Source organism: Hoplias malabaricus, chromosome 1 (genome assembly GCF_029633855.1).
Source record: "Hoplias malabaricus isolate fHopMal1 chromosome 1, fHopMal1.hap1, whole genome shotgun sequence".
NCBI classification, from domain to species: domain Eukaryota; kingdom Metazoa; phylum Chordata; class Actinopteri; order Characiformes; family Erythrinidae; genus Hoplias; species Hoplias malabaricus.
Genome location: NC_089800.1, coordinates 53716186 through 53788274, shown reverse-complemented (window position 1 = coordinate 53788274; position 72089 = coordinate 53716186). Strand labels below are relative to the sequence as shown.

At 44.3% G+C, this 72089-nt stretch overlaps 4 protein-coding genes across 4 annotated transcripts in view; 1 reads left to right on the top strand and 3 right to left on the bottom strand.

The window, feature by feature from the left end:
- The window catches only part of gap43 (growth associated protein 43), an 18915-nt gene extending 4782 nt beyond the window's left edge, over window positions 1-14133 (bottom strand). Inside the window, exon 1 of the mRNA XM_066641307.1 lies at window positions 13821-14133. Within this exon, the coding sequence (XP_066497404.1) occupies window positions 13821-13850 (30 nt within the window). The 5' untranslated portion in view covers window positions 13851-14133. The remainder of the gene's footprint in view (window positions 1-13820) is intronic.
- A 14014-nt stretch (window positions 14134-28147) lies between these two features.
- mpzl3 (myelin protein zero-like 3) lies at window positions 28148-39847 on the bottom strand. The gene is made up of 6 exons (XM_066679607.1): window positions 39647-39847; window positions 36099-36271; window positions 30812-31022; window positions 30324-30480; window positions 30121-30190; window positions 28148-29948 (listed from the first exon to the last, which is right to left on the bottom strand). The coding sequence occupies exons 1-6, from the start codon at window positions 39717-39719 to the stop codon at window positions 29874-29876; spliced, it is 759 nt and encodes a 252-aa protein (XP_066535704.1). The 5' UTR covers window positions 39720-39847; the 3' UTR covers window positions 28148-29873.
- A 9211-nt stretch (window positions 39848-49058) lies between these two features.
- LOC136672181 (myelin protein zero-like protein 2) lies at window positions 49059-59118 on the bottom strand. The gene is made up of 4 exons (XM_066648182.1): window positions 59053-59118; window positions 49768-49928; window positions 49463-49673; window positions 49059-49261 (listed from the first exon to the last, which is right to left on the bottom strand). The coding sequence occupies exons 1-4, from the start codon at window positions 59111-59113 to the stop codon at window positions 49059-49061; spliced, it is 636 nt and encodes a 211-aa protein (XP_066504279.1). The 5' UTR covers window positions 59114-59118.
- Window positions 59119-60136: 1018 nt separating this feature from the next.
- LOC136705809 (T-cell surface glycoprotein CD3 epsilon chain-like) lies at window positions 60137-67965 on the top strand. The gene is made up of 5 exons (XM_066679583.1): window positions 60137-60382; window positions 61436-61642; window positions 63535-63672; window positions 64839-64891; window positions 65606-67965. The coding sequence occupies exons 1-5, from the start codon at window positions 60277-60279 to the stop codon at window positions 65660-65662; spliced, it is 561 nt and encodes a 186-aa protein (XP_066535680.1). The 5' UTR covers window positions 60137-60276; the 3' UTR covers window positions 65663-67965.
- The last annotated feature ends 4124 nt before the right edge of the window (window positions 67966-72089 follow it).

Below are 72089 nucleotides of genomic sequence, written 5' to 3'. Positions count from 1 at the left end.
CCTGGTTCCTATCACCATCATTGGAGAGAGTCCACAGGTCTCTCCTCAACCCTCCACTTCACACCACAACATGCGTCAGCAGTGTGTTCACCTCTCAGTAAACTTCAGTTATATATTCACAGCCCATTGATCCTCCAACCAGATGCTACCCACTGACATTAGATTGAAAACACTATCTTCAGCAGGTTAGTCCTGGTTCCCGCAGGTGTCTCGTTGTCTCAGTAGCCGTGTCCAAATTCTCCAGCACGCTAATCATCCAGCTGCTCCAGCAGAGACACCACACTGGGCTTTAAAAACCGCTCTGGAGCCGGCACACTGCAGGACACCATGTTTTTCAGGCAGACTTTAAGCATGCCGGAAATCTGCAGCTGTTAGCTTGTGATTAGCATACCATGAAGCAACACTGTGGCTTTGTCTCAGCGCCTCTGTTGTGAAGCTTTATGGTCTGTGCTGATGAGAATCGGATTCACCAAAAAGGCTCAGTGTTTTAGAATGTGGATTTAATTGAGTACAGGTGCTTGTTGTCTTGAGTTCTAGGAAACAATCTGCTGTGTGTCACCAGAAAAGTAGCACACATTGTTTATGAAAGTGGTTATTTTGCATCTATTTATTGCTCTATAAAGTGCAACTTAATATCAAGTATCAGATTCTTTTTTTTGGTCCCTAAATTAACCAGTTCATGCTCCATAGAGTGGGTCTCCCATATAGGGGAGGTTTTGTTTTAGTATCAGTGTAATGGCTTCATAACATGAAGCTGTGACTGCAGTTAAGGCTGCAGCCACTGAACGTTGTGCTGCTCGTGGCCCTCAGTATGTGAACGAATCAAAGGATCCCCACATTTGCAGCATCCTATACTGCTTTTTTACAGCACATTACAATCAGAAAAGAGCTCATTTATATCTGCATGAGCCTTAATGGAACGTCTGAAAATGTCTGAATAAAGGTAAAGTTGACTTTTTTGGACAATTTTAAAAATTAACTGTAAGAAAAGGTTGGGAAATGGCACTGGAATTTATTTTGCAGAGCTTTGAAAATGACTTGTGTCCAAAAATCCAAGCCACAGAAAAGGGCAGTAATTATGGGACATCAAGGCTCCAACACCAAAGCCTCCACTGAGCATCTATAAACAATGTCTGACAAATAGCTCCATTTTGATGTTGATGACAAAGGGAATACAATAAGATTTTAATAGACAGAAATCTTAGAAAGAGGCTCTAGAAATCATTGTATTAACCACAAAAGAATCTCTGAGAACACAATGGGACCTTTCCCACTATTTGGGGATTTTCTTAAGATGCTGAATCAGAGGCAATGTCTTTTTCTTCTATTAATACTTCTCCTTGTCTTTCAGTTGCTCTGGACCATTACAATCCACACTGTTACGTACACAACCTTTACGTACAGGTTTTACAATGGATGCCCTTCCTGAGACAATACTTCCATTTATTTGGACTCCCAGTGGTCAGGAAGCATACACTCTTCACAACTCTGTTTATCTAATCCATGTACTAACATGAGTGTTAGAGGAAACCAGAGCCCATGAAGGACACAGACACCGAAAGAACCCAGGACCTCGACACCCTGCAGCTGTGTGGTGACAACGCTAGACTGGTTTATATTTTTATGAAGATCCACGTATACAAATATGTCTCAGCAAAATAACTTAACCTAACCAGAACATGTCCACTAGGGGGCAGTATCCAAACCAGGATGGCCAATCAGTTTTTACTTGACGCACAGCTCTGCGTTAATATAGTGAGATTTACAAAGTATCTTCTTACAAAGTCGTGGACAGGTGCAGGGCACTGTGTACATGGGAGTTTGTAGGGAATGAGGCAATAAGCCCGTCTTGCAGGGGTGGCTGTTCAGACAGTTCAGGCTCTGTCTATAACAGGCCACCTCGGTTGTAGCTGTTAAAGGAGGTGAGAGTTTCGGGAGCCAGAGGCCGTGACCTCTTACTCCTGGATGGCTCCTTGCCCGAGATGTCCAGGGATTTATTGATCACTGGCATGGAACTAGCCACAGTCCATCGCCTGCAAACATCAGCTTTCAGCTCCAAATGATCGCTGGCATTAAACAACTCTGGCCAAATACTTTATCAACCCCACTCTTAGAAGAGATAGCTGGCCCCTTTCTCTCCAGTTAGACAAGGTCTGCACAAGTCGAACAGAACATAGAACAGAAGTCATAGATTTTATTCATTCATTCATTCATTGTTTGTAACCCTTATCTGGTTCAGGGTCACGGTGGATCCGGAGCCTACTCGGAATCACTGGGTGGAAGGCAGGAACACACCCTGGAGGGGGCGCCAGTCCTTCACAGACACACACACATTCACTCACACATTCACCCGAAGGAAACCCACACAGACACAGAGAAAACACACCACACTCCTCACAGACAATCACCCGGAGGAAACCCACACAGACACAGGGAGAACATACCACACTCCTCACAAACAGTCACCCGGAGGAAACCCACGCAGACACAGGGAGAACACACCACACTCCTCACAGACAGTCACCCAGAGGAAACCCACGCAGACACAGGGAGAACACACCACTCTCCTCACAGACAGCCACCCGGAGTGGGAATTGAACCCACAACCTCTAGGACCCTGGAGCTGTGACAGAGACACGACCTACTGCGCCACTGTGATGCCACAACACAGAGTTTATTATCATATCTATAATGTAAACAATATGAATTGCAAAACCACCACTCAACAAAGACAGACATCGAAGTGTTAAATGTCAAAAGTTCATTTGTCACCAATCTGTAACATCTCAACACGCTTGAATGAGAACCATAATTGTGCTTTTCCACTGCATGGTACCTACTCTACTTGACAATACTTGAATTTCCTTGATTGGACGCTGCTGCCTGGTTTGGTTTTCACTTTCACAGCTCCCCCAGACACGTATCTGGTGTCGTCTCAAAACCCCGTCTCTAATGGTAACAGAAGGCAGTAACATTAAGTGGTGTTTACTCATGGTGTATTGGCGTGTTGTTGTGGTTGTTTGGGACAGAACACAGCTCCGTCATCAGTTCAGACAGATCAGTAGAGTTTGTTCCTTCCTTGTTGCAGCGTCCAGCTCTCGCTGGATTCTTTCGTTGGCCACCGATCCAAGGAGCGTTTGAACCTCTTCAAAAAACCACGGCGTAATTTTACGAGCTGCCGTCGTGAGTCGGACAAAAACAAACCTGATCTCTGCTGCAGCTGGAGATTTTACAGATGAACTCGAGTGGAGTAGAATAGAGTACAGTAGAGTAAGTAGTGTGTAGTGGAAAAGTACCATTAGTGTTAAATCTGTTACATTAGCTCAACATAGCAGCTAATTCATTTACATTAGCCAAACCTATACCCTGATCCCAAAATCATTGTAAACGATAGGGGAAAAGGAGAGACCCATACAGAGAGACAGAGACCACTCCTGATCTCTCGGACTCCTGTCCACTACTCCAGTCCCATGTGTCTTGGCGCCAAATGTTAACGGACAGTAGCTCTGTTCCTAGCATTCACAGATACAACCTTCTCCTTCTGGCCTTCACTCTCCACTGCCAGGAACCATGGAGAGGCCAAATGGCAGCATCAGAATCTTACCCACAATCCACAGAGAGTGAGAACTGGGATATAAACAGTATCCCGGCTGGACTAGCCTCATGAAATATAGTCTGTTAGCACACTGAGCATTTGGCAGTGTTTTAGAGACTGAAAGCAGTTAATTCCCGGCTCTATAACTCAGTGAATACACGCACTGCTGGACAGCAGCCAGACTCCATAAAGAAAGACGTTTACAAACGGCCGAGGACAAAGGGACGAGTTAAGTGTTAGCACTTTGACACCTTAAAATATTACCGTAACTAGGCTACTGCTCATGTCCAGCAGAAGATCTACAATGCTAATGCTCCTCATGCTAACACTGGCTTGTGTTTGTAAGATCATTTCAATGCTATACTAACATTTTGTTATATGATAACAATGCAATGCTAACACTTGCTTTTAGCATTGCCATCTAAGTGGTAACACTCCATGCTAATGCAGGTTAAAAGATGACATGCCAAGATTAGTTCCCTTCATGTTAACATGAACCTTTTGTTAAAACATTACACTGGAACATTACTACAACACTTTGTTTGCTAATGCTAACATGAATAATGCTGATATGAACAGATGCATGTCATAAACTAGCATGCTAAAATCCCTTTTGCTAACACTTCATGTTTTCAATTATATATATATATTGTTTTAATAGTGTTAGCCTGCTAGGTTTTGGTCTGCTGCATTAAAAAAATGCAGATCCCCTTAGGGAACTTAGTTAAGTCTTTCAAAGGTAGAGAGAAGTTATTTTAACGGGAAATAACAAAAATAAATCATAATAATCCTGGCCTACATCAGTAAAGTGTGAGTCACAAGTTTCAGGACACCCTTTAATTTCAGAAAGGGAATGGAAAATTACATATCTGAATACCCCAATGAGTAATGGGGGAGGGTCCTACCACTAAGGCTCTGTCAGGAACATGGCCACATTTTGAAAGCCGCCATATTCGATCAAGGGCAAGTTCCAATAGGAAGGTGGTCATGGAGCATATCAAAGAAGATCAGAAGTGTCTCGGAAATTGATTGCCGCAATCAGATCTGCAATATCTCTTCATTCATTTGTTCATTCATTGTCTGTATCCCTCAACCAGTTTAGGGCGATGGTGGGTCCGGAGTCTACCTGGAATCATTGGGCGCAAGGCGGGAACACACCCTGGAGGTGGCACCAGTCCTTCACAGGGCGACACACACTCACACCTACGGACACTTTTGAGTCTCCAATCCACCTACCAACGTGTGTTTTTGGAGCGTGGTAGGAAACCAGAGCACCTGGTGGAAACCCACACAGACACAGGGAGAACACACCACACTCCTCACAGACAGTCACCCAGAGGAAACCCACGCAGACACAGGGAGAACACACCACACTCCTCACAGACAGTCACCCAGAGGAAACCCACGCAGACACATGGAGAACACACCACACTCCTCACAGACAGTCACCCGGAGGAAACCCACTCAGACACATGGAGAACACACCACACTCCTCACAGACAGTCACCCGGAGGAAACCCACTCAGACACAGAGAGAACACACCACACTCCTCACAGACAGTCACTCGGAGGAAACCCACGCAGACACAGGGAGAACACATCACACTCCTCACAGACAGTCACTCGGAGGAAACCCACGCAGACACAGGGAGAACACATCACACTCCTCACAGCAATGTCTCCTGTGGGTCAAAAGTTAATAACACAGAAAAGTTAAACTATAAATTAACTTTTATTGGTCTTTACAGACTCGATCAGACCCTAAAAGCTAAGCGCTTCACCCATTACTCATTGGGGTCTTCAGATGTGTCATTTTCCCTTTCATTTCTGAAATAAAAGGCAGAAAGTTGAACAGGTGAGGGATGGGTTGTTTACCTTTTGTTACGCTTGGGTCCTCGGCTGTATTTTCCCACCCAACGGCTGTTATTTTAATATGCATAAGTCTCTAATGAGAAACAAAAATAAAAATAAATGAAGAAACATAAACGAAACAATGCAAATGAACAAATGAAATAGTTCCTGTGGGAAATGAAGTGTTAATCAAATGATAGAGAAAAACAAATAAAAAGATTACGCAAGCACACAACTTGGAAGAAAAAATTATGCATGAATATTATGCTGAAATAATGAGGTGAATTTGAATAAAATTATAATTCATTACACAGTGAGACACTACACAAGGTTTCAGACAGATTCTCTTTCCACAATTCTCCTGAAATTAAAGATTTTAAAAGAAGTTTATAGTTTAGCTTCTAATCTTCTGGGAGGAGCTACACTGGAACATTGCTATGAGGATTTGATTGCATTCAGCACTGACAGGAGATCACAAATCAACACCCCTCTGGTGGATTCTTGGCATTAGGCATTGTGTGGTGTGTGTGTGTGTGTGTGGATATATAGTGTAGCTCCTGATGAGAAAAAAATTATAAATTAAACACAAACTCATCAATGATGGGCAATTTTCTGCTGTATTTGTGATTTAAAACATTACATAAGACACAATATTTCTCATAAATATCACTTACTCTCACAGCACTTCATAATTATAACATAGCACTCAATAATATGGTTTTATTTTCATGATTTTATCCTTATTTTTTTTTATGACCCTCAAATGTTCTATCACTGCACAACACTGAGGCTCCTCATTTATCTGTGATAGTGAACACACACAAACACACACACACACACACACACACACACACACATACATATATATATTATTACTAAATGGCAATAAATTGAATATTTTGGAGGCAATAAAAACAAACTATGGTGTGAGTGATTGGTAGGTGGTGACAGGGCAGAGGACACGTTTCCTCTCGGCTGTACACTGCCCAGAGTTTTAAAGCAGAGCGGTTCACTGAGTGCAGACTCGGCCACTGAATGGAGGCCAGACTCTGGAGTTATCCTTCTGGTTATTGGACTCTTCCCGATAATGAGCTGCAGGAAGCGGCCGGAGCCTGGCAGCTCATTAAAGCAAGGAGGAGATAATAGCGCTGCTCTGGCCGTTATGCCCCTTTAAGGACTTCCTGGTCTACGATGGATTTATGAGAAAAATGAAATGAATGGATTTTTGATAATTACTGAAAAATTCACGGCCGAGCATTTTGTTTATCACAGGGATGTAAAGGCAGTGATTTTCTAAATAAACATTCATTCAGTTTGGACGTGAAATAGCAAAAATACGCTAATATAATGATAAATTTAGTTAAAGCCTCTGTGCTAGCGCTAAGCTTACTGTGACTAACATTAATATTTAGGGGCATGGACTAATCAAGGTGATTAGAAACTGGGAAATGATTTGTAAAATATAGTTTTACAGTCACTCCTTTAGTAAAGTAACACACTGTCTGTTTGCGATATCTGTTACATTTGTTCATTGTCTGTAACCCCAGTTCAGGGCAGCAGTGGGTCCGGAGCCTACCCAGAATCACTGGATGATGGAGAACACACCACACTCCTCACAGTCACCTGGAGGAAACACACTCAGACACAGGGAGAACACACCACACTCCTCACAGACAGTCACCCGGAGCTGGACTCGAACCCACAACCTCCAGGACCCTGGTGCTGTGATAGAGACACTACCTGCTGCTCCACTGTGATGCCAAGGCACAGAGTTTATTATCATATCTATAACGTAAACAATATGAATAGCAAAACCACCACTCAACAAAGTCAGACGTCTAAGTGTTAAATGTCTAAAGTTTATTTGTCACCAATCTGTATCATCTCAACATGCTTGAATGAGAACCCTAATGGTGTGTTTCCCATTATTTTAAGTGTATTTTGGGTCAGTGTTTGCATCTCAGCACAGTCAAACTTAAAGGCACTGTCTGCTGTAATAAAAGAGAAGAAAAGAATGAGGTAGGGTCAGTTGGGAAAAGATCCAGGGCCCTCCTTTGAGCTTATTGTTTCAGTTCAGGTGGTAGTTACTGCTAAGCTTCTTTAAATCAATAGTGGATCAATAGCCTCATCACATTCGCTATGAGATGGGATCACATTTTCATAATCTCCTGGGTGCTGTAAACATTTTTCTTATTGAACCTTCAGCTATAAAAGCACTCTCTCTTACACACTGACATCTTCACTCAGTTTGACGGCATGGCTAATTGAGCTGCTAATCCCATCAGCACTGTCTTGAGCTTGTGTTAGCGTGCAAAACCATGTGTTCTGAGGTAAAATTGATTATAATTGGATGGTGTAAGAACAGAACATGACTTTAGCACATGTAGCAAATTGCTACGAAGTGAATTTCCCACTTTTCCAAGGCACCTGTTGCTCAAGCAGCTGTCTAACGGCAAAAAAACACACGCTAACGCTACAGGCGCTCAGTATTAGGTGGTGTGTTGTAGCTGCCGCTGCAGAGTGACTCATTTCTCATGAGTCACACTCATCATTACGCCCTGATCACCCGAGACCATGACATCATCCACGGTTTAAGACAGCAGCGGACCCCTGTCTCTGAGGTAAATGCTATTAGCCCTTTGTTTTACGGCGGATTAAAGAAAAAAGAATGAAACTGAGGTGAATGCAGGGGTGAAAATTACAAAAACAGACAAAGCAAGAAATTCCAAAACACAGAAATACTGTAAGTATCGCATAGGTATGAACTTCACACAGATATTCAGTGAAATGGAGATTAAGGCGTGGCCCACAGGCCTCCCATTGTTTTGCTGTAGTATGTAATCCAGTCTGAAAGCTGATATTAATGAGATTTGTTGAGAAGGATGAGTAATACACCGTAAAACACATGAAATCATTGCCATCAGTGAGGTCAGCCCCTGTAAATAAATCAGCACATATAATAGATTCAGGAATAACTAAGGATGTACTGAACTATTGCTTTGTAATGGGTTTTTTATTATTTTGAATGTATAAATACACCATTTCTGATATAACACTGTGGGGCTGGATTAGAACCTAGTTTTCCTGTAAATTTATCACATCTAACATGACCCTGGGGATCAGCAGCATATTTACTCTCATATCTACTCTCCACCCTGCCTGGTTCTGTGTGCTCTTTTCATTTTTAACTCATTATTGATAACTTGTTTATTTTAGTATATTAATCTCAGTGCATTTAAATACATCATCTCATTATCTACAAATACAGACTCATGTTCCTCTCTTATATTTGACCTATTCTGAGTCATTCTTGTTTTACTGAAGTGCATTTAAAATATAAAATGCTTTTTATTCATTCTTTTTCCTTGACCAATCTTCTTCGCCCGCACGCTCCGGTGCTCTACAGTGAGTTTGATGTAAAGGTGAATTACGTTTGTTGAAATAAAGTGACCTCAATCTTCCCCTTTAAAAAGAAACTAAATAAAACATTTTTTAAAACTGACCAAACCGGCAAAACTCTTTCATATCTACTCTTGCAAAGCTGGACAAGTTTAGAAAGGGAACTGGACCACAATTCTTAAAAAAAACACTAAATCTAAAACACTCAGGTGTGTTCAGACGATGTGAACTTGTCTGAAACTGGGGGGGAATTAAATAGAAAATTTATAAATTATATGAAGCATTTGATATATAATTTTCTGTTTTGAAATGAAGCTGTTTTAAATGAATGTGCTTAAAAATGCCTTGAGTTTGTACTTTGAAATGACCTGTTTACTTATTTTTACATAAAATATAGTAAACACACAGTGCTCTTTAACATCACATCCATTTATTTTAAAACATCCCATAATTAGTTGATTTTATTATTTCATTTGTAATTTAACCAGCCCCTAAAACACAACCTCATTAATATCCGCAGGCTTTTGGCAAGCAGCAGAAATTACTTGATGGAAAGGATGACACAAAAGAGGGAGAAAATAACAACAAAGATGCAACAGACGAATGAGTCGCTATGAGTTGCTATGGAAGGACGGGTCGATGTGTGGAGCCCATCCGAGTGACACTCAAACAACGTATCACTTTGTAAAATGAAGCCCAGATTGTTGTAATAGATGCCGCAGCCTCAAATCAATGAGTCGAGACAGGACGCTGTGTATAAAGACTGAAGGAGTGATCGTCCGGCGGTGGACAGTCCGGATCTGTTAGAGGGAAGCGTGTCCAATCAAAATGATTGACAGCGAACATGTCGTTTAGAGCGGGTTCATTGGCGATGGGCCATAACTCATCAGATGCTTACGATGCGGGGCTTTGTGGGGGTGCTAAAGAGGGAGAAGGGCTTTAAGGTTAACGCTGAATACATTTCCCACCCTCCACTGAGAATTACTTCCCTGACAAGGCCTTGGTTTCCCGCTGACTCTATCAGTAGCGCTCTCAGCGGCGCAGGAGTCAGCCTTGGACCCTGAGGTTCGTGCAGGGATTAATCTGTATATCATCTCATGTGGAAAGGTTTGGACACCTCAGGTCAAATGACACGGTTAGTTCGTTTTACGAGTGGAAATGTTTTCTTTTTCGATTCTTAGGTCCTGTCATTGCAATTGTGCTCAATGTAATTGATCCAAACACTAAATACCAAAATATATTACTCCCTGAAATCGGCTAAATCTCATTTAAATTACTGCAGAAAGCACCAACAAAACAAGTGACCTCCATCACCGTCAGGACCTGGATAAACTGCTGGTCCCAGTGCAAATGATGATTCACACATCGCTGATCCAAGACCACCCTTACTTTAGATAATGGGCTGTATCCTCTTTCCACACATCTCTCTTCTCACTATAACACTCTGAAACGCAGACATTTCACACAGAGGGATGGATCTGGGCCACTGCAGGTGTGTGTGTGTGTGTTTGTAGGTGTGTGTGCTGTCGCTTCTCTGCAATTTCATGCATGAATCCCCCTCGCTGTTAAACTAGCTGCAGATTTTATGGCTGTGTTCAATAAGCCGTGTGTTTTATGGCACTGTGTTCATGTAATAGCACTCAGAGCCACGCCCTGCTGGACTGACAGAGATGCAGCTTTAAATTTTGCTTTATTTTCTCTTTCCTCCACCCACGTTCTGACAAAACCACGCCTCTAAGTGTGAACTGACAAGCAGCAGCTAGGAACAGCCAGCAGAGTCCTGGTTCTCTGGGCTAGGATTGGGCTGTAGTGACTGGGATTTCTGGGCAAAGATTGGGCTGTAGTGACTGGGATTTCTGGGCTAGGATTGGGCTGTAGCATCCTGGTTTTCTGGGCTAGGATTGGGCTGTAGCATCCTGGTTTTCTGGGCTAGGATTGGGCTGTAGTATCCTGGTTTTCTGGGCTAAGATTGGGTTGTATAATCCTGGTTTTCTGGGCTAGGATTGGGCTGTAGCATCTGGGATTTCTGGACTAGGATTGGGCTGTAGCATATGGGATTTCTGGGCTAGAATTGGGCTGTAGTATCCTGGTTTTCTGGGCTAGGATTGGGCTGTAGCATCTGGGATTTCTGGGCTAGGATTGGGCTGTAGTATTCTGGTTTTCTGGGCTAGGATTGGGCTGTAGTGACTGGGATTTCTGGGCTAGGATCGGGCTGTAGTATCCTGGTTTTCTGGGCTAGGATTAGGCTGTAGTATCCTGGTTTTCTGGGCTAGCATTGGGCTGTAGCATCTCAAATTTCTGGGCTAGGATTGGGCTGTAATGACTGGGATTTCTGGGCTAGGATTGGGTTGTAGCATCCTTGTTTTCTGGGCTAGGGTTAGCTAGAACTATATAAGGACTAGCCCTGCCTAGGGATGTGAGCTAGTCATTGCTCCACCCTCTAAAGATTAACTAGCTGTGGCCAAGCATGATAAAGATTACCTAGCCACAACATTGCCCCCTGAGGATTTGCAAGCTGTAGCTGTGCCTGTTGTTGAATTAGCCATAGCTCCATCTAGCATTAGTCCCACCTGTTTAAGGCTAGCAATTAGCCACGCCCCTTCAAAACAGCTATGATATAAGCACTGAGATTTGCTAGTAATCCCAACCACCGGTATTGACCAGGAGGTGGGGCTTGTCTGAAAACGTGTGGGGGAAATGAACACACACCTCCCCCATCCTCACACTTAGTAGTCCGCTGGGAATTTGAAGCTGAGGGGGAGACAGAAAGCGGAAGAGAGGGAGAAGGGATCATTATCCTCTGTTTAGCGGTGAGCAGGTGCTTAATGCCTCGGCAGAAACGAGCGAGAGCATCCCAGAGAGAAACCGCAGATATTCCAGCTTCCCTTCGTCTGGATTTATGAGGATTTATTTGAGAAGACTGCCTCCTTCTCCTTCACTCTCTCTCCCTCCCCCTCTCTCGCTCGCTCTCTCTCTCTGCGGTGAATCCTCCTGTCCTGCCGCCACGCCCTTTTTCCCTTCCTCTTCTCCTTCTCCTTGGATTCTCCCACCAGAGCGGCTGGAATTATTTTGCCGGACGCTTCACCTCACCTTCATCATCATCAACATCTGGATCCTCACTTTTATCTGAAAATTGAGCTCCTCTGCTGCCCTCAGAGCTGCTTCTACATTTACACAAGACATGTCCCCCTCTTAGAAAACAGCCTGGGTATTGTGCTTTAAAAGTATCCTTCGCAATAAAATGACTATTAATACAGTCATGTCTTTATGTTCTTCACCTTCTAACTGCTCTTCCCACACCCTTAGCAAAAGTGCCCTGGACTGCACTTTAATGGCTGGTGGGATACCTGATGAACAGCTTGTCACTGTGGCTGAGAAAATGGCTCTACATAGGCTCCAGAGGTTCCCAGAAAAGAACCGGCACCATATAGAAACCCATAGTGAAAAATTAATCGATTACACAGGTTTCAATGAGGATCATCTGGGAATCTTAAGCCTGGGAAGATGGAGAAGGCCCAAGGTGGAGCAATGAGGAGAAGCTGGTACTCAACACTATGTAATAACATGAGAAATCAGTAAAGAGTCTGAAGGATTGAGGAGTTGTGGTCAGTCCACTGCTTAGAGTGTGGTCCGGGAGGAAGCCAGAGACAAGAGAGTGAGTGGTTTAAGGGGTGGACGATGTGTGGGTGTTTATCGGTATCGTGATAAAATTATTTCCCAACTTTTATAAGTGCATCATGGGTATTATCAGAACAAATGTGACTCTGTTGATTGCGTATCGCCTCATCTTATCGTGATATTAGTTTCCTGAGTTATCGCTCATCCTTAGCCAAAAGCTTGTATTTCCAGCTGTTCCAGTAGAAAAAGCTTCCGAATGACTTTAGGAAAATCCTGGAGCTGGCTGGAGATGTGATATTAAAACTGGTGTGTGTGTGTGTGTGTGTGTGTGTGTGTGTGTCATCTCTCACAGAGAACAAAAGAAACCACCCTCCCTTCTCGTCTCATTTGCCCCCACCTGCCCCTTATCCCTCCTCCTCCTCCCCCTTCCTCCACTTCGTTTTTTTTTTTTTTTTTTTTTTTGCCACCTGCACCTCGTGACCTCACCGTTGCTCTACTTTTTCCGGCGCGTCACTCGTCACGGCGTTTTTTTTCCCACCCAATGCTGCATGCATTTGGGGTGTTGCTGTTGCAGTGCAGCGAATACAAATAAAATAAAGAAATAAATAAAACATATAATAAAAACATTTTCACCTGAAAAAAAGGAACACACAAGCACTGACCACTGCAAGAAAGGAGACAACACAGCGGTGGACAAAAAATAAAAAAATAAATAAATAAATAAAAAACAACCGTAAAATAACAGAAAACACAGTGTAAAATAATGAGCAAAACATAATCTCACAGAGGCATTGCTGAGCCCCAAAGGCTGCATCTAAAACTCAGCACTCGCACAATTTCACACGCACCCTACATCTCCTCAGCCAAGCTGCACCCCACCCTTTTTCCCTCCTCCTCTCTCTCTCCCTCTTCCTCAGCCCTAAGTTGCAGCTCTAACTGTGCAATGCAATGCAATGCAACTCAGTCGTGCATCGAGCGATCTTCAGCTTCACGTTTTAAGCATCAAACCAAAGTGTGCTTGAGAAAAGACGAGCAACAATAAAATAAATAATAAATAAATAAAAAACTTGCAGCAGAAACGTGGAGACGATGCAAAACACCAGCGGCGCATGCTGCCAGCTCCTGAGATCTTCACTGGGAAAGTGCCTCAAAAGCAGCGATCCCACTCTCAATGCTGTCAGCAGCTTAATTACATTAGCAAGGCGTGTCAGGGGGCTTCTTTTCCCTCTCTCTCTCTCTCTCTCTCTCTCTCTCTCTCTCTCTCTCTCTCTCTCTCTATAAAGGCTAGATATAAAAACATTAACTCTTTAAAATCACAAAGAAAGAAGAGCAGAAGAAAAGATGGACGTATATTTACCGGCTTCGTTCTTCTTATACAGCACAGCATGCTTGGAGTATCCTTCTCTTCTTTCTCTCTCTCTCTCTTCTCCTCTTTTTTCCACCTTCCTCTCTCTTTGCACTTCTCTCACACTCCTCTCTCTCTTTCTCTCTCTCTCAACTGCTCACTCGTTTTCTCTCTCTCTCTCTCCTGGCTGTATCAACAGCTGAGGCGTCTGATGCTTTAACTCATTACACACTTGGGCCCACACACACACACACTCTCTCTCTCTCTCTCACACACATCCACACACTCTCTCTTGCGGCCGGTTAGTAGTCCGCCACTGTGAGGCACGCCGCCGAACAATGACTACTGAACCCACCCTATAAACCCCTCCTCCCCCTCTCTCTCTCTCTCTCTCTCTCTCTCTCTCTCTCCCTCTCTCGCTCTCATGAACCCACCCATTGTGGCCCTCCCCCTCCCTCCCTCTCACATCCCTCCCTCCTTCCACAATCTCAGGCTCTAACCCCACCCTTTCTAGCCATGTTCCTAGGCTATGAATGACTGAATATGTCCAATCTGTCCAAAGACTTATCCCACCCCCCCTTCCTTTTCATCCCACCATCCATCCACCCCACGCCCTTCTCCATCCACATCCACATCCACACCACCCCCCTCCTACTGTTTCCAGGGCGGTGGCCTTGCCGGCTGCTGTAGCAGGTTCTCTCAGGTTTGGAGAAAGTGTGTGTAAATGACCGAATATGGGCATTTCTGAGAGTGTAGTAATGGAGCAGAGTGATCAGGGAGGTGGCAGATTGTAGGGAGCAGGGACGCAGCAGTGAAGTCTTCTCCTGCGTTTCTCTGAGCTCTGTTCACATGGTAACGCTGCTGCAACCGATGACCGTGTGAAAGCCCAGGGGTGGGGATTAGGCCTGACGCGATACGAAGAGGACAACCGTCCTGTTTCGTATTAAATAAAACCCTAATGAAATATATATGAATAACAAAATACATCGCATTATATACACGCTTCATCAGGGAGAGCCTGCAGTGAATGGTGATGTTATTCCAGTTCAGGGGCTGGAGGTGGAGTATTTTACTCTTGATTCTAGGCTCACTCTCCACTGTCTCAGCTCCACTGACCACACAGGAGCACCCTGTAGTTCTACAATTACACACTGTAGTCCATCTGTTGCTCTGCATACGTTGTTCCTCCTTTTCCCCTGTTCGTCAATGCCCAGGACCCCCACAGAGCAGGTCTGATTGAGTCTCCAATCCACCTACCAACATGTGTTTTTGGAGCGTGGGAAGAAACCGGAGCAACCGGAGGAAACCCATGCAGACACAGGTAGAACACACCACACTCCTCACAGACAGTCACCTGGAGGAAACCCATGCAGACACAGGGAGAACACACCACACTCCTCACAGACAGTCACCTGGAGGAAACCCACACAGACACAGGGAGAACACACCACACTCCTCACAGACAATCACCCGGAGGAAACCCATGCAGACACAGGGAGAACACACCACACTCCTCACAGACAGTCACCCGGAGGAAACCCACACAGACACAGGGAGAACACACCACACTCCTCACAGACAGTAACACGGAGGAAACCCACACAGACACAGGGAGAACACACCACACTCCTCACAGACAGTCACCCGGAGGAAACCCACACAGTCACAGGGAGAACACACCACAATCCTCACAGACAGTCACCCGGAGGAAACCCACACAAACAACGAGGAGAAAACACCACACTCCTCACAGACAGTCACCCAGAGGAAACCCACGCAAACACAGGGAGAACACACCACACTCCTCACAGACAGTCACCCAGAGGAAACCCACGCAGACACAGGGAGAACACACCACACTCCTCACAGACAGTCACCCAGAGGAAACCCATGCAGACACAGGGAGAACACACCACACTCCTCACAGACAGTCACCCGGAGGAAACCCATGCAGACACAGGGAGAACACACCACACTCCTCACAGACAGTCACCTGGAGGAAACCCACACAGACACAGGGAGAACACACCACACTCCTCACAGACAGTCACCCAGAGGAAACCCATGCAGACACAGGGAGAACACACCACACTCCTTACAGACAGTCACCCGGAGGAAACCCACACAGACACAGGGAGAACACACCACACTCCTCACAGACAGTCACCCAGAGGAAACCCACGCAGACACAGGGAGAACACACCACACTCCTCACAGACAGTCACCCGGAGGAAACCCATGCAGACACAGGGAGAACACACCACACTCCTCACAGACAGTCACCCAGAGGAAACCCACGCAGACACAGAGAGAACACACCACACTCCTCACAGACAGTCACCCGGAGGAAACCCACGCAGACACAGGGAGAGCACACCACACTCCTTACAGACTAATTAAAGGTACAATACATGTTCCCCTGAGGGTACCACCACAGTGACTGTGTGTCTGAGAATTTACAGTGGTGCTGATTAATGTTTTTTTTTTTTTTTTAAGTGCTATCTTTTCCAGAAAGAGCTGAGAAAGAGGTCATAGTTTCCACCTTTGGGGGCTGCACAATTTGAGCGTCACCTTTGGTGGACTACCTTCAGGATTGTGGAGTCATCCTTATGGCAAAACACGCCCTACTCAGTGTACAGGACTGAATATATCCACCAGATACTACAAAGAGCCTATTTTGACTTAATTAATCCTGTTAAATGTCAAATTTCACACAAAGTCCCAACCACTACTTGGAGTCTAGAACCTGTTGGAGACTCTAGAACATCATCAGACAGCAGAGAATAAACCGAGCCGACTCTTTTGCCACCCACATGAACCCTCCACCCTCAAACTGATGCAATAACATAGTCATCCTCCTCGGCGTAACTTAGTGACCAGTCACTCCTTACAATACTACAGTCTCCTCACTCGCCATAACGACGTTATCAGCATTTCTAGGGTTAATAAATCCTTTACAAATACTCAGTGTTAATGACGACGTATCCCCCTCTTCTCCTCTGCTTTAGTCCAAGCCCCACAGCAGTGTTCTCCCGCTGTGTAAACAGCCCTGTTCAGAACGCCCACTTTCAGCACCTGTTCCTTTAAATGATAATGAGCCGCTCGCTGTTCACCCCGACCCCGAGCGCACAGCAGTGAGGAGCGAGGAGCAGAAGCTCTGGTTTTTAGTCATTTTCACTCGGTTCCCTTTCTTCTCCATTCTCATTTTCTCTGTTTTTACTCACTGCTCTTATTTCTCTGCGCTCATTGTGTCTGTTATGCTGTGTTTAACCTCATCTTTGACCTCTCACATAAACACAGGTCCAGCGCTGTGATTGGACAGACTCAGACGAGGGGGCGGGGCCATTCTAAAATCTCTGCACTTGATGTCAGAAACTGACCAGAATCAGAACGGCTCGTTTTATCCTGTGTTTTCAGACTTAAGCAGTGCACAGTAAACTGACTGGGGTCTTGTTTCACAGTGTGTGGTTTGGTGGGCTCGAGACTCCCACATAAATTTAAACATGTACTGAACAAGGGATTTTTCATAATATTACCTCTTTGAATTAAAGGATATCTGTTATTAAAGATGTCTGTTTAAACCTTTAAAAGGCTTGTATCTGGGAGAAGCTTAACTCCCTCACTTTATTTGCAAGCAGCAGTAATAAATTGTTCCACTTTTTGTTGTGTCCACAAGGTGTCCCCACAGTGGGTCACCCACCAATCCACCCAGCAACCCTCTGACTCTACACTAGCACATGAGCGCAGGTGGGGTAAGGGGCGCGAGAAAAATGCACCATAGGCTTGGACCCAGACCCCACGGCTCAGGAGCTGTGTATCACACGTAAAAACCATAAAATCACTGTTGTTATGGTGTCATAGAAATCATTTCATTCATGCTCACAAGGTGTCATACCTGTATTAAAGAAGTACAGCTAATCAGAACAGAGCTCATTTGCATACACCGGCCTGTGGAGCTGGACCCACAGTTGCTAAAACAAATGGAAAACACTGGAGGTGAGATTATGATCAGATTATTATCATTTCACAGGAACTGAAGAACTGTTTACAGCTCCTCAGTGGAGAGCCGTCTGTGTGTTAGCTTCGTAATGAGAGGTGTCCCCAGCAGCGGAAACATAAGCCACTTTCACAGATGAACTCTGGAGAATTTCTAGGGAAACTCCGGAGTGTTGGGTCCGGAGACGTCCCGGAGCGGTCGTTCACACACGTAGCGCACAGCTGGAGAATTTCTGTGTGAGACATGCTCTCACAGGGGGAAATGAAACACACGTTTTTGGCCGTGGGGGCGGAGCCTGTGCAGAGCGTGAAGGAGAAAACTTCAGAACATTTCCCGTTCAGTTCTCACATGCACTGACTCTGACTTCACCTGGAGTCTTTACCACGGCGCAAGGAGGATAAAGTCTGGGTAATGTCCGGGACCAATGTTAACACACAGCCCCACTGGGAATACTCCGGAACATTTCTGGATTATCGCACAATTTTCCATAATATTATAAGTGTTTAAAATAGTAAATTTATAAACATAAGGTAGTGCAGGGCTGTTGATCTTCAGACTGATCAATTTAAAAATATTAACTACTTGCCTTCCCTTAACCTTTTGAATTTTGAGTTTATTTAGACCTTCTTCTTCCACAGTCCTTTCCTTGTCACCCAAGGAAAGGACTGTTTCAATACTGGGCCATGAGCATTCAGTCGCTCATGAGCCAATGGTTGTCCTAGTGGGCGGAGATTGTTGTCGAGCCCTGAGAGCATTGCCCCTCCTGCAGTACAGAAGGGAAACATGTGAAACGCCTGAAACTTTTGGGCACTCATTTCATGACCATAGGCACTGCTGGATGCTGGTGTGTGTGTGTGTTTTGAGGATGGCATTTTTTATCCATGGTGTAGAGTTGACGAGTGTCTGATGTTGAAAGTCTTCTGTCTGTAGCATCACAGCAATCAGACAAAGCCTGGCTGAGATCAGACACTGACCAGCAGAAGGCTGTGGTCATGTCTGTCAGAAGCTATTAGAGTCCACTCACACACACACACACATATATATATTCACACTCACTCCTGCCCCAAGGACGACATGACAGTGGCGTGTTGTGCTGATCAAGCGGAGTGTGTGTGAATGTGTGTGTGTTAGATTCTTACAGGTGACAGGACACTTGTCTTGCTGACAATCCCTGACCACTCCTGCTTCCAGAAGGTTGCGGAGGACACCAATCACTTCTCTGACAAACAGCCCCCGGCAAGTGCTGGAGCACAGTCAGATTTATTGAACCACTGGTGTCGGAAGTTTGCAATAATGCAGCAGGCAAGTAATGAAGGCCTATTAACAGAGGAGGTCTTTGGGAGGTCTCCAGTTCTACTTCAGGTCTGAGTCCAAATGGTGCTTCTTTTCCAAAGCATGGTAACTACTCTGCTCTGCTCTACTCTACACATCTTTTCCTTCTCCTCCACCAGGTGAATCAGGTCCTGGTTCTGGAAGCGGGTTCTTGTTTAGTGGCTGTTCTCTCGTGGTTCAGAGCGAGTCGAGTAGGGACTAAACCGTGGAGTGTAAACCTTGCAGAGCGCTGATTGTCCAGAGAGAGTCGTCACTCTACACCACGCAGCGCAGACGTCCAGCACCAACTCTCCATCTGTAAAATCTCCAGCTGCAGCAGAGATCACGTTTGTTTTTATCCGACTCACGATGGCAGCTTGCAAAATAACGCTGTGGTCTTTTGAAGAGGTTCAAACACTCCTTGGATCGGTGGCCGACGAAAGAATCCAGCGAGAGCTGGACGCTGCAACAAGGAAGAAACAAACTCTACTGATCTGTCTGAACTGATGACGGAGCTGTGTTCAGTCCCAAACAACAGCAACAACAACACGCCAGTACACCATGAGCAAACACTGCTTAACATTATCGCCGCCATTGTTGTGGTTTCCAAAGCCCACTGTTCCAATCTGAGATGGGGGTTTGAGACGACTCTGGACACTAGGTAGAAGGAGTCTAACCATGAGTAGAGCCCAGTGGAGTTGAGTGTAGGTAAATCAGTCTCAGAGTTTCAGTGGATCGTTTATGATGCAGTATTATCCCAGAGAATTTCACTTAATGAAACTATTCAAAACAAATATTGGAAACTCTTGGAATGTTATTACAATAGCAGTGATCACGACACTGACACCTGGTGGTGAGGAGGTAGCAGAGTCTCTGCAACTATACCTGTCTTAAACATGAAGACTGAGATTAAGAAGCAGTTTCCAGGGAGGCGCTGCTCCGTAGAAGACCTTGGAACCTGTGGATACTTCGGAGCGGCTGCGTTCACGGGTCAACAAGTAACGAGTAACGAGTAACAGGGTCAGGAGGTCGTCCAATTCCTATGCTCATGAATTCAAGATGAAGAGGGGCGTGGCCTGTGGCCTGGAGGCTTCTGACAGAGAGTCATTTATCCAGAGGATGAGTTTTAGAGAGAGACAGAGAGAGGGCGTGGGCGATCAAGTGGGCGCTCGCTGCTAGAATAGGATGAGGGACGGGAAATTAAAAATCCTCTCCACACAAGAGAGCGGCCACAAAGTCCAGAGACCTGGAATTAACTGGACGCGAACCTGTCCAGAGGATTGACCGCACGTTTGAGTAATCAACCGATGAATTATTTACTGTATTTCAGCCCTGGTGCATATGTGAATCAGGGTGTTTCTCTCTTATGAATATTCATGACCACCTGGAAGGTGTCCAGTGTCTCTGGTAAACAACCCCTCTCTCTCTCTCTCTCTCTCTAGAACAGTGCTGCTCTTCAGTCGCTAACAAAGATGTGTGCAAAAGTTTGGAGATGTTTGGGAAAACAGAATTAATTGTCCTCAAAATTGTACTCAGAAAAATAACATTTTAACAAGTTTCTTCACTTCAAATTACACACCAAATTATTCACCTGGTGATCTGGGGGTGTCTCTGCCACAGTGGCAGGGGCTCGGGGCACTGACTGTGAGGAGTGTGGTGTGTTCTCCCTGTGTCTGCATGGGTTTCCTCTGGGTGACTGTCTGTGAGGAGTGTGGTGTGTTCTCCCTGTGTCTGCGTGGGTTTCCTCCGGGTGACTGTCTGTGAGGAGTGTGGTGTGTTCTCCCTGTGTCTGCGTGGGTTTCCTCCGGGTGACTGTTTGTGAGGAGTGTGGTGTGTTCTCCCTGTGTCTGCGTGGGTTTCCTCCGGGTGACTGTCTGTGAGGAGTGTGGTGTGTTCTCCCTGTGTCTGCGTGGGTTTCCTCAAGGTGACTGTCTGTGAGGAGTGTGGTGTGTTCTCCCTGTGTCTGCGTGGGTATCCTCCGGGTGACTGTCTGTGAGGAGTGTGGTGTGTTCTCCCTGTGTCTGCGTGGGTTTCCTCAAGGTGACTGTCTGTGAGGAGTGTGGTGTGTTCTCCCTGTGTCTGCGTGGGTTTCCTCCGGGTGATTGTCTGTGAGGAGTGTGGTGTGTTCTCCCTGTGTCTGCGTGGGTTTCTTCCGGGTGACTGTCTGTGAGGAGTGTGGTGTGTTCTCCCTGTGTCTGCGTGGGTTTCCTCCGGGTGATTGTCTGTGAGGAGTGTGGTATGTTCTCCCTGTGTCTGCGTGGGTTTCCTCCGGGTGCTTCAGTTGCACATGAGCGTGGGTGTGAGACTGGGTGAATGAGTGTGTGAGTGACTGTTGAGAGAGTGAGTGACCTTGTTAATGAGAGTGAGAGACTAGGTGAGTTTGTGATTAAGAGGATGTGTGGGTGAGTGACTGGGAGAGAGAGTGATGTGGTGAATGAGTGAGTGAGTGGCTGGGTGACAGAGAGACTGGGAGAGAGAATGATGTGGTGAATGAGTGAGTGACCTAGTGAAGGAGTTAGTGAGTGGCTGGGTGACTGAGAGTGACTGGGAGAGTGAGTGATGTGTTGAATGAATGAGTGAGTGAGTGAGTCATGTTGTGAAGGAGTGAGTGAGTGTGTGATGTGTTGAATGAATGAGTGAGTGATGTGGTGAAGGAGTGAATGAGTGAGTGACTGCCTGGTGTCCCAGCAGGTAAACGCTGTGAGGACATGTGGGAGCTGGACCCATTGATTACCGTCCGCACGACTGAGAACTTATTGATTTATTGATGAATTGATCTCGTGTCTCGAGTCCGACTCTGAAGCCGTGGACGTGCAGCTCGGGGCCAACAGCCGTGGTTTACTTCACAAAACCTTTCCCACCGCATAAGCTTCACTACTGAGGCTGTAGTTAGTGAGGATTCATGGCTCTGGGAGACAGCTGTCAGGTTTCTGCCACTACAGGTGCCTCTCCTGTCGCACTAACTAGGCGTTCTCTCAGTGGGAAGCCCGGGAACGGCGTTCCTGCCGTGACTGAGCCGGTGTGTAGCTGTTTTCTGGATGACAGGAGCCAGAGATGTGCCGTTAAAGGCTGTTCCAGAGGCAGAAGCTGCAGCTATGAGTCAACAAAGGCGTAGTCACCCGTACAGTAGACGTACGCTCTAAAAATAAGGGCACTTTATTCAGGAAGATGGTTCTGTACAGAACCCTGGACAGTTGAAGAACCTTTAGCATGATTAAAGGGTTCCTGTATTGTGAGAGGGTTCTTCAGATTGACGCAGAAGCACCTTTTTGAAAAGGGTTCTATGCGGCACCAAAAACGGTTCCTCTGCTGAAACAAGCCTGACATCGTAACCCTTTTTGGTGCCGTATAGAACCCTTCTCCAAAAGGTTCCGTATAGAACCATCTACAACACGTTCTGCATCAGTCTGAAGAACACTTTATTCACACCCAAGGTTCTTCAACTATTCAGGGTTCTGTAAGAGAACCTTCATTTGTAAGTGTGTGGATCTCGAAGGACATTAAGGAAGAGGTCCCGGTCGTGGTTCTTCAGTCCTAGCTGGAAGATTGCAGTGAGGATTTGATGGAAGGTGTGGAAGCAACAGTGTCACTCCCAGAGAACACAGTTCCAGCATTCCACAGACCAGTGCTCGGGGGCTGTACACCCCTCCAGCCAAAGCGCGGGATGGGGCTTTGTGGTTTCTGTGCTTTTCTACAGAGATTATAAAGCTGTAGGGGGTCAAACAGCGATGGGTTCATCCCTGAACCAATAGTTGATATTTTAATTGATTATTGATATAATCAATACCTTCTGGGCCTTGCTCTACTGATTCCACCCTTCCTATAGAGAGAGAGAGAGAGAGAGAGAAAGAGAGAGAGAGAGAGAGAGAGAATCAAGCCCCTCTCACCCTAAAAGGACCGGTGCTCCTGCGGCCCCGGCAACCGTTGCCACGGCAACCATGCAGAGACGGCATCCTCCGACTCCAGCTGACTTCCCCTCCTCCACCTCTCTCTCTCACTCTCTCTCTCTCTTTCTCCTCTCCATACATCCATCCATCTCTCTCTCTCTCTATCCCTCTGTTCACAAGACCCCAACGGACACCATCAAATCCTCTGCATCTTCGCCTCGTACTCGCTCTCCATGGCAACAGGCCAGAGCGGCATTCTCCCGACTGCATGACTAAGGCATAGACAGAAAGTTATTGAAAAAGAGGGGGGGGGGGGAGCGAGAGTTAAATGCCCAAAGGACATGGAACACAGAAACACAGACAAGAAAAAAGAGAAAAGCCTGGTTGTGACGATAGGCTTCTGGTCTCCAGCGCCTCGACAGAAACCGCTTTAGCCACCACCCAGTGCCCCCCCCCCAGGCGTCTCACTGACCACACGGAGCCACAGCACAGTGCACTGAGGGTTAAAGACAGAGTTACCCAAGGCTCCTCCCATAATCAGAGGATTACTGTCCGAATCATACCCTCTACTCTATCTGTTTATTTTATTTCTGATACTAAACAATATCATCACTCTCCAGTGAATATGCTGTATCTCCCTGTGTGTGGTTACTACATCATTTAAACAGAGAGAAATAGACAGAGAGGTAGAGAGAGAGAAAGACAGAGGGGGAGAGAGAGAGAGAGAGAGAGAGAGAGAGAGAGAGAGAGAGAGAGAGAGAGAGAGAGAGAGGGATTGTAGTAAAGGGTGATGAGGGACATTTCTCTTGGATTGTGTTACAATTACAACTTTCATATAATAGAGAGGAGTGTTGAACTGGAAATGTGCAAAATATGTCACCACTCTCAGAAAACCTGTCACACCTGTGGAGCACACTGTGGAACATATACTGCACCTTTAATTAGGGAACATAACTGTACCATATTCTATATTCATTCATTCATTCATTCATTCACTGTGTAACTGCTCTGTTCAGTTTTCATCCCCTTCATCTTTGTCTTTTTCCACTCTGTCCATTTCAGGGTCATGTTTCCATCACTTTTTGAAAATTAAGATACAGTGCAGGAACATTACTGTCACTAAAGTTACAAACCGTGTAGTGTATCTTTAAAAAGGTACAGCAGTGGTGTTCCCTAAAGGTTCATTACATTCTCTTCTCCAGGCTCCAGGCCCCCGCGACTGCACAGAACAGACAGAGCAGACAAGATGAATATAAACTGTGCATAATTTAAAAGAATTAATTAAATGACAAAGATGACCGTAGTGAGGCACCTCTGAAAAAATTGACACATCTAAAGCCATGAAGCTGCTGAGAGGAAACAAGCAAAGACACTTAAGAAAACATTCAAACAACTCATGACGTCTGCAGTACAGAATGTGAAGGATTAACTCTTGTTTACGGCACATGACCCAGGAGCTCTTTACAGGAAAACCACGTTCCTCACGATGACTAACACTGCTGTCGAGCTATTTACAGACTCAGATCGTGATTCTCGAACACTGACCAACACAAGAAGAAAAAAAGAAGGCTCTCCTCCTGCCCACCGTAATCCCAGGACTAACGGCTCTACTCTACCCTGCTTTTCTGCTCCTGGTTCTGGAAGCGGGTTCTTGTTTAGTGGGTGTTCTCTTGTGGTTCTCTTGAGCTGAGTAGGGACTAAACCGTGGTGTGTAAACCTTGCAGAGCGCTGATTGTCCAGAGAGAGTCGTCACTCTACGCCACGAAGCGCAGACGTCCAGCACCAACTCTCCATCTGTAAAATCTCCAGCTGCAGCAGAGATCACGTTTGTTTTTATCCGACTCACGATGGCAGCTCGTAAAATTACGCCGTGGTCTTTTGAAGACGTTCAAACGCTCCTTGGATCGGTGGCCGACAAAAGAATCCAGTGAGAGCTGGACACTGCAACAAGAAAGGAACAAACTCTACTGATCTGTCTGAACTGATGATGGAGCTGTGTTCAGTTCCAAACAACAACAACACGCCAGTACACCAAGAATAAACACTGCTTAACGTTATCGCCACCGTTGTTGTGGTTTCCAAAGGTGGAGCAGTGCGTGCGAGTAAGAAGCGACTGTATCTTTTAAGGTGAAGCGGTGTGTGCGAGTAAGAAGCGACTGTGCCTTTTAAGGTGGAGCGGTGCGTGCGAGTAAGAAGTGACTGTACCTTTTAAGGTGGAGCGGTGCGTGCGAGTAAGAAGCGACTGTACCTTTTAAGGTGGAGTGGTGCGTGTGAGCAAGAAGCGACTGTACCTTTTAAGGTGGAGCGGTACGTGTGAGTAAGAAGCGACTGTACCTTTTAAGGTGGAGCGGTGCATGCGAGTAAGAAGCGACTGTACCTTTTAAGTTGGAGCGGTGCATGCGAGTAAGAAGCGACTGTACCTTTTAAGGTGGAGCGGTGCGTGCGAGTAAGAAGCGACTGTACCTTTTAAGGTGGAGTGGTGCGTGTGAGCAAGAAGCGACTGTACCTTTTAAGGTGGAGCGGTACGTGTGAGTAAGAAGCGACTGTACCTTTTAAGGTGGAGCGGTGCATGCGAGTAAGAAGCGACTGTACCTTTTAAGTTGGAGCGGTGCATGCGAGTAAGAAGCGACTGTACCTTTTAAGGTGGAGCGGTGCGTGCGAGTAAGAAGCGACTGTACCTTTTAAGTTGGAGCGGCGCGTGCGAGTAAGAAGCGACTGTACCTTTTAAGTTGGAGCAGAGCGTGCGAGTAAGAAGCGACTGTACCTTTTAAGGTGGAGCGGAGCGTGCGAGTAAGAAGCGACTGTACCTTTTAAGGTGGAGTGGTGCGTGTGAGAAGCGACTGTATCTTTTAAGGTGAAGTGGTGCGTGTGAGTAAGAAGCGACTGTACCTTTTAAGGTGAAGCGGTGCGTGCGAGTAAGAAGCGACTGTACCTTTTAAGGTGAAGCGGTGCGTGCGAGTAAGAAGTGACTATCTTTTAGGTGAAGCGGTGCGTGCGAGTAAGAAGCGACTATCTTTTAGGTGAAGCGGTGCGTGCGAGTAAGAAGCGACTATCTTTTAGGTGAAGCGGTGCGTGCGAGTAAGAAGCGACTATCTTTTAGGTGAAGCGGTGCGTGCGAGTAAGAAGCGACTATCTTTTAGGTGAAGCGGTGCGTGCGAGTAAGAAGCGACTATCTTTTAGGTGAAGCGGTGCGTGCGAGTAAGAAGCGACTATCTTTTAAGGTGAAGCGGTGCATGTGAGTAAGAAGTGACTATCTTTTAAGGTGAAGCGGTGCGTGTGAGTAAGAAGTGACTATCTTTTAGGTGAAGCGGTGCGTGCGAGTAAGAAGTGACTATCTTTTAGGTGAAGCGGTGCGTGCGAGTAAGATGCGACTATCTTTTAAGGTGAAGCGGTGCGTGCAAGTAAGAAGCGACTATCTTTTAAGGTGAAGCGGTGCGTGTGAGTAAGAAGTGACTGTATCTTTTAAGGTGAAGCGGTGCGTGCGAGTAAGAAGCAACTATCTTTTAAGGTGGTGAAGCGGTGTGTGCGAGTAAGAAGCGACTGTATCTTTTAAGGTGGTGAAGCAGTGCGTGTGAGTAAGAAGCGACTGTATCTTTTAAAGTGGTGAAGCAGTGCGTGTGAGTAAGAAGCGACTATCTTTTAAGGTGAAGCGGTGCGTGTGAGTAAGAAGTGACTGTATCTTTTAAGGTGAAGCAGTGCGTGCGAGTAAGAAGCGACTGTATCTTTTAATGTGGAGCGGTGCGAGTAAGAAGCAACTGTATCTTTTAAGGTGGTGAAGCGGTGCGAGTGAGTAAGAAGCGACTATCTTTTAAGGTGAAGCAGTCTGTGTGAGTAAGTAGTGACTGTATCTTTTAATATGGAGCAGTGTGTGTGAGTAAGAAGCGACATCGTGAACAACGCCTCACATCTCTGTGAAACCAGAGCCTGAATTTTCATCACAGATGTGAAGCTGGAATGGAGAACAGAAAGCTGAGACTTTCAGCTTCGCTCGGGCAAGTTTTAAAGACGAATCCCTGTTTGTATGTGGTCTTCTTGCAGCTGCGTCTATCCCCCATCTCCTCTGGGATTGTGGAGTAATGCCCTCTCTATAGATGCTGTGGTTTACCTCTGACTAATGGCTCTCTCTGGGAAAGTCTACAGCAGTGAAAAGGCACATCTGACACCACACGGAAGTGCACCAATGGAACCAGTTACTGAAACAGGAGATTGTTGGGTCTAAGCCATAAAGCATCTATAACCTCAAGCTTTTATTTTATGTACTGACTCTTCACTGCGTTCAGTCATCCACTCACTTCTAGGAAGATTCACCATTAGTCTTCGCTCTCACTAAGTTTGTTGACATTAGGAACAGCTTTGTAACCCTTTCCAGGTGCGTCAGGATGTCTAGCCGTGACAGAGACGCTAAAAGACGCTGAGCTTCTACACATAAACAATCCAGAGAGAACAGCAGTTCCCCAGAACTGTAAAATGTCTTATGTAAAGGTTACTATTCAAAACTCTTAAGGTCTTTTTGTTTTACTTTTCTGTTAAACATTTTAAGAATTAGTTTTCTTTAAAAATATATTTTAACGTTACACAGTCCTCACACCTTTAGGGCTGAGTACAAGCTGAGGTAAAAACCTCTAAAGTCACTCTAAAGAGCTGAACACACATGTAATGTACGTAAAAACATAAAAATACCTAATTTATCAGGAATAATTGTGGGATTGGTTATTTCTGTTTCCTCGTTAGTTGTTTATTCAAAATTCTGAAAGATTAATTAGATTCTGCTTTTCCTCTTTTGTTCTCAGCCGCAGGGATTCAACTGAAAACTAGTAAGTCGGGTCATTTGTAAAAATGTGTCTGGCTGCATTTATTAGCTGTAAATTTACTAATTACAAAAAACAAAAGAGCAACAATGAAGCGCATCTTGAGGAAAAAAAGATTTACTTAAATGAACTCGGTGTAACATTTTTGCCATAAAATTAAAGCTTCAGAACCGTTGTGACGCTTCACTGAACTGTAATAAGCAGGACTGAGCCTCTGTTGATGCTACTCCAGAATCTGCACTGTAGAAACAGCACTATGTACATTTTGGAGGTGGGCAGGAAACCACCCTGTTCCTCCCGCTCCCCATTGATCTCAGTACAATGAACCACACCAGATCTAACACCTCAGAAATCGACTCAATGTTCAGAACGTTTTATGACTTATGACTTACAACAAGTAGGAGTCTGTGGGAATAACAATAAAATTAAAAATAATAAAAGTGAGCCCCTGAGAGTCGTGAAAGACCTGGTGCTGCTCCATCTTCATGTTTTCTGTTTTCTAACTTCATTCTGAACACATCCACAGTGGTCTGTCCATCCTTCCCTCCACACTGAGAGAACAGCAGCGTGGGTCTGAAAGGAATGAAAATACACACAAAGGAGGACATCTCCTCACTGCTTTACACCAGATAAAGCACAGCTCACAATGACTTAAATTTATTTATTTACAACAGCTTTCATACAGTTCACACTATATTACACCTCTATAAACATTTTATTAAACACGTAAATCATAGAGGGAACGCACAACAAAATATACCTTCCTCACACCTCACAAGGTAAAAGGAAAAGGTTAAAGTGACCGCGACTAAAAACTCCAGCAGAACTGCTGTGTCTGATCCACTAGCACCAGCACAACACACACTAACACACCACCATCACATCTGCTCTGTGGGGGTCCTGAGCACTGAAGAACAGGGGGGAAAAGGGTGATAAAGTATGCAGAGCCACAGGTGGACTATAGTCTGTAATTGTAGAATTACAGAGTGCTCCTGTGTGGTCAGTGGAGCTGAGAGAATGGACAGTGAGTGTAGATACAAAGTAAATGCTCCTAGTGCAGTGATCAGTCAGTGTTTAATAAGGTGCTCAAGGGAGTTTTGTCTGTTTTCATTTAGAAAATTGCTTACACTATTCCCAGGTGGTTGCTAGGGTGTCAGTAGGTGTTTACAATGGTATTCCAGGTGGTGTATAGAGCTTTGGAAAGTGGTCACTAGGGTTTCGGCAGGAGGCCTTTGGTAGCAATTGCGATCTCCTGGTGGTTGGGAAATTTTTGTAAGAAAACCGAGAGATATCCTAGCAACCACCTGGAATACCACTGCATCCCCCAACTACGAACCTTAGCAACTGTGTTCCTGCTTTAGGAGGTGCACTGATGTTGTTCTGCAACACAGTAACAAAATATAACTCCGAGGAAAAAATACACTTTATGAAATATAATTTACATGTGATTTAGACACAAAAGTGCTGTGAAAATAAACAAAAACAAGAAAACAGAGATCATCAGAAAAACAACTGTACACATCTGCACTGTAAACAACAAATGTAAATAACTTAACAACAAATCCTTCTCCTAATCACTGCCGTCCTGTTCCAAGGTCAAATCATCGTCAAACAAATTAAAGGTGCACTCTACAGCCTCTTTCACACCAACTCCAGAGAACCATTATTTAATAAAGAACCCTTGTAGAACCATAGGTTTTAAAAGCTCCAGTCTCACAGGCGCCGATTCTGACTCCTTACGGGGGCGCTAGCGGGATAAAGTCTGTGTAAAGTCGGGGGCGAACGTTGCAGGTGTTTGGGTTTCTCTTACACACACACACCCTCTGGATACACTCCAGAACGTTCTGCATGTGTGAAAGGGGCTGAAGTGTGCACCTCCATCTGATACCTTCAGCATCTACAGATAATACACTTCTCTGTGATTACAACTGGGCTTTAAATCTTTAACAGACACCAGGGGGCAGTCCGTAAACAGAAAGCGTGTTTATCTTTGTTCTTTCAGAGGTTCCAGGGAAGTCCTGTTGAGCCTCTACTTGGTCGATCTTTACTTCAGCATCACAATTTAACACTGGGTCTCAGCCACGGGCTCCAGCTGATATTTCTCATGGTGAAGATAATACTCCTCATCTTCAGAGTCCTGCAGTACACGCACACACACACACACACACACACACACACACACACACACACACAAGTGAGTGAGAGTCTCTGACTCCACGGAGCCCACACTCTGCCTGTGGATCGTCGGGGCCCCGGAGGCTGACACATGCTTCATGAGCAGGAAAAGGGTAGGATCTGAGATACTTTACCAGTAAATACACCTCACAGCATGTTAGCGCTTTCTGTTTGGGTGAAGGTTGCTTGTATCCGTACTCCTCCCTGTGGAAGTCCAAACACAACTGATAAACTACACGCCCTGGTGTTTGTAGACAACCTTTAAGAGCAGTGGGTTGAGCTACTTTAAGATGTACTCATTATATACACAGATGAGTGTGTGTGTGTGTGTATTTACCCATCTGTGACCTCTATAGGTGAGTGGCTGGAGGTTTTTCGAGTGGATGCACAACACGGACACAAAATCCACCCCAATAACATCAGTGCTATTAAACCAGACGGAACCAGAATAAACAGCAACAACACGGCCACATCCGAGAAACACACTCCCACCACTGAGAGAGAGAGAGAGAGAGAGGGAGAAATAAACACAGTAAACAATGATCCACTGTTGTTACTACAGCTACACAACAGTAATACAGGTCATTAAAGATACAATAAATAACTTTAGGGATAAAATTATACCCAAATAAAATAACCCTGAACTTTAAACCCAAAGCCCTGAGCTGCAGCTAGAAAAGACTCCCTACAGTCCCCTGTATCAGGGTCATTAAAGGTGCAATCCATGATTTTACAGCTAAACACTAATATTCCACTTGTGTTTTTTCATGTTTTTATAACTGCCTCCACTCCAGTGTGAGGTGGTGAGGGGTAACGGTGACTCACTCTTGGGCGTAACGGTGAGGGTGGTCTGGGCCGGGGAGCCGTAGACGTCAGGGGGGTTTCGGACGCCGCAGGTGAAGGTGCCGTTGTCGAGGAGCGAGGCGTTCAGGAGCTGAATGGAAGCGTCCCCTTGAGACAGAGCCCCAGCCCACAGCACTCTGCCTTTAAACTGCCCCTCCTCTGGGGGGTACGGCTTAGAGGAGAAGTGGAAGAACTGAGAGAGAGAGAGAGAGAGAGAGAGAGAGATGAACCATTCAGTAATTGCTCACTGACATTTAATAAAAGCTCGTCTGGAGAATGAAATGGACAGATGAGTCTAAGAATTATCTGATCAACTACTGGAGAGAGAGAGAGAGAGAGAGAGAAAGAAAACGGAAGCCCATTTCCACCAGGACTCAGTAATGGCTTCACCAGTGTGCCCAAAGGGGGCGCTAGAGCCATGCGGCTCAAACCCTAGCTTAACTCGCCCAAAACCAGTGCAGTTTTACACTTTACATTCGCCACCGGAACACTGCTGTGAGGATCTGATGGCATCTGCCCACACGAGCATCAGCGAGATCAGCTCCCTCACTCCAGAGAACACTGGGGGGGCATTAGACCACTAGGGCCGACACAGGACATTTGGGCCCATGTGCAGCTGCACCGAAACGATGAGAGAGAGAGAGAGAGAGAGAAAGGTAGAGATAGAGAGAAAGAGCGAGAGAGCGAGGGTGAGGGTGAGGGAGAGAGAGAGGATGAGGGAGAGAGAGAGAGAGAGAGAGAGAGAGAGAGGGTGAGGGTGAGAGAGAGAGAGAGAGAGGGTGAGAGAGAGAGAGGGTGAGGGTGAGAGAGAGAGAGAGAGGGTGAGGGTGAGAGAGAGAGAGAGAGGGTGAGGGGGAGAGAGAGAGAGAGAGGGTGAGGGGGAGAGAGAGAGAGAGGGGGTGAGGGGGAGAGAGAGAGAGAGGGTGAGGGGGAGAGAGAGAGAGAGGGTGAGGGGGAGAGAGAGAGAGAGAGGGTGAGGGAGAGAGAGAGAGAGAGGGTGAGGGAGAGAGAGAGAGAGGGTGAGGGAGAGAGAGAGAGAGAGAGGGTGAGGGAGAGAGAGAGAGAGAGAGGGTGAGGGAGAGAGAGAGAGAGAGAGGGTGAGGGAGAGAGAGAGAGAGGGTGAGGGGGAGGGAGAGAGAGAGAGAGAGAGACAGACAGAGAGAGCGAGTGAGAGAAGGAGCAAGAGTGAGAGACAGTGTGAGGGAGAGAGAAAGAGATGAATGTGTCGCTCTAATACAGCTATGACATCATCAGTCCACAGAGAGCTAATTACAGAGAGTGGCTGCTGGAGTGATGACCACACACACACACTCAAATGCACTCTCATTCTCTTAAACTCACTGACCCCTGCACACACTCCACCTCACACTCCTTTAAAGGGCCGTTCCACCCATTTTCCAAACTTTCTGCTGAACTCAGGGATTTCGTCTCATTATATTTACTCATTAATTATAATAACATTTTAATTAATCATTTTATTTTAGGCCAAAACCATTTAAAAACCATGAAGCTCTCCAGGGAGCGAGGTTACTCTCATCTCACCACCTCAGCTTCCCTCACTTCTCCTTTAATCCTTGCGCCGGTGACATACTGCAGCACTTAAACAATCCCATGATGCACCGCAAAACAGTAGTGTACAACCCATGTACCCTAGTGAACAGCAGATACCCATAATCCAATGCGCTGTTTAGTCAAAACCCATGAGTGTCCAAAATCATTCACTACCCTCCTGAACTCTGTAATAGTGGAATAGGGAATAGTGAACAGTGTGCCATTTCGGACACAGCAAACGCAGGTATTCTGAGCCGTGTCCTATGAAGACATCTTTTCAGAAGTTTGTCCAACGTAGCAACAGTTGCTAAGGAAGGTTATCCAACCTAGTAACCATTGCTAAAGAAGGCTAAGAAGTGTAAGGCAAGGGCAGGTGCACTGCAGTGGTTCCTGAATCCCTATTTTAACTGACTCATCCATTTCTGAGATTCCAGAAAATGACATCATCATGACATCATCAGGAGTGACATCACCACTACGATAAGTGCTGAGGGTACAGCAGGAAGGGTGTGGCTACTCATCTGTTTTTCCTTCTTTTTCTGTCTCCCTTTTTTCACCCTTTCCTTGGAATCTCTCTCTCTCTCTCTCATGTCAATTTTTGATTTTCTGTCATTCTCTCCTTTCTCTCAGTCTCTTAATTTACTGGAATGAATGAATTGGCCTTTGAAGGGTTCATGCGTATGTTCACACACACACACACCTCTCTCTCTCCTCCCCCAGTGTTTTAAATGTGACTCTGTCACTCTCACCTCTCGACCCTAGATCAATGGAGTCTAATGAATATTTAAAGTGTGTGGCTTTGTGCCAGGTTTTCATTAAACGCTCCAGAACCCGGACGTGAAGAGGACGGTCCAAGCACCGCCCAAACCCACGGGCCTGACCCGACAGAGAGAGAACACACTGCAGACACAGCTGAAGACTGCTCTGAGGTCCACACGGAGGCCACGCATTTCTTAAAGGCTAAGCACCACTTAATGGACCTGACAATTTTATTAAATTGACGGAAAAACCCGAGCTCACTGCGGAAATTCTTGAACGCAATCGTGACGTCACTGGTGGACAACAGCTGAACAACGCCGCGGTAAAACAACGTTATGACTGACTGTTATGACAGTATCTAGCGATAGCTAAATAACCAACATTATTCATGAGAATAGCCTAGCAATAAGCTAAACTCAGATTTAGAGGTACCTTTATTCCTTTAAATGTGATCGAAGTCGAACTCGAATTCCTCCGACACTATAAACCTTCGTAATGCAGCTACGTAGCCGAGTATAATCTGAGCCACCGAGTTTAGCAAGTCAAGCTAACGTTAACACCAACTAAAACAGGCGAAGTGAGTGTCCTTACCCTGTTTACCTCCATGTTACAGAGGCTCTTGAACACCTTTCGTTGGTGTCCTTACATGTCCATATTGTTGGGAAAGCGCCAGTGAAATGAGCTACAGATAACGGAGTGAGCGGATGGTCCTTTCCAAAGTGCCCGTTTAAAGTTGACAAATTAAGTCCATTTTCTGGATATTTTGGGATCTTTGGGCCATTTGTGCCAGATGTGCCACTGTACATTGAATGATTGCAGCCAAAAACAACACAACTTTTCGTCATTTTACATTAAATTAAGTGCGACTTCTAGAGTTGTTGTCCACCATCTACGTCACAGGCAAGACGCCTATTGGGGGGGGGGGGGGGCAAACGGTCTTTTAAACCTTAATCCTTGAATTAGTAAGAAATAACATGTTTTCTGACTATCAATAAACACAAGTTAGGAACTCAAATTCCACTGTAATTATTTGTTTGACACTTTCATAGAGCTGGTGCTTCGCCTTTAAAGCAGCACTAGAGTTCACATTCACACAGATGAACAAATAGAAATGATGCGTGTTAGAAATATTTATTTCTCACGCATTTAAAATATTAGAATACTTCTGAACACTGACTTTGATTAACTGTCCAGCCCTAAACTAGACCACAGACCCTTCAAAGTTCTGTTCAAAATGACAAACTGCACGAGTGGCACCAGTCTATTAATGATTCCTCAAATGCCAGAGCAATGTTCCACTGCCGTCCAGGACGAGCCCCTCCATCAGCTCTTTATCAGTTGCTGACGTCCTGAAGGAAAGAGAGAGTGAGTGTGAGAGTCAGAGTGAGAGAGAGAGACAGACAGACAGACGAGAATATATCTCTGTCTCATGTTCTCATATGGAGTGTGTATTGAGAGCCTCTTGTTGAGAGGGAAAGGTCCAGAACTGGCCACATCCTGAGAGCCCTCTCTCTCCAGACCTCTTCCCTCGTGGGTTATTCACTAGAAGCGAGTGACTCGGGATGAATCCGTGTGAGGGACTGAACCTATAGCGTCACAGCGGGCTTTAAACAGAATAATAATCTACAAACACAGTTATGAGAATGAAAAGGAATTAAGTGTAGGTTGTGAATGTAAAATAAGAAAAAAATAAATACATCAAATATACACCACACTTGGCTCCATTATTACTCCACTCTCCGTTTGATGCTTATTCTCATTTGCATTTTGCCAGTATCTCGTTTCACTTTCTTGTTTTGTGGATATTGCTGATAAAGTCTGGAATCTCATGTGCTTCTGTGTTTTATTTCTGAGTTTTGGCCCAGTTTTCACGGGTGGGAGGGGCTTAGAAATCAGTGCCCACCTTGAATCAGTATTGGCCGACAATGAGCAATAAACTTAGCAAAGCATCTTAAAACGACAAAGTACATATATAGACACACGTTAGACACAGTTCACGGATTGGACACTGTTCATCCACTCTTCGTGTGTATGTCCGTACTTAACGTGACCAATAACCGTGGCCGTGGTGATTTTCTTTCCATGAGAAGCACTGCCGCACATGTGCATTTACGTCAGACAGAGCTTTTCCAATCGGCTCGCGAGAGTAAAACACTTTGCCTTGACGATACATGACCTGTGAGTCATATTTGAGCATCACTATCCACTTTATTGAAGACTGGGAGATTAAAGTGTGTGTCTGCAGACGAGCTATTTCCCAGAAGTCCACACTGGGAGCACAGAGCCGAAGCCTTTACACTGTTTTTAAAAGCACTTTATTACGGACGCTCTAGGTCTGTAAATTAATAAAGTCATCTGACATGTTCTTCACTCTTTATTTTGATAAATAAAAGTGTTTTTCTGACATTGTTTAGCTTTAGATTTTTTTTTCAATGTACAATTACAAGGAAAAGTTAAGACCCCCAATGAAAACCTTTGTCTTAAACATATTTAAACCTGGACATTTGATTTTCATTTGAATATTGAGAGATGAGGCTGAGACAACACACAACTGAATGTTCTGTTTATAAAATGTTTTAAGCATTTTTTCACAGCATTTATCGTGTATCGCCAGCTAAAATATATCGAGATATGATTTGTTTTATCCATATCTCCCAGCACTATGTTAAACCACAAGTGTGTGTTAGTGCTAGCTGTGCTTCTAAACAGAGTAGAACCGTCTTATTTCACTTATTTTACAACTTCTCTGTTCCTCCAGCAGCAGGCACTGAAATCTGCTCTCTCTCAGAAAGGGTTTTTATCGTCAACGCTGTTGTACACTGTGGGGCTGTGCCGAACTGAACTGCACAGCGCCGAAAACCTGCGTAATACAGTATACCGTGGTAATGTTCTGAGACGGAGTGACAGTATGAAAAATGTGTATACCACACTATGTATTAGCCAGAGAACACAGACTCACCGTGTGGTCCAGGCCTCCGCTCTGGGGTCTGAATGACCAGTTGATGGAGATGAGGCTGGTGGTCCGACTGGTGGAGGAGAAATAACAGGAAAGTGTGACTGTCTCTCCTCTGACTGCTTTAACTTCCTCCGGAGCACTCACTGTTATACAGTACACCGCATCCCAGTGGAGCACTAGAGAGAGAGATTAACATTCATTTATGGACACCTGCTTCTCCACCATTAACAGGGTATTAATTAGTAGCTTGACCCTCTTTTCCTGCCTCTAATCTCCAGGAAAGGCTTTACCCTTGAGCTTGGAACACTGCTGTGAGGATTTGACGGTAACAGACTTTAGTGAGGTCAGGTGCTGATGTTGGAGGATTACTTTTGGTTCCAAATTCCTCCCAAAGGGTATTTACAGTGCTCTCTCACTCCAGAGAACACAGTTCCAATGCTCCACAGCCCAGTCCTGGTTTGGGTGGGGGTTTATACTCTTTAGGCTCATGTGCAGCTGCTACATAGTATCCCATATCATTCCATACCTTCCTATGTAGATCACACACACACACACACACACACATACACACACACACGGTCTGTGTCAGCAATAGGTGCTTTTCCAGCTGTATGCCATCGAATCCTCACAGCAACGTTCTGACACTGTGTGAGGAGACTCTGGAGCTACACCGTAGAAAGCGATGAGCCGCTCGCTGTTCACCCCAACCCTGAGTGCCCATCAGTGAGGGAGGTGTTTCTCAGTTTTTACTCTGTGCTCCTTGTGTCTGGCTGCGTTTAACATTATCTTTGCGCTGTCACACACAAGCAGGTCCAGCGCTGTGATTGGACAGATTCAGATTAGGTTATAGCAGTTATAGCTGTTGAAAATGCTATTGTAATAATAATAATAATACCATCATGTTTATTAATCCCACAACTGAAGCATTTAAAAATAGAAGCTTGAACCCAGGACCCCAGGATTCTAAAGCTGTGTGGCTGCCACACTATCTGTATGCACTAGAGGTGTAGAGGGGAGAGGAGTTAATAAAGTCTATGTGATAGATGTATAATAAGAGTGGGTGTGTGTGTGTATGAGAGAGAAAATGTAAAATCCCAGATAAAGCCTCCTCCTATGCGCAGTATTTTGAGGCCGTGTTGAAAGGATGGTGTCGGAATGATTGAAAGGTCTATTTTTAGCAGCTGTTAAAGCAAGTCTTTTCCTGGCAGGAGTTGGTCTTCCCTGTCGACGCCGAGACTCTGACAGTGGAGCAAGTGAGGTGCCGGAGGGCGAGCTGTCATTCTTTCGCTTTGGCCTACATTTCCCAGAAGAGTTCCGGTTGTTTTCCAGCCGTCTGTCCGTCACTGAAAACACTAATTACGGCAGCATGGACCAAATCGATTCCTTATGACAGGCCGACACATGATCCGTAACATTCCAACTTACTAGCCCTGCCATCTGGGAGCCTTTGGGAATAATGGTAAGAATTCCCAATTCGTTCTCTCTCTCCCTCCCTGTGGCTCACTCTTCCTCTGATTATTCCCTCGAGCTTTCGGTGGCGTGATGATGCGTAATGTGATTGTTCTCTTAATGAAAGCCCAACTGGCTTTTCCACAGTGGCCTGGTTCTGTGGGGCGTCTCACAGTTGTCTGCCAAGTGCTGCAGCAGGTGTGGAATCTGTTGATGTTATGGAGATTAAAGGGCAGATACTATGGGAAAAAAACTTTAGATTTGGAGGAATCCGTTGCTAAATTCCCAGAAAGTTTTGTCCCCAGTTTTGTTTCTGAGGCAGTGTGTCAAAGTTTGTCCTTGATACCACTTAAAAATATTTACATTTTGTTATTGACATCATTTCCTGTGTTTGTTTTACACCGTTCTGTTGTTTAAATAACAATAGAAACATTTTCACTTCAGGTTAATAAAGCACTGCTCAAGTACTGGAGCAGGAGCCGTGGCCTGGGGTGAGGAACTGAGCTGTAACCGGAAGACGGCCAGTTTGATCCCCAGAGCTGGTCATGACTGAAGTGCCCTTGAGCAAAGCACCTCACCCCTAACTGTCCCCGGGCGCCGTGGCTAGGGCTGCCCACCGCTCCGGGCACTGCCCACTCTCCCCTAGTTTTCACTAGTGTGTGTGTGTAGTAAAGTGATTCTAATTCTGATCAAATGTTTGTTAAATGGAACACAACAATATGAATAAATCCCTTGTTCAACACGTGTCCACATTGAAGTGTGACTCTGGAGCCCACCAACCCACAAACTGAGAAGCAAGGCCTCAGTGCCTATGTCAGAAAACACAGGATAAAACAAGCCCTGAATAAAATGGAAATACCCATCACTGCAGAATTATCCAGGAATCCTAGATACGACTAAAACAGCTACCGTTAAATATCACAGATCAATAACAATCTAATCAATAACTTTATCAATACAACCCTAAGACTACCACTAAAACAACCAAGAACTCACCAAAAAAGTCTTTAGAATTAAAACCTGATGGTTTTCACTTCCTGACAAACTCTTTTAAACAGTTACCAACGAAGACATTCAGTTTCCATCAGAAAATAAATCACACATGCACCAAGTGTCTCCAAATCACTTGCCAAACCATTAATGATGATAAAACATTACCCAGCGATCACACTTGCAGTTGGACCATTGGGTAGCTGGGTTCAAAAAGGGGCATGGGGTCCGGGCGGGTCGGTATGTGGGCTGATAGCGGGACCCGGGTGGTCCACCTAAATAACAAAGGTGAGCAGCCCACTAACATTCTCTATAAATGGAGCAATAGTGGGTTATCGTAATGTGCCTCTTCAGGCGTTATGACCAGTGTTCAGCCCAGAGGGGTCCCACCACTGACCCGGAGGGCATCCACACGGATAAAAACAAAGATGTGTGTTGTCTAGACAGTCCATTAGAAAAACACAACAATAGCCTATCAATATTGAGTACTGGACTACAACAGGTATCAAGAGAAATGTATTTTTATGTGTTAAACTGTTATGTGTAAACTGTTATTTTTTATGTGTAAAAAAAAGCTAAAAAAACTATATATATATATCAAATTCACTTGAATGAATTCCAAGGAAGTGAAACACCCAGGCCTTGTGTGTCTAACTTCGGCACAAAACACTGAGATCTCCTATAAATTCTTTGGAAAATGGCCAGTTAAAATGATGTACTGTAAATACAATCTCAAAACTAATAGTCAGTGGATTTATACGATTATATAAGTTGTATTTACATAACTTAAGGTCAGTTTTACCCGTTTCTCACAATCGAAACTTCTCACTGACTTCAACGTGTCTCAAAAGTTCACTTTAGTGTTTCAACTCGCAAAAGAAGCGGATTTACACCCTCTACACCCACTTTATGACCACAGCTGATATTTTCAGAGAAGGTCGAGAGTAGAATCACTGCTAAATACACACTCACGACGCCATAAAACACGATAAAGTCGCCGTAAACACGGACACTGCTCCCCTCACACTCCCGGCGCCATTTTGTGGATCGACACTAGCGTCTCGCGCACCCTTAAAATATAAACAAACATAAACCTGCCCCCACCAACTCACCGAGGCTGAGCGCCATCAACCCCGCACTGAGGCCGTGCCCCCCAGGAATCCGCCACTGTCGCGTTAATCCCATGATACAGTCCGATGTCCTCGCGCTCAGGTGAACCGTGTTACAACTTCATGGTGTGAGGTAAGTCCGTGGTCTGCGCATGCGCCTCGTACCTGACAGGTGTTCAGGAAGCGGCCAGAGCTCAAATTCCACCGTGGGATATGGGAGGAATGGGTAGAAACTTTGTTAATGCGTCCAAAACGGTGAAATTAAAAAGGGGAAATTAAAGAGTTATTAACTTAAGTGAACGTTCATATCAAAGTCCAGTCATTACCTTTTTCTTGTTCTGTGGACATTACAGTAATAAATCATCTGAATCCATAACAGTATTAACATTTTCAGAAGAATCATTGTATATGAGGCAGACTCATTCCTGCAGCTCTCACAGTTGTTGGTAATATCTGTATTAGTTTATTTTCCATAATAAAAGTCTCTCTGAATTTAGTTTGAGTCTGAATTTAGAACTGAGTTTGAGGAGATTAAAATCTTGTTAGAAGTGGTACAGGACACTAATCTGAGCTCCGATGGGGGACCAGCAGTGGCATACAGTCCGCGGGGTACTGATCTATTAAAGTCAGTGGACTGATAAACACTCGCTGTGTGGGGTGTTTTATTCCAACTCATTCTGGGCCACTTCCACAGAGCTGTAATTTCAGATTTTAAGTGAAAATGTGATGAATGTCAAAAATGGAGATATAATAATATATGTCCCTATCTTCTCTGAACTCTAGAGCTAACCACAAATGTCCCACCAAACACCAAACATCCGCTGAATGTTATAAATGTTCCATGGTCTTTATTGAGCCCGAACACAGACGGTGAAATTCGGGCTGAGATCTGTCGGATTTGGTCCAAATTTAGCCTTTTTTTACCACATTTTAACCAGTTTCAGACTTGGAGGGAGGTCTTTTTGTAGACAATTCTTTTCAGGTGTGTTAGTAATATGAGGGAATCACCCCAACCAAGTGGGGCTCATAGGATCAGCCCAGCCGGGAAGCTTCTAGTGGTGCCCATGGCATAAACACACAGTCCAGTCCTTCACAGGGCGACACACACATTCACAAATCTGTGAGGTTCACACAGATCTGAAGCTCTGCTTTGACACTGTCCACCTTAAGACGATTACTCATCATTTTCGCAGTGTTGCTTGTGGTAGTTGTTACCACAAACGTATTAATTGACTAGCGCTTTGAGGGCGGGGTTTTCTGCGGTTAGCTGGTTGGTGACATCACATGGCGATGCTGTTAAATCAGTTCAATTCAATGTATTTGTTGTGACGTGTTCGTGAACCAACGACACGCAAAATGAGGTGTGTTAAATGCAGCCTCAGCCGCCGTCCAAGTGGAGGACTCGTAGGTGTCCGTCCAGGCACAGAACTGGACTGTCCGATCCAAAGCCGGACATCTGGCCACACTCTAGCAGCAGGGTTCTATGCCTCCAGACCCGGAGAACCCCGGGAAAGTGATAGAGACTAGACAAGGACTCCATTTCTTAACCGTACTGTGGTTATACTCTCAGATATATTCAGGTGGCTGTATAGCCTCAGACCGCTGGGCTCAGCGAGGGTTTTTTAAACCCCAGATTCTTCAGGAGGTTTCCTCCAAGCAAACAGAACCGGGCCTTGCAGAGGGGTTCTGAACCAAACCTGCTGTGTGAAGTGGGGAGAGTGGACTCCTTTGACGAGTCTCTTTCCTTGTGCCATTTCAAAGGCAGCTTTGTTCCAGAGCGGTGTTCATTTTCCTCCAGAACAAGGCCGTCCCCTCTTCCTCGCTCCTTCTTTCCCGCTCCCTCCCTCTTTCTCTCTTCTTTTTTTCAGTCAGAACAGGCAATCACACAAAGTCATCCCCGTTGCCATGACTACGAACCGCCACTTCAACAGATTCCAGTCAGAGAGAGAAAGAGAGAGAGAAAGACACAGCCAGAGAGAAAGAGAGAGAGGGGGGGAGACAGGGAGAGAGAGAAAGTGTGAGAGATGAAGAGAGAGAGAGGGAGACAAATAAAGAGAGAGAGAGAGATAGAAAGAGAGAGAGGGAGAGAAATAAAGAGAGAGAGAGAAGAGAGAGGGATAAAGAGAGAGAGAGAAAGAGAGATGAGAGAGAGAGGGAGAGAAATAGAGAGAGAGAATGAGAAAGACAGAGAGAGAGAGAGAGAGAGAGAGAGAGAGAGAAATAGAGAGAGAAAGAGAAAGACGGAGAGAGAGAGAGAATACAAGAGGGAATCACTTCAATCTTCTCTGCTTCTTCATTTGAAGCAGAAATGCAGCCCCTCCTCTAAAACCCTCCAAACCTTTGCTTGCAGACGATAAAAAAACACTGCAGCAATTTAAAGTGAGATAGCATCCAGCACCTAGCAGCAGCGTCTGGATTATTTATTTTTATTTATTTATTTGCATCTCGCTGACGGTGCGCATTAATCAACCCAAAGCTAAAAGCTGCCTGCACTGCCAGAGTTCAGCTGCACTCCCCGAGGCCTGCACTTATAAAATCACCACTCAAACAAACAAACAGTCCTACAGCACCCCCTCTGTTCACCGCTACACAGCGGGTTCTCCCCGGCGCCGTGGGACACTTCTCTAGATACAGAACATTATCTGAGATCCCGGAGTCCTCACTGGCTTTAGTGTTCCTCCCACTGACAGTGTGTGTGTGTGTGTGTGTGTGTGTGTGTGTGTGTGTGTGTGTGTGTGTGTGTTGGTTTTTAGCTTTGGTAGTGTGTGTGTGTTGGTATTTAGCCTTGTTAGTGTGTGTGTGTGTGTGTTGGTATGTAGCCTTGTTAGTGTGTGTGTGTATGTTGGTATGTAGCCTTGTTAGTGTGTGTGTGTATGTTGGTATGTAGCCTTGTTAGTGTGTGTGTGTATGTTGGTATGTAGCCTTGTTAGTGTGTGTGTGTGTGTGTGTTGGTATTTAGCGAGAGGCAGTATTAACATGGAAAGGCATCGGCATCTTACGTTCGCGTGACGCTGGCACATGCCAGTGACATCGGCACCTTACGTACGGGTGACAGTGGCATCTATATTTTTTTTTTTTTTTAGTGACAGTGGCATCGATTTTTTTTTTTTTTGACAGTGGCATATGCCTCTGTTTTGCGCAAATGCCGATGACATTGACATCCGTTTTATGACACTGGCATATACTCCACTTCATTGTTGAACATCTGCCAGTGAGTTTAGCTAGCATTTGGATGTTTAAACTAGCTATATATTTAACTACTCAGTAAACAAGGAACGTCCCTGGACGTTCAAAATAGGTTTAAAAGTAGTCTGTCCGTCAAACACATATTTTAAACGTCAATGGACGTCCAAAATCCATCTTAATAAGTTAGTTAAGTGGTGACCAATCGATAACGTCAGTGGACGTCCAAAACGCGTTTTATACAAGTAATTTATTTCTGGACCAATTAATAACGTCAACGGACGTCCAAAATACGTCTAATACTCGTTTTTTCAATGTCTGTGCTTGGTCGTCTTTTCAACGTTCACTTTCAACCTTAAGAGAACGTTGATGGCAGTCATTACGTTATTTCAACGTCGAATCAACGGCTAATTGTTTACTGGGTAGCACACGTATGCTACTAGCATGTAAACGGACCAAACAAGTAACATGCTACAAACATAGTCATGTCACTGTGTTCATGGACAAGTGAACTACAAGTTCTTCCCAGTAAGGGGTATACGACACTCCTCAAACTCACCACTTTCAAGATGTCCACATACCACAATGCTGCCAAGCAACATTACTACTGGACTACTAGATTAATTAAAATGTCTTTATGGCACGTGAAGCTCTAATAGCCTTGTACAACACTGCATGTCAGATTCTTGAAAGCTGACGTTTCAACCAAGACAATGTATGACTTTCTGATGAAGGCTCATAATATGTGCTGACATCCAATTCTATTGACATATAATCCAGATTTCCCCTAAATTTCTCCTTTACAATAAAGCCCATTTGTTTATTTAATGACTTCTTTTTAAGTCTTTAACTTGTCCACAAAAACATGGCACTGTGAAAAGATCTGACAGAAAAAAGAATTCAACATTATGTAATTACTACTGAACATTTAGTTTAGCTGTACAAGTCATCAAAAGTCTACAAAAACAACAGATCATCAACAGCACATCATTTTTTAAGTTTTTAATCTCAATAATAAGACAATCATACTGATCACAAAGGAACATTTTGGCCATTAGTATTTCCTCAGCATTTATCAAAATAAATATACCATTATTAACATAGAAATTCAGATTAGAAACAGACTGCTTACTATTGCTAGCATCTTTAAAAAAAACAGAATACTTGAGATGTTTTTTAGAGATGTGGTCCTGGGTGCACTCATCACACTTTCTACAGAATGGACAAGTACTGTGAGCCTGGATGTCATGAAACAGACCATCAAGTGTTTTAAATGTGTGTCCTAAAAAGCAAAATAAATACAGGATAGAATTAAGGTATCAATGTTAACATGTCAGAGACTTGCAGCACCAGAACTCAGGCACACTAAACCTTATAGTATAGCCCTCTGCCACTTTTAATAGCATTCCTATACAGCATTCTATTGTATATTAGCAGTATAAAATGTATTTCCCATATATTACTGATAACCAGTGAACATGATACTACACGGCATTTAACATTACCTGTATAAAATAATATAAATAATAATGGTAGCTACACCACTATTTGTACTCATTTAATACGTAATAGTACAACACACCTACCATGCAATGTCCCCATATTGTTTTCTCGTTCTTCTTGAGAAAGACCTTTGGCCCCTAGATGATGCCAGTGTTCAATTTTCTGATTAGGCCTAGCAGGGTTGCTACCTCAATTTAAATTTGAAAATTTTAAAAAGTAATGTTTCATTTAATACACTGTCATATTAGATTTTCACTCTATATACACACACACATACATATACATACACACACACACACATTTATATATATATATATATAAATATATATATTACTGCCTCTCATGTTATCGCACGGCAGCATTGTGGTATGTCGACGTCTTAAAAGTGGTGGTTTTGAGGAGCGTCGTATACCCCTAACTGTGAAGAACTTTTAGTTCAATTGTCCATGAACACAGAGACAGTGGACTGTGTGCGAATAAGGGATGCTATGTTTGTAGCATGTCACATGTTTGGTCTGTATACATGCTAGTAGCATACGTGTGCTAGTTAAATATATAGCTAGTTTAAACATCCAAATGCTAGCTAAACTTAGTCTACTGGCAGATGTTCAACAATGAAGTGGAGTATATGTCAGTGTCATAAAACGGATGTCAATGTCATCGGCATTTGCGCAAAACAGAGGCATATGCCACTGTCAAAAAAAAATAAAAAATCGATGCCATTGGCACATGCCACTAAAAAAAAAAAAAATAGATGCCATTGGCACATGCCACTGTCACCAAAAAAAAAAAAATAGATGCCACTGTCACCCGTACGTAAGGTGCCGATGTTACTGGCATGTGCCAGTGTCACGCGAACGTAAGATGCCGATGCCTTTCCATGTTAATACCGCTACTGTATTTAGCCTTGTTATCGTGTGTGTGTGTGTGTGTGTGTGTGTGTGTGTGTGTGTGTTGGTATTTAGCCTTATTAGCGTGTGTGTGTGTTGGTTTTTAGCCTTGTTAGTGTGTGTGTGTTGGTATTTAGCCTTGTTAGCGTGTGTGTGTGTGTGTGTGTGTGTGTTGGTATTTAGCCTTGTTATCGTGTTTGTGTGTTGGTATTTAGCCTTGTTATCGTGTGTGTGTGTTGGTATTTAGCCTTGTTATTGTGTGTGTGTGTTGGTATTTAGCCTTGTTATCGTGTGTGTGTGTGTTGGTATTTAGCTTTGTTAGCGTGTGTGTGTGTGTTTGTGTTGGTATTTAGCCTGGTTAGTGTGTGTGTGTGTGTGTGTGTGTGTGTGTGTGTGTGTGTGTTGGTATTTAGACTTGTTAGTGTGTGTGTGTGTGTGTGTGTGTGTGTGTGTTGGTGTTTAGCCTTGTTAGTGTGTGTGTGTGTGTGTGTTGTATTTAGCTTTGTTAGTGTTGGTGTGTGTTGGTATTTAGCCTTGTTATCGTGTGTGTGTGTGTTGGTATTTAGCCTTGTTATCGTGTGTGTGTGTGTGTGTGTTGGTATTTAGCCTTGTTATCGTGTGTGTGTGTTAGTATTTAGCCTTGTTATCGTGTGTGTGTGTGTTGGTATTTAGCCTTGTTATCGTGTGTGTGTGTGTTGGTATTTAGCCTTGTTAGCGTGTGTGTGTGTGTTTGTGTTGGTATTTAGCCTGGTTAGTGTGTGTGTGTGTGTGTGTGTGTGTGTGTTGGTATTTAGACTTGTTAGTGTGTGTGTGTGTGTGTTGGTGTTTAGCCTTGTTAGTGTGTGTGTGTGTGTGTGTTGTATTTAGCTTTGTTAGTGTTGGTGTGTGTTGGTATTTAGCCTTGTTATCGTGTGTGTGTGTTGGTATTTAGCCTTGTTAGCGTGTGTGTGTGTGTGTGTTGGTATTTAGCCTTGTTAGCGTGTGTGTGTGTGTGTGTGTGTTGGTATTTAGACTTGTTCCAGTGACTGAGCAGAAATGATGGTAATTGAAGATGTTTTTATTTTATTGTAAGCCCCAGGACACTTTAATATTCACTCTTCAGAATTCAGCTGTTTTTTACTGAAGTGTGTTTAAATATTGGAAAGTTTTTAGTGAAAATAAATCCCCAAAATGTAGCAGTTCTCATTGGAGTGTAATATTTGGGTGAAGTGAGGGGGTAGAGCTGGGTATTTCTCCACTCTGAGCGGCGCAGCAGTGTTCTTCGAGACTGAATCTGTTTCTGAAAGTGGATTTATTTCCGTGATTAATTCACTGAAACTCAGCGCGGATGTTTATGGGAGTTATGAGCCAGCAACGACTTCAAGAAGAAATATATCCATTCAAAAACTGCAGTGTGTGGAGCAGAAAACAAATCACCATGAGGAATGGCAACACACACACACACAAAGCCGACTCAGCAGTTCTGCAGAGTGTGTTTCAGATGCTAATCTGGAGTTGTTGTTTCGGCTGGATTTCAACTGGAATAAAACTGATCCAGAACAGGCTTACATTCATGTACTAGCACTTTAGCCTTGTTACTGTGTGTGTGTACGTGTGTGTGCGTTTGTGTGTGGTGTTTAGTCTTTTTACTTTGTGTGCGTGTGTGCCTATGTGTGTGCGTTGGTGTGTGTGTGTGTATGTTTGTGTGTGTGCGTTTGTGTGTATGTATGTGTGTGTGTGGTGTTTAGTCTTTTTACTTTGTGTGTGTGTGTATGTGTGTGCCTGTGTGTGTGTGTGTGCGTTTGTGTGTGTGTGGTGTTTAGTCTTTTTACTTTGTGTGTGTGTGTGCGTTTGTGTGTGTGTGGTGTTTAGTCTTTTTACTTTGTGTGTGTGTGTGCGTTTGTGTGTGTGTGGTGTTTAGTCTTTTTACTTTGTGTTTGTGTGTGTGTGGTGTTTAGTCTTTTTACTTTGTGTTTGTGTGTGTGTGTGTGCGCGCGCGCGTGTGTGTGTGTGTGTGCGTTTGCTGACCATTTCCTTTCTGAAACTGCAGCATTCCACACACAGTCTCTTTAAACACAGTGTGTGAGAGAATTAGAGCACAATCTGCTTAAATATTTAATATCTACAAGAAGAAACCTGTAGAAGTAAACTGGTTCTACATACAGGAACATCTCCAAGAACCAGAATATAACAGTCATACACAACCTCTGTGGATTTATTTCACCTTATTTACATTCATTATTCTGAACAGAAAGAGCAGGATCACCCTCCTGCAGTGTGCAGTACCTCAGCCCTGCCAACAGGGGGCAGCATAACCCTACAGATGCGGTAATCCCCGCCCTGAACGGTAGAGTCCTGCCCTGGGGCTAATCCTGGACCTGCAGTGTTCATATCAGTTCAGTTTAATGAATAAATGAAAATTAAAAGTTAGAAATAAGAGTGACAAAACAATACAAATAAATCATACTTTAATGTTTGTTAATGTAACAATATCCCTGTCCTTTTGGACCGTTTCTATTGGTCCATTTATCAAAAGTCCATAAAAAGAGATACAGAGGGAAAATGACACTTTTGAAAAGAATTGATACTTAGTTTCTACAAATTGCTTAAAAATACAGTTTAAAGGTGTTAAAGATGAGTTAAAGGTGACATTCACAATTTAAATAAAACCCTGTGTATAAAGCTCTGAGTGTGTCTCCTCTCCATGTGCTGCTCTGCAGTCGGTTTGTGGTGGAAACCGCTCTAATGTGTTTACGAAGCCCCAGTGTCTGTAAATGGGTAAAAAAACAAAGTGTCTGGGTCCGGTGCTAGGCTTTCTCTCTCTCTGCTCACGGCAGAGAAACGCCATCTGGAGGTTTTTAGTCAACAGAGAGACTCCAAACGCTGAAAAGCACCAACTGAGATGAGGATGTTGCTCTATTCCTGCTCCATAGGGAGGTAACACCGACTTATTTTTTCTGTTACAGTTACATTACTTAAGGTGGGACTGACTCTAAATTCAGGAGAGCGCTAACTACATGAAAGTAAACACAGAGCAAAAGTGCTACAAAACTAAAACAGCTCGAGTTACACTTGAGTTTCTGTGGGAATTCAAACAGTGAATAAACACTTACAGACGAGTTACACTTCAGACACCAACAAGATACTGTCGCTTCTCACAGATGTCTCCTTTAACTAACAACACTCCTACATTAAAAACTAGCTTTGCATTTTAAGTGTCTTCCAAAAAGAGCTGAAGCCACAGTCTCACAGCTGTCACATGTAAGGCACAGAGCAGTGACCCCTGTGCCCCCAGCATCCAGCCTTCAGCCCCCAGCCCCCAGCCTGGTAAGGCTTTACTCTAGGTGTGGGAACATTGCTATGAGGATTTAATGGCAGCAACAAAAGCTTTAGATCAGCTACTGGTTAGTTCTGGTACTACAGCTCCTCTCAGAGGAACTGGACAGAGTTCCATCTCTCCAGAGAACACAGTTCTACTGTTCCACTCCACAGCCCAGTGCTGGGTGGTGTTATGGCCCTCCCCTGACTTTTAAGATTGTACACAGTGACTTTAGGCTCATGCGCAGCTGCTCCTGGGAGAATCAGCTCATTTTATAATTACCAGGTCCAAGCTATTGACTGTACACTCTGTAAATCTCTCTCTCTCTCTCTCTCTCTCTCTCTCTCTCTCTCTCTCTCTCTCTCTCTCTCTCTCTCTCCCCCAATCTCTCTCTTTCTCTTCTCTCTCTCTCTCTCTCTCTCTCTCTCTCTCTCTCTCTCTCTCTCTCTCTCTCTTTCTTTCTCTCCCCCAATCTCTCTCTTTCTCTCTCTCTCTGTCTCTCTCTCTCTCTCTCTCTCTCTCTCTCTATACCATCCCCCTCTCACCACAGTATTGGGTCCTTGTGTCTCCTGGGAACACTCCCCTCCCTCCCAATTCTCTCCATTCTCTCCATTCTTTCCATTCTCTCCATTCTCTCCATCTTTTGACATCTCCGTATGTACACCACTGCAGTCAGGATGAGAATCGTCAGCAGAACAGCGCCCCCAATGGCCACCGCCAAAATTACGATCTCAGAAAACGAGGCTGAAACGCAGAGAGAGAAAGCGTTATTCCTGCAACAACCCCCCCCCCCCCCCCTCTACTGACACTCACTGGCCACTTTATCAGAAACACCCCCTTCTACCAACACTCACTGGCCACTTTATCAGAAACACCCCCCCCCCCCCCACACACACACACACACACTGAAACTCACTGGCCACTTTATCAGAAACAGCTCCATACCTGAGGTGACGACCCGGAGCCGGACCTCTCCTACATTTCCGTGGACGTCAGGGGTGTTTTTGACCTGGCAGCTGAATGTCCCATTGAAGGTGAACTTGACGTTTTTGATTATGATGGACGCATCCCGAGACAAAATGTCCCCCGCCCACATCACCTTCTTTTGGAAGCGCCCTTCGGTCGGAGGGTAGGGCTTCTCGTGGTAATAGAACACCTGGAGAGGACAGAAGACACAGTGACCATTGCTGTCTCTGAGAGGGGGGTGTTTTTGATAAAGTGGCCAGTGAGCAGAAGAGAGGGGGCCCCACCGTCTCCTCCTGTCCTGGGCCGAGGGGCCGGAAGCTCCAGGACACAGTGAGGTAGCTGCGCCGGACCGGGGCGGAGCTGGAGAAAGAACACTTCAGCCTCACATCTGTCCCATTAACAGCTTCCACACTTCCCGCAGTGTACACACGCATAGCACACACTCCTACAGTGAGAGAGAGAGAGAGAGAGAGAGAGAGAGAGAAAGAACAGTGCTGCAGTGGCACTGACATGGTGGTGTTGTGTTAGTGTGTGTTGTGCTGGTGCGAGTGGATCAGACACAGCAGTGCTGCTGGAGTTTTTAAACCCCTCAGTGTCACTGCTGCACTGAGAACAGTCCACCGACCAAAAACATCCAGCCGACAGCGTCCTGTGTCACTGATGAAGGACTAGAGGACGACCGACACACACTGTGCAGCGACAGATGAGCTACTGTCTCTGACTTTACATCTACAAGGTGGACCAACGAGGGAGGAGTGTCTCACAGAGTGGACAGTGAGTGGACAGAGAGTGGACACAGGGATAAAGGCAATGTTGTGAAAATCTGGTTAACAGTAATTATGCAGAGTTGCCACGGCAACCCTGAGACCTCAGTGACCTGATGCTTATCTCCCACTTTTGGCTGTGGCCTATTTTTTTTTTTTTTCTGCATCCAGAGACTTCTTATCAGGGAACATTTAACTTCCTTTAAAATCCACACACACACACACACAGCACTCTTTCATCTCCACCAGAACATCCTCAGAACACAATATGTCTTTGTTTACCATTTCTGTCATTCCTCCAACTTTAGAAAATGGTATCACCTTCTGCTTTCCACAATCCCACAGTGGACAAGGGTCTTCAGCTGGTGGTACATATTCAATCACCCGTCCAGATCACTGAATTCAGGTGTTCTCTACTGGACTCTACTGGACTCTACTGATCTCTACTGGTCTCTACTGGACTCTACTGGACTCTACTGGACTCTACTGGTTTCTACTGCACTCTACTGGTCTCTACTGATCTCTACTGGACTCTACTGGACTTTACTGGTCTCTACTGGACTCTACTGGACTCTACTGGACTCTACTGCACTCTGCTGGTCTCTATTGATCTCTACTGATCTCTACTGGACTCTACTGGACTTTACTGGTCTCTACTGGACTCTACTGGACTCTACTGGACTCTACTGGTCTCTACTGATCTCTACTGGACTCTACTGGACTTTACTGTTCTCTACTGGTCTCTACTGATCTCTACTAGACTCTACTGGTCTCTACGGATCTCTACTGGACTCTACTGGACTCTACTGGACTTTACCGTTCTCTACTGGTCTCCTGGACTCTACTGATCTCTACTAGACTCTACTGGACTCTACTGGTCTCTACTGATCTTTACTAGACTCTACTGTTCTCTACTGGACTCTACTGGTCTATACTGGACTCTACTGGTCTCTACTGATCTTTACTAGACTCTACTGTTCTCTACTGGTCTCTACTGGTCTCTACTGGACTCTACTGGTCTCTGCTGGACTCTACTGATCTCTACTGATCTCTGCTGGACTCTACTGGGCTCTACTGGACTCTACTGATCTCTACTGGACTCTACTGGTCTCTACTGGACTCTACTGGACTCTACTGATCTCTACTAGCCTCTACTGGACTCTACTGGACTTTACTGTTCTCTACTGGACTTTACTGTTCTCTACTGGTCTCTACTGGACTCTACTGATCTCTACTAGACTCTACTGGACTCTACTGGTCTCTACTGGACTCTACTGGTCTCTACTGATCTTTACTAGACTCTACTGTTCTCTACTGGACTCTACTGGACTCTACTGGTCTCTACTGGACTCTACTGGTCTCTGCTGGACTCTACTGATCTCTGCTGGACTCTACTGGTCTCTTCTGGACTCTACTGGACTCTACTGATCTCTACTGGACTCTACTGGACTCTACTGGTCTCTACTGGACTCTACTGGACTCTACTGGACTCTACTGATCTCTACTAGCCTCTACTGGACTCTACTGGTCTCTACTGGTCTCTACTGGACTCTACTGGAATCTACTGGAATCTACCGGACTCTACCGGACTCTACCGGTCTCTACTGGACTCTACTGATCTCTACTGGACTCTACTGGACTCTACTGGTCTCTACCGGACTCTACCGGACTCTACTGATCTCTACTAGACTCTACTGGACTCTACTGATCTCTACTGGACTCTACTGGTCTCTACTAGACTCTACTGATCTCTACTAGACTCTACTGGACTCTACTGATCTCTACTAGACTCTACTGGACTCTAGTGGTCTCTACTGATCTCTACTGGACTCTACTGGTCTCTACTGATCTCTACCGGACTCTACCAGACTCTACCGGTCTCTACTGGTCTCTACTGATCTCTACTGATCTCTACTAGACTCTACTGGACTCTACTGGTCTCTACTGATCTCTACTGGACTCTTCTGGTCTCTACTGGACTCTACTGGTCTCTACTGATCTCTACTGGACTCTTCTGGTCTCTACTGATCGCTACTGGACTCTACTGATCTCTACTGGTCTCTACTCACCTCTACTGAAATCTACCGGACTCTACTGGTCTCTACTGATCTCTACTGATCTCTACCAGACTCTACCGGACTCTACCAAACTCTGCCGGTCTCTACTGGACTCTACTGATCTCTACTGGACTCTACTGGACTCTACCGGACTTTACTGATCTCTACTAGACTCTACTGGACTCTACTGATCTCTACTGGACTCTACTGGTCTCTACTAGACTCTACTGATCTCTACTAGACTCTACTGGACTCTACTGATCTCTACTAGACTCTACTGGACTCTAGTGGTCTCTACTGATCTCTACTGGACTCTACTGGTCTCTACTGATCTCTACCGGACTCTACCGGACTCTACAGGACTCTACTGGTTTCTACTGGTCTCTACTGATCTCTAGTAGACTCCACTGGACTCTACTGGTCTCTACTGGCCTCTACTAGACTCTACTGATCTCTACTGGACTCTACTGATCTCTACTGAACTCTACTGGACTCTACTGGTCTCTACTCACCTCTACTGAAATCTACCGGACTCTACCGGACTCTACTGGACTCTACTGGTCTCTACTGATCTCTACTGGACTCTACTGGACTCTACTGGACTCTACTTGACTCTACTAGACTCTACTGGTCTCTACTGATCTCTATTGGTCTCTACTGATCTCTACTGGTCTCTACCAATCTCTACTAGACTCTACTGGTCTCTACTGACCTCTACTGACCTCTACTGGTCTCTACTGGTCTCTACTGGTCTCTAATAGACTCTACTGGACTCTACTTGACTCTACTAGACTCTACTGGTCTCTACTGATCTCTATTGGTCTCTACTGATCTCTACTGGTCTCTACTGATCTCTACTAGACTCTACTGGTCTCTACTGACCTCTACTGGTCTCTACTGATCTCTACTGGACTCTACTGGTCTCTACTGATCTCTATTGGTCTCTACTGATCTCTACTGGTCTCTACTGATCTCTACTAGACTCTACTGGTCTCTACTGACCTCTACTGGTCTCTACTGATCTCTACTGGACTCTACTGGTCTCTACTGATCTCTGCTAGACTCTTCCAGACTCTACTGGTTTCTAGTGATCTCTACTAGACTCTACTGGACTCTATTGGTCTCTACTGTTGTTGTTGTTGTTTGGGACTGAACACAGCTCCGTCATCAGTTCAGACAGATCAGTAGAGTTTGTTCCTTCCTTGTTGCAGCGTCCAGCTCTCGCTGGATTCTTTCATCGGCCACCAATCCAAGGAGCGTTTGAACCTCTTCAAAAGACCATGGCGTAATTTTATGAGCTGCCGTCATGAGTCGGACAAAAACAAACGTGATCTCTGCTGCAGCTGGAGATTTTACAGATGGAGAGTTGGTGCTGGACGTCTGCGTTGCGTGGCGTAGAGTGACAACTCTCTCTGGACAATCAGCGCTCTGCAAGGTTTACACTCCACGGTTTAGTCCCTACTCGACTCGCTCTGAACCACGAGAGAACAGCCACTAAACAAGAACCCGCTTCCAGAACCAGGACCTGATTCACCTGGTGGAGGTGTGTTGAGGCGAGTCCATGCAGTGTGGGCTAATCCAGAACCTGACCTCACCCATGCCTGCCATCAAATCCTCACAGCAATGTTCCAGCATGTGATGTAAGGAACCACCAGAAGGGATTGTGTCAGTAAGCTGTGATTTATAATAATCATAGAGAGTCTAAACATCTACACGAGGATTAGAGCTGCCTCTCCGTTCACAGCGGATAGCGGCGTGAAATTGAAAAGCCTCCGTGTCGCTGTGGTAATTAACTCTAATTAGTATTCAATGGGTGATAATGAATATTCATGAGGTAAATACCAGCCTCATCCACAAATGATGGTTAGACGATAACCACGCAATACACATTGATAATTACTACATTCAGAGAGAACAGGGTCAGATTATTCAGATTATACACCAGTGCACGAGTATTTACACACTTCATCGCGCTGCTCATACAGCCATGGATTACACAGAGAGACACACAGAGACACAGACACACAGAGAGAGACACAGAGAGACACAGAGAGAGACACAGAGACACAGAGAGAGACACACAGAGAGAGACACACAGAGAGAAACACAGAGAGACACAGAGAAAGACAGAGAGACGCAGAGAGACACACAGACACACAGAGAGAGACACAGACACACAGAGAGACACACAGAGAGAAACACAGAGAGACACACAGAGAGAGACAGAGAGACGCAGAGAGACACACAGAGACACAGACACACAGAGAGAGACACAGAGAGACAGAGAGAGAGTGACACAGAGACAGAGAGAGACACACAGAGACAGAGAGAGACACAGAGAAAGAGAGAAACAGGTAAATATCTCTTTAGTGGCCACTTTATCAGAAACACTCCCTCTGCCCCGCCCCCAGACCGGACCCCGGTGAGTGCTGGTGGAGCGCTGGACTGACCACGGATGATCTCCGTATTAAAGAGGATTATGGAGGTGGAGCTGAGCACACACTTATACACACACACACACACACACACACACACACACACATATACACACACACTTATATACACATACACGCACACACACACACACACAACACACACAAACACACACACAGTCCTCCATAACTCTACCACACTTCCCCAAAGCTTTGTGGAGATACTACACTAACTGCCAGAACATTGCTGTGAGGATTACATGGCATTCGGCTGCTGGTAGGTGACTCTGGCACCAGAGCTCATCCCAGCGGAAAAGTATCTCTACAGAACTCTAGAGGTCACTAAAGAGAACACAGTTCCAGCCCCATGTGCAGCTGCTCCACACTGTTCCATTCATGAGACAGTGTCGTAGTGTGAACTACAGCTGAGTCTGTGGCTATCTGCATCACTTCAGGACCCTCCTGGACCTCTGCCTGAAAATGAACTCACAACTCACACCCAGTGTGTTTGTGTGTGTATGTGTGTGTGTGTATGTGTATATGTGTGTGTGTGTGTGTGCACATAAGTGTGTGTATGTATATATAAGTTTGTGTGTGTGTGTGTGTAGAAGTTGGTCTACAGTAGCTCATTCCTGTGGAGAGTTTAAACTAACCCAGGCGTTATTTTCCAATCTCTTGGCGTGTGACTGTTCTGCTGCTGATGTTACCACAGTTTCTGCTGAAAGGTCCTCATCCTGTTCCACCTCACACCCCACCATCACTGTCTGCACCGCCCCTCCCTCTCTCTACACTTGTCTGAACACTGCTGCCACAGTTTGATGGCATTGCACCTCACAGAAGCATTAGTGGAGTTACCTGAGAGCTCCATCACTCCAGAGGACCCAGGCTGTGTATGTGTCTCTGGCTGGACATAGACGGGTCCTGACCACATCTGGGTCCAGATCATAGTTTAATCCAGAGATTACAGCCACATCTGGACCAGTTATCCGTCCAAATCACAGACACACAACCCAGAGCACTGTGTCTGGTACTCAGACATTTTTATGTAATACACTTCACACAGCAATGTTTTCATATCATCATGGGGACATCGGGTCCCCACAAACCACCTAGATAAATTTATTCATACATTTACAAATACACACCAGGTCTCACTCTCTCTCTCTCTCTCTCTCTCTCTCGCCCTCTCTCTTGCGCTTACTCTCTCTCTCTCTCTCTCTCTCTCACACACACACACACATCTCGCACTTGTTGCTTCAAAGATGATTCAGACAGAAATAGACTGAAACACACTCACACACTCAGTTTACAGTGTGTGGGTGTGTGTGTGAGTGTGTGCATGTGTGTGTCTCACTGTCCATAAGTAAGACAGAGGTGGCCACCCTCTATAAAGGAGCCCCAGGCCACACCCACTGTGTGATTACTCCCAGTGTGATCTGCTCCTCTAGCGCTATCACAGCTAATCCAATTTTCCACACTGAGCCAAGGTCACTGCCCACCACTGTTGTGAGGAGTGGTGGGGGGGGGGGGGGGGGAGTTTAACTCCCATCATGCTTTGCTCCACCACCACAGGCCATCTGTGCTTCAATACTAAATGCTAAAATATCATTTATTCCAAACATGAGACTTACATAAGGGCCTCGTCCTCAGGTCTGCGTCCGCACCAATGAGTCCCCTTTTATTTTCAGACTTGAACTCTGTGAGTATTTAATGGCAAACTGCCACAGAAACATTAGTGAGGTTGGGTTCCACTGTTCCACTGCCCAGTTTTGGAGGAGGCCTTATACCCTCCTGGCGTTGGGAGCAGAGCTCCTGGGCGTGTGGTTCTCGAATGGTGTTCCTTCCTGTGCATCCCCTAGGGTTATCCACTGCACTGTTCAAGCGAGTGTCCTTGACTCTGTAGAAAACGCAGTTACTGTGATCCCCCCTTAAATCTCCGTGGGAAGTTTGTGCATAGTGTAAGACAGACCTGAAGCATCCAGAGCCGATCTGATCGTGTAAAAGCCAGTTATGGGAAGAGGGTGGCGAAAGGAAGACTCTCTCAGCGGAAGCAAATTAAAAGAGTGGAAGCAGAAGACAATGCGCCGCTGGCACGACATTTACAAACCCTGGAAAGCCATTAAATTTCACTCAGACGGAACGTACAGTACGACAGGAAGCTCTGCACAGACAGATAACCCTGACCCCACCGCAGCGGACATGGTGAAGACCACTGACACGAAGCTTCTCTTATAACAGCAGCACGGACGAGGTACACAGACCATGTACTGAATTAAAGGACAGATTCACAAAGTAAAAGTCCTCATTTAGATTTTGTCTCGAGTAAAAGTGGGAAAGTATTGGTCGTCAAAAGTTCTGAAGTATCAAGAGTATCATGATTCATCACGGCTCTAACGTCCTGGTGTCGTTTCTGTAACAAGACTCTGGTTAATCACCTCATTTCAGATAAAAACACTTCAGAGTCTCTACAGTGTCATTAATGACTCTGTCACTGATCTCTATTAAAAGTGTCATAAAGAATAAAGGACTGAAACACACTGTGTCCATCAGGTAGAACCCAGCTGCTGTGGAGTTACGGATTGTGAACAGTTTTGGGTTAAGGTTCATCAGCAGCTCAGTTACAGTGTAATTTTAATAAAACCCTAATCACTGCAGGACTTTGTTCAGAAACAAACCAAAGCAGGGACAGAGTTGAGTGTAAATTCACAGAGAAGATGTGTGACGAGGCCAGGTTCAGATTCTCCTCCTCTGTCCACTGGTGCTGGACTCTGCTGCACTGACATTGACCTGGAGAGGAGCTCTGTCTGGGCCCAGCCTCTTTAACACAGTGCTGGAACCAGATTGGTGCATTACGCTCTTCTTTAGTTTAGAAATGTACACTTTTGTTCACCGCAGGAGACACAAGTAACGACAGGTTTCTCTGAAAGTAGTGGTGGTTGAGTCCTGCGCTGTACGCCGTAGTGTCCTCCTCATCCACTTCACCTTCAGAAGCAGATGGTGGTGGATTACCCCGTTATTTGCATCCAGTGTGACTTTTGTTTAAAAAACAAAGATTAGAGAATACATTTCCCAATGACCTCTTTTTCACAACTAACACTGGACGAGAACGAAATAAAATAAATTTTTTAAAAACAAGAACAATGACAAAATGTTTTCCACTTTTCATCAACAAATAAATCCCACACAAACGTGTAAAAAACTGATAAACAACTCGTTATATCCGACTAAGAACATCAGGGCAACAAGAGCGGCTCGACCAATCAGTGAACAGTTCAATTCTTTAAGATTCACTCATAACACGAGACCCATGCCTCTGTCCCAGATGTTCAACAGTGCGCAGGCTTCAGGCTCTAAATTTATTCATAAAAATATATATAATATTAACTTGTTCAGCCAAAACTTTGGAAATCTTGTGTTTGTGTTTTGTCGTTTAAACAAACACTGAGAGAATAAACAAATCACAGACCCTTCTTTTACTGCTTTTTGAAAAATGTCCCAACTTTTCTGGAAATGTGTTTATAATATTACTGTACTACTGTAAGCATTACATTATTTACAATAACAGTGTAATATCACTACAGTACTGTAAATAAAAAGTGTAATATCACTACAGTGCTGTTAATAACTGTGTAATATCACTACAGTACTCTTAATAACAATTTAATATGACTACAGTGCTGTTAATAACAGTGTAATGTCACTACAGTATTCTTAATAACAGTGTAATATGACTACACTACTGTTAATAACTGTGTAATATCACTACAGTACTCTTAATAACAATGTAATATGACTACAGTACTCTTAATAATAGTGTAATATCACTGCAGTACTGTTAATAACCGTGTAATATCACTACAATACGCTTAATAATAGTGTAATGTGACTACACTACTCTTAATAATAGTGCCATTTTAATACAGTACGGTTAATAATACTACACTATTCACAATAATGGTGTAATATCACTACAGTACTGCTAATAACATGGTATTATTAGTGTGCTAATGAAAATAACAGTGTAATATTAATGCACTACTGTCAATAGTACACTGTTAGTTCACTCTTTTCAATATGAATGTACTATTCCTACATTTTTAACAGTAACACTAATCTTTCATCAATTTTACTACATTAAAAATACCTAGTGGGTAATACATCAACAATAAACTATTGTTACTACATTACAAACAATACCATTTCTAATCAGTATACCATTATAAACAGGCAGTAACTTTTACAATAATAACAACAGTCAACCAACACACTCTGCTCTACTCTGAGCTGGCGTCTGTTTTTCTCTTTATAAAACTCACCTGAAATGTGCAGGTACAGCAGGAGAACTAGGAGCGACTGGAGAGCCAGGTTCACACACATGTTGAAAGTTTTGGAGTGTGTGTGTGTGTGTGTGTGTTCGTTTGTGTTTGGATTCCAGGCTCTGAACACCTGGAGCTAAGCCCGCCCAGTCAGTTGGGATTGGCTAGTGGTGACCATGCCCACAGTTCAATGATTGGCCATTATTTTTTCATTCATAGCCCAGGAGACAGAGCACTCCTGGCCAATCAAACAAAACTAGGCGGGGCTTATTCTTACACAGAGTGATTCAATGCATTTTTAACAAAATAAATGTAATCCTAAAACATAAGTAATGTGTTAAAACCTATTTAAAATATAGATAAAAATATATAGAAAAAATATATATATATAATATATTCTTTTAATAATATATTATTTAATGTAATCGTATTATTTTAATTAGTCTCTGTAATAACCATGTCATAACTAAGTTATAATAGTGTAATAATTGTATAATGTAAGTGAAAATACAGATCTTTTACAGAATTAACCAAACAAATAGAAATATATACAAATAGAATTAATAAACAGAGCAATCTCCCAGCAGCCCTTTGACAGCCAGGATGTGTCTCCACCAGGTGGCGCTAAAGGACTATTTTGTGTCAAATAAAACAAAACCAATCTAATGTCTTTAATGAAACGAGAAACCAAATTCACAGCTTAATACCATTTAAAAAAAAGGAAAACAAAAGAGACAAACAGAAATATCTAAAGAACAGAGAGAATCAGATGAAGGTGTGAGGTTCTGAAGAAGCCCAAGTTCAAGAGAAACACTGTGTCGCTGCAGAGGGAACATTCTTTTGGATTTTTTAAAATGTATTTTAAAACACTGCAGAATGGTTTCTATTCCATTAAAAAGCTCAGAGACTTTTCTCCAAACAGCTTCTGTGTGAAAGAGCTTCAGCTCAACAATGAATTTGAAATAGAGAATGTGAGGAGAACCTCTACAGGCTTCTACAACAGGAAGAGAGAGAGAGAGAGAGAGAGAGAGAGAGAGAGAGAGAGAGAGAGAGAGAGGGAGAGAGAGAGAGAGAGAGAGGAAGAGTGAGAGCATGTTGAGAGGCAGAGGGAACATAGTAACGAAATAAATTTTGAGAGTTCTGAATTCGCTGAAGTTCATTTGATTGATTTTAGAAATCAGTTGTTTCTGGAAGAAGAAGAAGAAGAAGACGAAGAAGAAGAAGATGTTTGTGTATAAAGTGATTGGGGTCGTTCTGCTCCTGACGACATTTTCTTCAGTATCAGACGCAGAAGATGATCCGGAGCTGGACACAAACGTGCAGGAGTTGGGTAAAGATCTGATAAATTACTGAAAGATTTGTTTGGTTTTAAATTTCTCTGATTCAAAAAATGTTAAATAGATTTCAAAAATAAGGAACTTTTTTATTAAAAATGTGAATACATTTGAGCTTTTGCACCCTTTAAACACAGTCACTCGGTTCCTCAGAGAGAGAGAGAGAGAGAGAGAGAGAGAGAGAGAGAGAGAGAGAGAGAGAGAGAGAGAGAAGTTTAACAATATCATTTTACTGGATGTTAATTTATTTTTTATGCTTTGAATGTTTGTTTTGATCTATTCTTTTATGAAAATGTACCCCACTGGGTATACTCCCAAATTCAGTCCAAAGATTCATCTTCAAAAATGGAGATATGAGGTTTTGCTCCAGTAAACGTTTGAGGGTGAGTCCTGCACTCAGTCACCGTCGAAGGTAAAGAGGTCTTCTACAGAACCGTCGTTTACTCAGGAGCCCAGAAAGTTCCCTCATGGGACATGAGGCTTGTGACCAACATTCCACCTTCTGACGTACACCGACAGGTTCTAACGGTTCTCCTGCGCCTTAGAACCCTTTATTTTTAAAGCTGTTGGAGCAGGAAACGAACACATTTCTGAGAATAAAGTCAGGTTTACAGTCCTTTTGTTTCATTTGGTTTAATCCAAAACAAGGGGGAAATAAATGAAGTGTAAAAGTTTGACCCCGTCCCAGAACTGGGCCAACGACTTCTCCAGGTCCTGAGGGGAACCAATGGGAACACGACGTTTACACGTTCATAAACTTTACTGTGTTTACATCATTTTTCATCGCTCTCCAGTTACAACACGTTTCTCCAAAACAGTGACTTTACAGAAGGAAAGAAGCCTCAGTGGAGGGCAATGTATAAAGATTGTACTCAGAGTTCGGAGAGTTCCCATTGGTCACTCGTCCTGAGACTTACACACAGTGTGAAGCACGGCCTCTGTGTTCAGACGACGCAGAAACAGGGCTGTCCTTGCACACAGTGGCACTTCAACATACATTTCTCTCTGTTTATTGATCAGTCTGTTTCCCTGTGTTCCCTTTAAACTAGACGAAAGTCATCTGGTCATTGATGGCACCACCGTCACCTTGAGATGTCCCGGAGGAGCTGGGTCCATGTGGTACAAAAACGACAAAATAGTAAACACTGATGCAGTAAACGAAACATACACCTTAACAGATTACAGCGAGAAGAATGACGGCTTATACAAATGCAGCGCAAACAAAAAAGACTACTATTTCTACACCAAGCTGAAAGGTAAGTGGAGGAATGAATAGTGCTTCATCCCCATCTCCTTCCTCCTCAGGGCTGAGGGACAGGGCCGTGTTCTTCTTCAGAACCGTGCTGAGTTTATTTCAGTGCTCAGAGCTCACCATCGTCTCCTGGAACAACCTGTTCTTCACTCGTTCTTCTTTATGGGGTTCACAGGCTTCTTACATTTAAACCGACGCCTCACTGACAGCGAAGGGAAGTGTTCGAGGACAAGGGAAGGGGGGGGGGGGGGGGGGCACTGATCTGATACTGAACTCCACACAGGGTCTACGTTAATTAGGAGAACCTCGGCTACGTTTACATTTACTTACAGTCTTTTAAAACTATATATATTTTACTTATTTATATTCATTCATTCATTATCTGTAGCCGCTTATCCAGTTCAGGGTCACGGTGGGTCCAGAGCCTACCTGGAATCATTGGGCGCAAGGCAGGAATACACCCTGGAGGGGGCGCCAGTCCTTCACAGGGCAACACACACACTCACATTCACTCACACCTACCGACACTTTTGAGTCGCCAATCCACCTACCAACGCGTGTTTTTGGAGCACCCGGAAGAAACCCACGCAGACACAGGGAGAACACACCAACTCCTCACAGACAGTCACCCGGAGCGGGAATCGAACCCACAACCTCCAGGCCCCTGGAGCTGTGTGACACTACCTGCTGCACCACCGTGCCGCCCAAAATTTATTTATATATTTAGATTATATATTTTTAATATGTTTAACATGCTTTTTTTTTGTATTTTGCAAAAGGTCACTTAGTTTTTACACATATTTTGTGAGGGTTTTTTATTATTTATTTATATCTGAATAACAGAAACGATCCAGGTTTAAAGCTCCACAAAAACCCAGGGATTAAACCTTTTCAGACGGCATCCACCAGCCCTTAATTTGAAACAAATACAGAATAAAACACTCATGAAAAAAAAATAAAACATGTAATATATTCGTCTGTAACTTTATCCAAAATGGTTCTCGGGAAAAAACTGTGATTTTAACCCGAGTGAAGTGAAGGGACGCTGCACTGTAAGAAATGTGAATTTTATGGTGGAAAACTGTAGAAACATGACAGTCAATGACTATAAACTCTAAAAAAGTTTTAAAAAACGTCTGTTTCTGTGACAGTGAAATACAGGAAATACTTTAGATCTCTTTACTGTAAAAAATTGCATTATAATAATTATAATGCATCATACAAAACATTATTTCACTGTTAAACCCATTAGGGGGCATTACAAGAGTCCAAGAACTGGGAGGAGCTCCCAGAATGCCTTGCTTCTCCATGTTTTTTGTGATTTTCTTTGTTTTTTCTGTCTTTGAGACTTTTTGATTTTGGGTTGCATTCGGGTTATTTTGTGTATTTGTGTGTGTGTGTGTGTGTGTGTGCATGTTATGATGATGTGTGGTGGTCAGGGAAGTTCACCATCAGCCTGTGTTCCGAATGCTGGAGTGTGGCGCCCAGATACGACACATTTCTTTGGTCCTTTCGGCAATATCTCCTTTTAAGGGCTGACTATAGCATGCGGTTTGGCTTCATCTAAATACAGCTATATCTCAGTCTCCATTCTTTCATTTGTCACACAGTTTACGTGTTAATTTTAATGCGAAACAATGTTTCTTTCTTATTTTTACGTAAATACTATGACATTTTGCGGTGTAAATTACTGTAAATAAAACAGTTCTTAAATGTAAATATGATCGGCAAAATCGTGACCGTATATTACTCTACAGTGAAATTCTGGTAACCACAGCAGCCAGTTTTTTACCGTGAACTGTACAGATTTTATTTCACAGTGTGGGGCTGTGTCTGTCGGCTTGTCTCTCTGAGACAAGAGCTCATATTAATGTGTGTTTCCTTCTCCGTGGTCAGTGTGTAAGGGCTGTGTGGAACTGGACGCATCCTTGGCCATGGGGATCATTGTGGGAGACATTGCCCTCACCATCATCGTCGCTGCAGGCGTTTACCTCTGCGCCAAGAAGAAGAGCCCCTCCTCTCCCCCCCAGAGAGGTACGCACTATGTATCACACATAACATCCTCACTGTCCAGTTACAAACACGTATCTCCAAAAACAACCACTTTACAGAGGAATAACCCTCTGAACTGTCAGTGGGAGGCAGTGTATAAACATGTTATTCAGAGCCATGTTGGAGTGTGTCTATTGGTCGATTCGTTCTGAGGTTTACACACAGTGTGAAGGACAGCTGCTGTGTTCAATGGTGTAGTAAACACACACACACACACACACACACACAGATACAGGGGTTTCACTGGAGAGTGATGATACTTAACAACAATTATACAACACAATATATATATCACTAAAGTATACAACCAAACACCTAAATATTTAATATCACATCTATAACATAAACATGCACACTGTTATACATTTAACATAAACTACACAATAGAAATAATACAGATATAAAGGAACTTCATATTTACAACACTATGCATCCAGTAAAATGCCTATAATGTAATTTAAACAACACAAGTAAATACCGTTAATAAATAACACACACAGCGTCCCGGAGCCCTGAGCGGCCGCAGTGAGGAGCTTTGTGTGAGCCCTCACACTCTGAGACCCTGTGTGAAGCGCTTACTAAACCTCCAGAGATTACAGCCAGAGAAACAGCATTTCATCCCTGCCCTGAGCTGACTGCACTTTTATAAATCACCAGTAACACTTCTATCAGTTTTGTCTTTGTTAATAACACGTTTATAAAGGACTGGGGTTAAATCTGCGGCGCCCCGTGAGTCGTGATTAATGTTGTTGGTGAATCAGACCCGAAAGTATTGAGAGAGAAAAATAAATAAATAAACTATAGCTTTAGCTGTGGCTTTTAATCTTTATTTATATCATCAAATATAACAGAGTTATAGTTTATACCCAGACTACAGGACGTCACACACACACACACACACACACACACACACACACACCTTTACAAATACAAACATATAAACTGATGTAAGTCACAGTGGGACAAAACCTACCCTTTATTTAATAAAGAATTTTAGAAGTACGTAATCTAATCTAATTTTTAATTCTTTACAAATTACCCACATGCCTCAGTTACAGCTGAAAACATCTGCATTAACTCCAGCGTCTGTTTGATGTTTGATTGATGTTTACACAAATGCAGTGAATCTAATTACATTTATTTTACAGCGACACACGGACGTCAGACAAGCGCTCCTCAACCGCCAGAGCCCGACTATCAGGTAATGTGTGTGTATGTGTGTGTGTGTGTGTGTGTGTGTGTGGTCCAGATACGCATTAAAATCTGGGGACCTTCTTGTGGGGACCCCAAGCTGGACCTCAGCGTAAATCACTGGGTTCTGTGGCGAAGAGTTGAAGTCAAAGTTAAACTAAGAGTTAAAGTCTGAGTTAAAGTCAGAGTCAGGGTCCCCCTCAATGTAACAGAGAGCTGCTGGTTCACTTTATATCTGATGTTTTTCAATATTCTCTTAATCCCCACAAATACCTTGAGACTTTACAGAAACATGTTCACGGTGTGCGTTAGCGATCACTCAGTGATTAGACCACGATGCTGTTGTGTTCACAAACATATTTCAAATTAAAACAATGAAACAGAGCATCAAGAGTCACTCACAGAGTTCTTCAGAGCATCAAGGCTAACTTTAGCATTAGCTCACATTGTCACTGTTAACACTGTTAGCCTTGTCTGTTATAAACACCTCTTTCAGGTAATGATTTACATTTAAAAAATCACAAATCCCCGAGGACATGGTGAATTTATGCAGTTCACACACTGAGGCTGACATCATCAACTCTGACGCATCGGAAACATTAGCATTTAGGCGTTAGCTTGAAAAGAGCCTCGGGGCTGTTTCCAATAAAGTGGCCATGTGATGAAGAATTACCTTTGGAATTAACTTTTTGGGGTTTTATTAATTATTTTTTATTTTTTACAGCCTCTGAACCCCAACACACGCAGCAACGATGTGTACGCCAGAGCCAATCGGAAATAAAGAAGACCCTCAGGAGAAGATCTGACCTGAAAAAAAACAGCCTTTTATTTAAATTCTGTTCCTAATCCTTTGTGTAAAAATGAACAAAATGATGCAAACTGAGCTTTAAAAACGACCTGTTCTTAGTTTAACTGCTTTTAAAACAATAATCTAACTTCCTCTGAAACCGCTGCAATAACAGTGTAACTACAAGTTAACAACAATGTAATTACAAATTATTTGCAGTAGGGCTGTGTATTTAACGGCAGGTAGGTAGCACTCTATAATAAGACAACACTTATAAAGGCTTATTTATGGTTTAAAATGCCTGTTTTTTACAAGGTTATTAATTAGGTTGTAAAAACCTTATAACATAGAGATAGGAAGAGCAACAGTGACCTCTTTTTTGTCTGAAACTGAAAGTGTCAGAACTCACTGAGAATGTTGAGGTAAAGAATAAGCACTGAGCTGAGAGTGACTTTAGTCATTTCACATGTTAAAGTCCACTCCACATCATCATCAGCGTCTACAAAGACACTCTGTGGGTCGTTAATTCATTAAATGTTTAAACTCATGAACAAAGCTGTGCCGGAGCTGATGGGGTTAATGTCGACTGATGGAGGAGGTCACTGTTTGTCAAACCTCAGGTCACTGTTGCCCTTTCTACCTGTGTGTTATAACGGATTATTAATGACTATTAATGTATTAACAACATAATTAATAACTATTAACAAACAGATTTTAAACCATTTATAAACCTTTATAAGTGTCTTGTTCTAAAGTGGAACCAGCAGGTACCAACCACTATGTAGTAAAACACACCTGGGCAATTACAAGGGTAAATATGTACGTTCTACACTTTTTTATAAACGTCACAGCACCTGAATCATCTGTAACAAGAAATACATCATCTGTAGTTACACTGTTAATTCATGTGTTATTGATGTGTTACTACACAGTTAATACAGCACTTAACAGTCCGCGAGTGGTGCCACCATCTAACAGTGTCCTAACTGCACGTGGCACGAGTGAACAACAATGTAAAACTCTCTCTTGTTACAATCAGTGCAGCTGTTTTCACGAGTGTGAAATTTGCATTTTTGCTCTCTAGCGTCACCTGCAGTTAGGACATGGTCATACCATGAGTGTCCAAGAGAGTGCAACTGGATACAGTCCCCACCCAGGCATCTATTAGCTAATGTAACAGACCTGGGCAGATAGTGTTCTCCTCCAAGCGTGTTGAGCTCTCCAGTAAGGCTGCATCTCTCTCAGTTTGAAAAGAGCTGGTGGTAGGTTTCACTCAGGTCATAGCCTCACCTCAATCTTGAAGGTGTGGGTGATGGGGGAAAGTTACAGGGATAAGACTCTGATAAAATATAAATAAATATATAAACAAACAAACAAATAAATAGAGCTCCCAATGTAAAGTGTGCTTTTAAGCAGTAGATATGTGTGAAGTGTAAACACAGTGATGGAGAGGGTCAGGATAGAGTCAGAGCTGTGGACAGTGGAGGTGAATGGAACCAGACGTCGTCCTCTAAAAGCCCCTCACAGAAAGTGAGGACAGTAGATGGTGGGGGACAGTGGACAGTGGAGGTGAATGGAACCAGACGTTCTCCTCTAAAAGCCCCTCACAGAAAGTGAGGACAGTAGATGGTGGGGGACAGTGGACAGTGGAGGTGAATGGAACCAGACGTTCTCCTCTAAAAGCCCCTCACAGAAAGAGAGGACAGTATACAGTGGGGGACACAGGGCTGGTGTCTGACTGTAGTTGGGAGACAGTGGAGGTCACTGGTGGGAGGTGGAGATGTAGCTGAAGACGTGGAGACGTCTGGTTCTATTCACTTCCACTGCACTCACTCTCCATCACTGTGTTCACAGCCTAGGGTTTGATATCTTTGGCAGGTTTTGCTTCGTTTCTATAGCAACTTAATTATCCTTTTGATCTTTTGCTTATGTGTATTTTCTTAATCTTCACCAAATGTTTGGGAACACTGCTGTGAGGATTTGATGGCAACTGCTTGAACATCAGTGAGGTGTGGTGCTGATGCTGCGGGATTCGTTCTAACACCAACAGTCATCCCAGAAGAACAGGGTGGATCTCCATCACTCCAGAACACAGTTCCACTGTTCCACAGACCCGTGGCTGGGTGGCTTTAGCCTTATACACCTCGGGCTGACACCTGGCATTGGGGTTGGCCGTCGTAGGCTCATGTGCGGCTGCTACAGATGTTTGGACGTGGAGTGTGTGACCCCAAATGTACTATTTACATAACAGTGTGATACACCCATGTGCTTATTATTCTCATATTAAAGTCTTGTTTCCATTAATTAATTAATTCATTCAGTCTTTTATTCAAGACAGGAACACACCCTGTCGCACACTCACACACTCACTCACACACACTCACCCAGTCACACACACACACTGACCCAGTTACACACACACACACTCACCCAGTCACTCACACACTCATTCAGTCACTCACAGACTCACCCAGTCACACACACACTCAACCAGTCACTCAAACACTCATTCAGTCAATCACACAATCACCCAATCACTCATACACTTACACTGTCACTTACACACTCACCCAGTCCCTCACACACTCACCCAGTCACTCACACACACACACCCAGTCACACACAGACTCACCCAGTCACTCAAACACTCCTTCAGTCAATCACACAATCACCCAATCACTCACACACTTACACTGTCACTCACACACTCACCCAGTCACTCACACACACACACCCAGTCACACACAGACTCACCCAGTCACTCAAACACTCATTCAGTCAATCACACAATCACCCAATCACTCATACACTTACACTGTCACTCACACACTCACCCAGTCCCTCACACACTCACCCAGTCACTCACACACACACACAGTCACTCACACATTCACCCAGTCACACACTCACCCAGTCACTCACACACTCAGTCACTCAAACAATCACCCAATCACTCACACAGTTACTCACCCAGTCACACACACACTCACACAGTCACTCACACTCTCACCCAGTCACTCACACATTCACCCTGTCACTCACACACTCACCCAGTCACTCACATACTCACCCAGTCACTCACACATTCACTCACACACTCACCCAGTCACACACAGACTCGCCCAGTCACTCACACACTCATACAGTCCCTCACACACTCACCCAGTCACTCACTCACTCACCCAGTCACTCACACACTCATTCAGTCACTCACACAATCACCCAATCACTCACACACTTACACTGTCACTCACACACTCACCCAGTCACTCACACAGTCACTCATACAGTCCCTTACACACTCACCCAGTCACTCACACACTCATTCAGTCACTCACACAATCACCTAATCACTCACACACTTACACTGTCACTCACACAGTCACCCAGTCACTCACACAATCACTCATACAGTCCCTCACACACTTACATTGTCACTCACACACTCACCCAGTCACTCACACAGTCACTCATACAGTCCCTCACACACTCACCCAGTCACTCACACAATCACACAGTCAGATGGTGGTAAATTTAAACATAGCTCAGTGTGTTTTCAGACTGTGTCACGCCCACGGTGTGATGTCATCGTCAGAGGAAAATGTGTTAGAGAGATGATTCAGGGGAAAAGGCTGGTAACTGAGCGGCTTGTGATCAGTCACTGAGCTTCTCCACAATGAGATGAGAGACGGGAAACTAGCGCGAGAGTGTGTTCAGGCATGATCGCACACACTTGCGTCTAATGCACAGAAAAACAACCTGCAGGCTTCTGCAACTTTCCATCTCTTGTTTCACCCTCAGAACCTGCTCGCTGTAAATACACACACACACACACAGTGAGAAAGCCCCAATCCCAGCTGAGTTACAGGGCGCATTGGTTAAATCTCCCCCTACGACACGGGACGACCCTTCAACTCCCTGATACTTCATCAGAACACAAATAAAACAGAGCAGCGCTTCACTCCCAGGCGACTAGCACCGCTCTGTAGCAGCTCTGCACCAGTCTGCAGTGATATCAGAGGAGCTGCTGGATTTAGTTACATTTAGAACCTCATTCTCCTTCAGAAGAGTTCCACAATCAGAGATTACCCCCCTCTCCTCACGCTTCTGTGATATGGAGCTCAGCTCAGATTCTCATTCTGCAGAGTTCTGTTCACACTCACATTTCCACCTTAAATGATGCAGAATGTATTTCTTTCATTACTTAAGTACTTTATTACTGCAGAGGCTCCCCCTACCTGGGACCCTAGGCAAACTGGAGGGACAGGGCTAAGTGACAAGGGCAAGGGGTGAATAGGATGTCAGAGACCAGGCACCTAGACCTTTCCCACTAATGTGGAACCGGTTGCGTTCTCAGTCGCACACATAATATTGAAACCTATTGCACATTTCCACCAACAAAGACAGGTTCCTGAACCTGAAATGTTCGTTCCCAGCTGGAACCAGAACCAGTTGTTCTTCAGCAGGAACCATGAAGGCATGTTCAGCTAAAGAAGCTCCAGAAAGAGCTCAGAGACTCGGGCCCCATCCACACGGATCTGTCTCACTGTAGTGGAGCTGTATGCGCCATTTACCAGTGAACCCTTTATCCCCTGAAAACAAAAACATCTCAGAATGGGAACATGTTTTCACATGTGAGTGTGTGTCTGTGTGTTTTCTGAGGCTGTGGCCAGCTGGCCTCAAGGCGAGGTCACTCTGATCTGACCAAGCTGTAAACAGTGGATAAACCATGACTCTGTCCTGGCTCTGGTTCGGTCCTGGTTCAAACACACAGCGGCTCTGTGAAGGAACGCAGCCTCGGTTCCCCTCAGAACTGGAGCAGACGCCGTGGGTGAGGAGAGAGCACCAAGATTCTACCCCTGAGCAGAACCCATTTAGAGTTACAGAATATATTTGGAGGAAAAGGCTATGATTAAATGGATAAATAATGTTTTGTTTAAGAACATATTGTATTTTCTGTCATTTTATAAACGAGTTGCGATACAGAACGGTTTAACCTCAGTAACACTCTCATGCTTCATGTCGCAATGTGAGACGTCGTCACTGGTGTGTTATTATCGAGTGAATTATTGCTTAAACACACACTGGATGAGTTTTGGAAAGTTACAGTCTGAGATTTTCCAGATAAAGAACAAATGAAGTGTGTTTTCAGTGGGTTTCACTCTGAGCTTCTGAGAAGATCGTGGGTGTCTTACACACACAGGATGTTATATATGATAAATATTTGTTCGTGTGTGTGCGTGTGTGTGTGTGTGCAGTAGCATGATTAGGGTCTTCTACTGGTTCAAGAGGGAAACCGCAGTGTATTAGACGCTAGATCAGCAGCTCGTCAATAAAACCCTTTGAACACCTGCAAATGTGAGGTAGGTTTTCCGTTCCAAAAGTATGTAGGCACCCATTATATTTAGCTTTTAACACACACACACGCGTGTTTTGCTATTCTTGTGAGGTTCCTTCCTTTGAAACACTACAATTAACTATAACCCTGACCTTAACCTCAGTGACCCACAGTATTTCACTCTGTAGTTTTTCAAATTAAAGAAATTTAGAAATTAGATATTGTGAGGATCACTAAATGATATCGCAGTATGAAACAATGCCACATAGAACAGGTCCTCACAAATCCACAAAAACACACACAGCTTGTATAATCCCCTTAGAAAAAGGCCCTGATAGTATAATCAGACGCTCTGATGCAGCGATGCGTGGACCTAAGCTCACAGCCACCCCCCCAGGACTGGACTGTGGCGCAGTGGAACTATGTTGATGAGGAATGAACTACATCCAACCCGTTTGGAATGATCCGGAGCGGTTTTTGGGTTCTGAAGGACAGAGGAACACACACTTCGCTTCAGGAGACACGTCGGACGAGAGCGAGCTGTGGAGCACGTCTCTCTCTAAAGACGCAAGGGTTCATTTTTATCACAGAGACCACAAACGGAAATCAGCCAGACTCAGGTTCACAGGCAGAGTTTATTAATACTGCATATATTTGTACATATACATTAAGCACAGAATGAGTGAGCGGAAAAAAACAGTAATACATCCAAACTACATCTGAGCTGATGGAATAATACAGAGATCAGTAACAATCTGCTGCAGATGTTCATTCGTAAGGTACCTCCCCCGAAAAAGGCCTTTCATTAAATGTAATCTGTATCAAAGTCAAATAAAAGATTATTGCAACACGCAACAGGAACTGGAAAGTTCATAACAGACATTTACATCATAATCATCATTAGATCAAAAGGAACAAACAGAAATGGTAAAAAAATAAACAAAAACTAAGGACGACGTCATAGGAAGATGTTCTGTGCCACGCGATGCAGTTACCATGGCAACAGAGTGGGAATGACTCTTAAAGTGAAGTTGTTGTTGCTGTTGATGATGATGAAGCTCAGGTGTAGGTCACGGTCTTTTC

Coding starts and splice junctions, on each gene's coding strand:
- mpzl3 (XM_066679607.1), bottom strand. CDS start 39,719: ATGGGATTAACGCGACAGTGGCGGATTCCTGGGGGGCACGGCCTCAGT. Junction 31,023..36,098: donor GCGGAGGCCTGGACCACACG/GTGAGTCTGTGT, acceptor TCTCTCTCTCAG/TTCTTCCACTTCTCCTCTAA. Junction 30,191..30,323: donor CCTATAGAGGTCACAGATGG/GTAAATACACAC, acceptor GGACTTCCACAG/GGAGGAGTACGGATACAAGC.
- LOC136672181 (XM_066648182.1), bottom strand. CDS start 59,113: ATGTGTGTGAACCTGGCTCTCCAGTCGCTCCTAGTTCTCCTGCTGTAC. Junction 49,929..59,052: donor GCTGTACCTGCACATTTCAG/GTGAGTTTTATA, acceptor CTCTCACTGTAG/GAGTGTGTGCTATGCGTGTG. Junction 49,262..49,462: donor GCTCCGGGTCGTCACCTCAG/GTATGGAGCTGT, acceptor TCTGCGTTTCAG/CCTCGTTTTCTGAGATCGTA.
- LOC136705809 (XM_066679583.1), top strand. CDS start 60,277: ATGTTTGTGTATAAAGTGATTGGGGTCGTTCTGCTCCTGACGACATTT. Junction 61,643..63,534: donor TTTCTACACCAAGCTGAAAG/GTAAGTGGAGGA, acceptor CTCCGTGGTCAG/TGTGTAAGGGCTGTGTGGAA. Junction 63,673..64,838: donor CTCCTCTCCCCCCCAGAGAG/GTACGCACTATG, acceptor TTTATTTTACAG/CGACACACGGACGTCAGACA.